The 60948-nt window shown below is 42.8% G+C and overlaps 4 protein-coding genes and 1 non-coding gene across 6 annotated transcripts in view; all 5 read left to right on the top strand.

The window, feature by feature from the left end:
• The first annotated feature begins 3294 nt into the window (after nt 1–3294).
• cavin2a (caveolae associated protein 2a) lies at nt 3295–21650 on the top strand. Its single transcript, XM_068705157.1, has 2 exons — nt 3295–3949; nt 17880–21650. Exons 1-2 carry the CDS (start codon nt 3398–3400, stop codon nt 18750–18752), a joined length of 1425 nt encoding a protein of 474 aa, XP_068561258.1. The 5' UTR covers nt 3295–3397; the 3' UTR covers nt 18753–21650.
• A 1034-nt stretch (nt 21651–22684) lies between these two features.
• On the top strand, nt 22685–22766 carry trnas-cga (transfer RNA serine (anticodon CGA)). Its single transcript has one exon. It is a non-coding gene; the product is annotated as a tRNA-Ser (tRNA).
• A 617-nt stretch (nt 22767–23383) lies between these two features.
• On the top strand, nt 23384–26439 carry nabp1a (nucleic acid binding protein 1a). The gene is made up of 6 exons (XM_068705156.1): nt 23384–24512; nt 24729–24867; nt 25004–25075; nt 25151–25232; nt 25346–25415; nt 26059–26439. The coding sequence occupies exons 1-6, from the start codon at nt 24419–24421 to the stop codon at nt 26274–26276; spliced, it is 675 nt and encodes a 224-aa protein (XP_068561257.1). The 5' UTR covers nt 23384–24418; the 3' UTR covers nt 26277–26439.
• A 766-nt stretch (nt 26440–27205) lies between these two features.
• On the top strand, nt 27206–31294 carry LOC137868388 (C-X-C chemokine receptor type 2-like). 2 transcript variants are annotated; one of them, XM_068705155.1, is made up of 2 exons: nt 27206–28882; nt 29329–31294. In XM_068705155.1, exons 1-2 carry the CDS (start codon nt 28876–28878, stop codon nt 30378–30380), a joined length of 1059 nt encoding a protein of 352 aa, XP_068561256.1. In that variant the 5' UTR covers nt 27206–28875; the 3' UTR covers nt 30381–31294. The 2 variants fall into 2 exon arrangements, with proteins under 2 accessions (XP_068561256.1, XP_068561255.1); XM_068705154.1 differs by having other exon boundaries at nt 29302–31294.
• Nucleotides 31295–42281: 10987 nt separating this feature from the next.
• spegb (striated muscle enriched protein kinase b) overlaps nt 42282–60948 on the top strand; it is a 38269-nt gene continuing 19602 nt past the window's right edge. The window contains exons 1-10 of the mRNA XM_068705158.1: nt 42282–42693; nt 54132–54212; nt 54634–54700; nt 54874–56429; nt 56605–56748; nt 56851–57033; nt 57995–58161; nt 58451–58539; nt 60473–60648; nt 60918–60948. The exon at nt 60918–60948 is cut by the window's right edge and continues 230 nt beyond it. Coding sequence (XP_068561259.1) covers nt 42282–42693; nt 54132–54212; nt 54634–54700; nt 54874–56429; nt 56605–56748; nt 56851–57033; nt 57995–58161; nt 58451–58539; nt 60473–60648; nt 60918–60948 — 2906 coding nt within the window. The remainder of the gene's footprint in view (nt 42694–54131; nt 54213–54633; nt 54701–54873; nt 56430–56604; nt 56749–56850; nt 57034–57994; nt 58162–58450; nt 58540–60472; nt 60649–60917) is intronic.

Below are 60948 nucleotides of genomic sequence, written 5' to 3'. Positions count from 1 at the left end.
AAACTACCCAGGTGATCATGTGTGTGAGAAGTTGTTCCCTCCCAGAATATAGCATCTCCTCCCTTTTTTTGTGTATAAAATACAGTGTGGGTTGGTGCTTCAGGTCACAACTCAAAAACTAGTTTGAAGATAATCCATCCTGGTAGTTTGCCAACAGCCAACGGTTACAGCAATGCCACACCTCCTGCTGGAGGTTTTTCAAGCAACACCGGGAAGGTTTACCCTGGATACGGACCTCATTCATTCGATGATGCGACTTGCAGTGGCATGTTTGTTGTCGAAATGATGGAATATGCTGATGGCTGTTCCTGCTGCAGTAGCATACTTCTTTATGGAGAATTTTTAGAGTTGAAGATCTGATTGTGGACGTGTTCTTTGGCAAAATAAGAAAATCTCAAAATTGATTTATCAATAGTAATCACCTCTAGCAGAATATAAAGGTATGAATTATGATTGATATATTTATATTATTGGCTTTTGCGCTGTTTCACAAAGGTCTAATGAAGTGTCAGAATCAGATCAAGCACTTGCATTTCTAGGCTTCCAGAGGGCAAATACATCCATTTTGCTGACTTGTAAAGCTGTCCATCCACCCTTCTCCTATTTAACCCATTGTCTGACAGCTTGTGCGCGTGACATCATTGTTTTGAAGTGCATTCTATTAAATGTAACTGTAGGAGGGTTTACTGCGAAAGAGGAACCTTAAATAAATAGCAAGTGTTGTTGTAAAACAGGCAAGGGAAAGACAACATTCCTTGACGCAGTGATGGGAACGTGTGAAACATGCCAGGCCATCGGGAACACGGGAGGAATTCAGGAAAGCAGAAGATATGAGAGAGGAGGGTAAAGGGAGTGATGGAGAAAATGGGGTGGGGGGGAGCAGAGGAAGGGAAAGGAATGGAAAGCAGGGGGACAGCTGGAAGAATGACCGGATGGGAGCGTCATTCCGTCCGCTCTAACCGAGGGGGTGAAAGTGGGGAAAAGTCAAGAGTTCAAGCGCTCGGGATGGGAGGTGATACTTTTATGTTGACAGTAGTGTGCGCCTCCGAGGAGAAGCGGCGACAGAGAGATGGCCTGGAAACACTGGGGTTTTGAGTGAGAGGAAGTGAGAAATTTGCTTGTGGACGAGTGCGTGTCACAGCGCCTCTCCACTCCGGCAGCTTTGAAGCTTGTCGAGCGGGTAACCCTCAAGGAGAGGTGTTAGCCTTGAATGTTGACATGGGAGAATCTGTCAAGGGCACTTCTGAAAGCATGTGTAGCTGCTGAAAAGACTGAGCTGAAACAGAAAGAAAATGGCAAACTATATTGCTGCCATGTCAATAAAGGTACCAATTTATTTTTAAAGGAATTAGTTTGACATGTTGGAATATATGCTTATTTGCTTTCTTGCAAGAGTGAGATGAGAAGATTGATACCACCTTCATGTCTGTCGGTCAAATATGACGCTACCGCACACAGCCGGTTAGCTTAGCTTAGCACGAAGACTGGAAACGGGGGGATGCGAGATACAACGTGCGGATGGGCAATCTTTAGAGGCGCAGATAGGCGGCTATTTTACAGAGCCAGGCTAGCTGTTTCCCCCTGTTTTCAGTCTTCATGCTAAGCTAAGCTAAGCTAACTGTGTCTGGGCTGTAGCTTCATATTTACAGCACAATGTGGTATCAATCTTCTCATCTTCCTCTCAGCAAGAATGCCAATAAAGGTATTTCCCAAAATGTACAGAAATGTATGAAGGCCCTCCTAACGGAAGCCATTTTTGACGTGTCATAGCAGGGTAAACGAGGAGTGGTAATCAATAACATTAATTATGGCCCTGTTCCATTTAGGTGGGGCAGGGCCCTGCGTGTGCATGCTGGCTCACTGGAATGGCTGTGACACACTAAACACAACGGGACCATAATTAATTTGATCACTTTCACTTGTGTTTTCCCTGCTACGACATGTCAAAATGGCTGCTGTGAAAAGGGCCTGTTGCAGCAAAACGGGTTTCGATCACTTCAGTGAGCAGTGAAATAACAACACAGTTTGAAAATAGATGTTTTTGTTCATGCGGCCTGGATCTGAGGAGAACCGTGGACTCTGCCAACGTATTTCAATGCTGTTCTTAGGTGTGTCTTTTCTGTGTCTGTGTGTGTGTGTGTGTGTGTGTGTGTGTGTGTGTGCATACAAGTGGTTGCATAAAAACCTAATCTCAGTTGTAAGGGCGGGAATGCTTTGTATTGATCTCAGATGAGATGGTGGCTGACCAAGCCTTTAAGCATATCAGGCAGAATTCAATAAAAGTCAGGTGTGGGCTGGAATGCTTCCCATAAGTCTGCAGTGATCAAACAGATTCTTGCCTTAGCAGACTTTCTGCAAAGGAATTACAGATAAACACACATCATGTTAGATGTAAAGAGTGTTACTGTGAATGAAATATTTACAGTGATGCTGACAAAGAGAGGGATTGAGAGAGAGAGAGAGTGTCAGCCAGGGGCGTGGATGACCTCATTGTTGAAACAGGGATTTCCACATTTCCATGTCAGGGTGCCCCCTGCCATGACACAGAGGTCGAAAACAAGAGGGGAGAGGAAAGGGGCAGTCACACACACACACACACACACACACACAGTCATACACTCACATGTGTAGGCACAGTGACAAACACATGCATAGACCAAACTTTGACATAAAAGAAAATATGGTATGTGATGTATCTACATGTATGTATCTGCTAAGTTCGTGAAACACGCAAGACACAATGGCCTTTTGATTTAGATTGTAGTTTTATCTTCACTTTGTTGTTTCGTTGCACGCAAACAAAAACACACACACCACCACCACCATCCATGCCACTCCGTTACAATGCAGTCCAGACCACTTTGGTGGGAGACAATACAAAAACACACACCAGCGAGTGCAGTAAACAAAACTGGCCTCCACACATATTTATGGAAATGCAGCCAGGCATGCACAAAGTGAAATGGTTGTCAGCCACACAAAAACACAAAGCAAGCCAGCATACAAGAAAATGACACACACACACATACACACACACACACACACACACACACACACACACACACACACACACACACACACACACCAACCTCACCTCTATTCTGTCAATAGGGCTAGGCCTGCGCCGTCTCCATGGCAACCACGCCCCTCCCTTTGGCTTGCAGGGGAGGTGTTTTTGAAAGTTCACAGCGTGTCTATGTGAGCGCGCGGGCAGACGGACAGACAGAAAAGGGGCGTGGACGCCGATTTAACTCCAACAAGTAACATCACCCCGCCTTCAGTTCTCAGCTGGACCAAGTGGCAGCTGCGTCACGAGACAGTAAAACTACCGCTAAACTGCTCCGTGTTCAGGTGAATTACCCCCAATTAAAGCGGGACATTTGAGCACCTGTGAACCATGGAAGACAACGCGTCCCACGCCGAGCCCAGCAGCGTCTCCGGCAGCACCCATACCATCCCGCAGCAGCAGCCCGAAAACACGGAGCTCCTCATCCCGAGCTTCACCCCGTCCTCCGCCCCGTCCTCCCCGACCCCGACCGGCACCCTCTCCCGGCTGGGCTTGAAAATCCCGACCAGCCCGACCGCAGCGGTGGCGCCGGGCAGCCCGGTCGACCGCGGCCAGGTGAGCGCCATCACCGTGGTGGCGCTGCTGGACAAGCTGGTGAACATGCTGGAGGCGGTGCAGGACAACCAGCAGCGGATGGAGCAGCGGCAGGCCGACCTGGAGGGCGCCGTGCGGGTCGTGCAGGGGGACGTGACCCGCCTGTCCAAGACCCACATCGGCACCTCCAACAGCGTCAGCAAGCTGCTCGAGCGCTCCCGCAAAGTGAGCGGGCACCTGAAGGACGTGAGGGAGCGCATGGATAAGCAGGCGGTCCAGGTGAAGAAGCTGGAGGCGAACCACAGCCACCTGCTGAAGAGGAACCACTTTAAAGTGATCATCTTCCAGGTGAGGGAACACGGTGATAGGAAGAGAGGAACAAAAGCATAGTGGCACTCAATGTCACAAAGATTCTTTAGTAGCTTATTACAGCCCAAATACATGCAATAAAGTTGTATTAAAGTGTTGGAATATTAAATGGGCACTCCATTGATTTAGGTTAATTTTACTCGTCAGAAGGAGCACTACTCAGCCTATGTTAAGTAGTTCACATTGTCTCATCTGGTTCTCCAAAAGTCCAAAAGAATAGCCTGAAAAAAATAACCCCGGTGATGTCATAGTGATGTCATTGGGGTTGTCTCAGCTCAGAGTAATAATTGTAGTTAATAGAGGTCTAGATACAAACAGGAGGTGTGGGGGCCAACTTGCTAGCATCTAATGTAAGAGATGCATTATGGGAAATGTATGATCCAGTCTTTTGGAGCTTAACCCACACGAGGCTTCTGCTCTTTCAATTGTGATCATTCTCGTTTTAATGTGTCTCTGGCGAGTCCCCCAACTTTATAAAATGTAAAACTAAATGACCGGACTACCTTTAAGGGTTAGGCATGTTATATTTATATATATATATATATATATATATATATATATATATATATATATATATATATATATATATATAAAACAAAGAACGTATTTGCATTATTAACTTCATGAGGCCTCATTCAAGTGTGTGTGTGTGTGTGTGTGTGTGTGTGTGTGTGTGTGTGTGTGTGTGTGTGTGTGTGTAAAAGTCATATTTGCATTCAGATTTGACTGCAGCAGTGGGTGTGTCAGATGTGTTCCTGCTTGGCACCGACACATGATTTGCTGTAGTCGAGCAGCACTTCATTACATTTTGAACGCCTTGAAACTCGTTGAACAGGACTAAGGCAACCTGTAGAGCTCAGTTCACCAATGGTGTGTGTGTGGGGTGGGGTGGGGTGGGGGGGAGCTGTTTGCTGTTTTCTGACCCTTGAATGATATTCTAAACACGCCTCTACTAAAAGAAGTGTACAAATGCTAGATATTATCTTATTTTTGAAATTACGATCTTAACAGATCTAATACGTGTGTGTGTGTGTGTGTGTGTGTGTGTGTGTGTGTGTGTGTGTGTGTGTGTGTGTGTGTGTGTGTGTGTGGAAGAAGGGTGTGTCTGGGAATGGAGCTACAGAGGATAATGGAGGAGGGCTCAGACACTGACTTTGTCTAGATCTGTTTACGCCCCCCAGTCATAATTCAGATGGCCTTTAGATGGATTTACCACTTCACCTGCCACATCACACACCTGTGGGGGCAAAAACTCTTCACTGGCACAAAAAAAAAAAAAAGAAGCAATAACCCTCCTGAATCACCAGGAAATGACTTACTTATCTCCACAAAAAATGGTCGTTAACTTCTGTCGACACAGAATGTCGGAGATAACTTTAACCTGCCTTCTTGATGCGCAGCATGATTATCATGTGGTTGCCGCGCAGGATGGAAGCAGTTCTATATTGTATTTGACAGATGCATTTCAAATTAACCCATCAACCCCCCCCACATGGTCTCCAAGTATGCTTTGTGTATGCTTGAGTGCATGATTTTTCATGCTTCCGTGTGTGTGTGTGTGTGTGTGTGTGTGTGTGTGTGTGTGTGTGTGTGTGTGTGTGTGTGTGTGTGTGTGTGTGTGTGGGGGTGGGTGCGTCTGAGCCTGAGCATGTGTGTGCAAGTGTATACCCGGGCAGCAAAAGGGGAGCCATTGTTGACACAGCCAGAGCCGCTGAGAGCTTTTAACCACCGCTGTTATCTGGTTTCCCAGGTACTGAAGCTCTGTTGTTCAAACGCAACAGGTGCCAAGACCTCACTCTGCAATGAGGTGGCCGAGTGGGCGAGGCAGCGCGGATCGATTCGATTGAATCGGTCGGTCTTCATGTGCTAGAAAGAAGTGTTCCTCATGCTTTAGAGATAGGGGATTTCACGATGTTTTCAATGCATCGTGAAATCCCATGAATCCTTTGGATTTGTCACGTTAGGTGCTTCCGGCTGCAAATATCTCATTGTTTTTCTCCCTTCTGTGCATCATGTTAATGGGTTTAAACCAGTGTTTTGTACTTTATCTATTACGTTAATATTATGAGAGCATGTTTGAGAATACTTTAAAGTGTACTTAATACATTAGGAATGCCATGCACAAGTTAAAAGTCCTGACTTCCGCAGTTTTTTTTGAGTCCAACTCAAAAGTGGCGCGTTGGCAGATGGCTGTAGTAGGGCCAGGTATGTGTGGACAGCATGTGTGTGCGTGCAACTCGCACAGTGGATGCTTGGCTGTTGTGTTGGGTCAGGTGTATGCAGTTACAGAGCTGGTAAATGAGACTTGGCACGCCTGAGGGGGAGCAGGAGCAGGAAATAAAAGAACTGTTCAGCTCTTGTTCCTTCCCCTCCCTGAGCTTGTGTTGACTCTTCTCTGTGTCCGTCACTTTCTGCCTCACCTAATCTCATCTCTTTTATTTTTCGTTCTGGATTTTCTCCATCTGGTGCTGTGCTCTAATTTTCTTGTCTGATATCTTTTGGTTTATGTTTGAATGTCTGACTCTTTCTCACTCCTCTTATTGCTCCCTCCCACTGCTTCTTTATCTTTCGCACAAAATCCAGCTTGCATGTGACCACTTTTTGTTGCTCCGTCTTTGGTCCAGCCACCTGTCCTGATTCCCTGAGACCGCCTGAAAGCACATGCTGCACGCTACTCTTTGATAACGCACGTTTGCTGCACACCCAAGAGCCAAACTCTCCCTATTGGCCCCGTAGCCATTGGCCGAGGGGCCCTCCTCCTTCTCCCAGCTCGACAAAAAATTGATCCAGAACACTCATCACCCTGTACGTGCCAGCTGAGGTGGAAACACAGAGGGTTTATGGGTAAACGCCCGCTGTTAGAGGGAACAGGGGTCTGTACCCACTCCAGGATTTGGCCGCGGTCAGTCAGAAATGGCAGCGCTGTCTGCTGCTTCGCCGCGTTCCTGTACATAACAAGGACTAATGAGGACTTAATTACTGATGCTTGGCCCTTGTTTGTTTGTTTTTTGTGCACCAGTGCTTTTCCTGTCCCCGCATGGCCCACCCCTCTCCGGGCCTTGTCTCTTGAACACACACACACACACACACACACACACACACACACACACACACACACACACACACACACACACACACACAGCATACACAATTCCCAACCATCTGAGGTTCCAGTGAGTAGAAATTGTTTTGGTGATTACTGTTTGGAAAGGTAAAACGTTTCTCGTTGAATTGCGGGTATTTTCTCGTTATTCTACTGGTCACACAGATTAATTCCAAAGGCTCATTACCTGAGTTTTTTACATTTTTTTAAATATCAACGGTCAGCAGCCCTGGGGATCTTACAACTTATCTTAATTGCATCGGCGTGGCATGCTACGCAAAATACACGGTATATTTGGAATTTCATTTCCTGCGACTGAAGTCATTTTTATTTCTGAGTAGATCCTAATCTCTCCATCTGTGTTTATTCCACAGGGGAAATTCATCACAACAAACAAGTCAGCCAGGCAAATTGATTTTGAACACCGTGAGAATTGCGTTCAGCCCCCCCCCCTTGTCTTGCACACGCGGGCCCTGTTCAGAGTTTTGCTGGATGTTTAGCAGCGAAGTGGGCTGGGGGTTTGTGTGGTGATGGTGTGTGTTTTTGTGACCCCTAATCGCAGACTGGCAGGGAGTGACAACAGGCGGAGCTCTCGCACACTATCAAAGAACATTCATATCACATATGCAAGGGAAGAGAAACACACTACCCTGGCCAAAGTAAACGACGTAAAAGCCTGTTGCACGACGACTGCAACAGGCTTCTTGTGTCTTCTGCGTCTGTAAGTTGAAATAAATTCCTCGATTGTGAAACGTTCACATCGTGACTCATTGTGCAGTACAGAAGACGTTCACAACGGCTGAAAGGTTTTTGAGTGATTGGCTTCACTACGCTCATTGTCATTTTTTAGTGTTTGCTTTGCTACTGATCGTCACAGCGCTACGTACATCGACACTTAACCAAAGGTTGTGACTTAATCTCAACTTTCAGCAGCAGGAAGTAAAAGCTGTTTATCCACACTCATGCCCTGAGATGGAGGACAAACTGGTAGTTATGTTCCTGGCCTCGCCCCAAGCTCTTACCTTTTTAAGCTGAGTGACTCGAAGCGCATAACTCTGAAGGTAAACAAAGCTTAATAATGGCAGAATAAATAAGTCGGCTCTAACCGATCCCTTTGGATCCCATCTTGTGCATACAAATCCAATGTGACACAAGGGGAGCTTTGCAACGAAAGAAACCTTAAGAGTTAAACTTAAGTACAGAGGACTTATTCAGGCTCATCCAATGCAATACGTTCAAAGGCAATGTGATATTTGATTGTAATTATAGCGCACATATTGCGTGTGTTCAGTGCAGAATCTTCCGTTATAAAATCATATCCATTCCCACAGGTTGGAGCAGGCCGCTGGCTCCAGGCTACAGCTCAGTTGTGTGTGTGTGTGTGTGTGTGTGTGTGTGTGTGTGTGTGTGTGTGTGTGTGTGTGTGTGCTTCCACCAGGTGATATATAGCACCACCTTGTAGCCTAAAGCAGTGCTAGCTGTTTCACTGCATTCAAACATTCTGGGGCCACATTTTACCAAGCTTTAATTGACGGAGAGGTTTCAAGTAATAGGGTAGTTGACTCAAAGTAACTGTGATTTTACAGCTATTGCCACCACTGTCCAGAAACATTAAATAACGCCACGGTGTACTTATGACTTCTGGTGACTAGTAGTTCTTTTGATTACCAATGTTGATGCACTTATTGTAAGTCGCTTTGGATAAAAGCGTCTGCTAAATGACTGTAATGTAATGTAATGTAATGGTTACATAAAGAAATACTATGTGACACTGTCTTTTTCATTAAGCCTGCATTACAATTATGCTACCCAGTGGCCAGAAACAATGTTGGCATTGTATGTTTGCGCAAACCACGGGATATGTTGAATCTCAATGTTTGTGTACTAAAGAAAAAGTTAATATCAGCCTCACGCTTGCAGAAATGCACAATGACGTTGTGAAATGATTGGTTTAGATTGGGCATCAAAACCTCTCTGTTAAAGTTTGAAAATAACGTCACAGTTTGTGTTAAATTAAAATAACAACGTAACTAATGTAAATGAACAACAACCACTCTTAGCTTACATTTTGTATGTAACAAGCGCAACAACTTTACCTAAAAAGTGTAGAGTCAATGTTTACTTTGACACGAAAAATGGTCTCGTAGGTGAAACTTCTGCGTTTTCTTGAGCCATAGACCAACCCCACCACCCTTCGTGGACTTTCATGCTTACCACGTAACTTTTGTACCACGTAACTTTCAATAACCCTCGCTCGATATACTGCATCACTTGCTCTGACCGAAAAAGCAGAAACATCCAACGTAGCTTAAATTTGTGCCGGTGCGCTAAGTGCAGAGACATTCATGAGACGTGTTAGCTTTGCGCTCGTGGTGGGAAGCAGCTAGATTCCACAAAACGTTAAGAAATGCGCATGCTAGTGATTCCAAAAGTGGATTTACATGTTGTGTCCTCTAACATTAGCCAGTGTTAGCCTACATTGTGGGTTGTGGGTTTTTGTTCAGAGTTGGAGGGTGTGTGAACTGTACAGCCTCAATGTGAGGACAGGGCCTAGCTAGCTATTGAAGCTAATAATGGTCAGTCAATACTTGATCATATCTGGCTGCTTGTTTAACCACAATGTCTCCTTTTCCAATTCTACTCGTACTGAATACAAAAACTGTGACGTGTGACGCAGGCTTTGAAGTTACGTGAATGCAGCTTTTAAACAAACAATGTAGCTGATTTGTATCACAGCTTTGTTTAGACAAGTAGCTATCAGCTAGCTACTTGTCGAGTGTAAATTACATCGATGGTGAACAATAGTCCAAATATCCCGTTTTGTTCTAGAATATCCCAGTTAAAATGGAAGGAAATGAGATTGTAATAGACCTTTTTCATGGCAAACTGTTTGTCACAGTAGAGAAAGCACAGCCCACAGGTTCAGGGCTCTGGTATTGTGCATGGTGGCTCACTTGGACTGGCTTATTGGGTTACGGTACGTGATACTATGAGGACCACATCTACAAGTCTGGAGTTTAAAGAGAATATTTTGGTCAGAAATATCACAATCTACAAGTTGTAAGTGAGATTTTAAGCATGAAATAAAGAGCGGAGACGTGTAAAAGAGAGATAAATAAAGGGTGAAAAATGATGGGCAGAAGGTGAAAAAGACCAAACTTGCTCTGTATTTGTTGATTAATGATAACGCGAAAAGAGTGAGTTTGGATAAGAGATTCTACTTGAGCAAGTATGGGCGAAAGACATGCATGTGGATTGGAAAGCATTACCATAAGTGCTTGCTCTTCAGCGTCACGTCACATTCAGGTTTGACAAGTCTGCTCAACCGCTTCAGTCTGTGAGGCAAAGTTTGTAAACCACAGATTCCTGCAGTGGCAGACTAGTTGTAACAGCTTCATTGACACAGAAAAGTGCTGACGGTGTTACAAATCCTGGACGAGACCCCGCGAACAGACTGACTATTCGACTTGTTCTTTTAATCATGTCGGCTTTTATGTCGTTTTCATTTGCCACAAACTAAAAGCTGTCGCTATAAAAGAATATGCGAAGTAATGGGGGACGATAAAACCAAGCTGTGTATACAAAGATAAATAAAGGTGGCAGCTCTTAAGATAGTTTAGCCTCCCAGCGTATCCCATGATGCACTGCACTCTCTTTGCTTCGGAACGGCCAAGAGCGCATATTTTGCGCATGTTTTTTGTGACGCCGCAGGCATTGATTAGGTAATGACATGAAGCTCACTTGTACTCACATGCTCTTTTTCACTCTTGATTCTTTTGAGCTTTGTCTCTTTCACGCTCTCACGGCATTACACGATAGATGAAGGAATAGAGTTGTCTAAATGGTTAACAAAACTGCTGGGAGGTTGTTTTCACGCTGGTATTCTGCCAAAGAAGCTCAAGGTCCTATGAAACAATAAAAAAAAAAAACATGAAACTATCCTCTTTTGACTCTTCCTGTCACCTCCCATATTTTCTCTCCTCATCAACGTGTCTGCTCCTTCTCGACTTTTCAAACCTCGGCGTCCGTGATCCAATCCGCTGGCCAAGGCCACAGCGTCCACGGCAGGAAAGGGGAAAACAATAGCCATGCTGGATCCCGGTGTCCTTATTTCTCTGCCCTTTTTTAAATACAACGTGAAAATACGACGTGTTGAGATAACACGACGACTTCCGAGCTTCTCTGCGGACTCTCTACGCCCTTTGACCTCCGTCCGGGGTAAACATTTTCACAATTGGTGGCGGCCTTACCTTGTCTCCACGCAGCCCTTATCAAACAATGGTTCTGATACGCTCAGATTGGGGATTGTGCTGAAACAATGTGCAAAGAGGGGTGTTGGGAGGTTTCAGCTAAATGAGATTAACACGTCCACGGAGCGAAAACAGGAGCGATGAGAACCGTCAAATTGCAGGAATGTGTCGTGACACGGCTGAAGACGTTTTACCTCATTCATCACACACGGGTTCACCGGTGTGGTGTAGATGGATGTGCAGGAAGCGGCGAGGAGCACCAGCAAACCATGTGGTTATTAAAATGAATACCATGCCGTGTACAAAATGTAATTTTGAGAACTGGGGAGCATAACATCGCATAACATGAAAAGCATCATGCTGCAAAGTGCAAGGACCGCTCTGCTGTAAATTACGGGCTGAGTGAGCAGACGCCCTGCATCATCGTCTGTGTCATCAGGAATAATCGGCGCCTCTCTAGTTTGCCACGATCTCCGTTCTGCCGGCACGTCAGCATGACATTGGTTGAATTGGTTATTGTGCTGTGTGATTACGCAAGCTTGCGAGGTCAGTTTTTTTGTTGTTGTTTTTTTTTTTTTTTCTCTTTCAGTGAGGCAGATACGGGAGGGGTGTGCATGGGAAAGAATGCCATAGCTTGTTATGCAAAGCTTTATGGGTAATGGGCCAAGGGGCATGATTCAGTATTAGCATGAAGTGGCTGATTTATGATACTTGGAATCACATTTATCACAATTTGAGCACACTTGTTATGGTGGTATGGTGTTGGGCTAAGATCGTAGCAGTTAGTATATCATTTGTTTGTACAATTAAAAGTGCAAGGCAGCGTATATAGAGGCCAATGCACAGTGTGCACATTGTAAGTTTATCATGTTACCCACTCCCATGACAAAAAGCAGAATTCCATTTCCTCTCCTTCCTTTCCTCCTTCCTTCCTCTGTCCACAGATGGCTCTCCGTGCACATTTTGGTGGGGGTGGGGGTGGGGGGGGGCTTCGTTACGCAATATGCTGGGGTTAACTGTAAAACACCTCACTGCACAATCACAAGTGTTTCAGGTGGACACTGAATGACTGAAGGTGTGTGTGTGTGTGTGTGTGTGTGTGTGTGTGTGTGTGTGTGTGTGTGTGTTTGAGCGTGTGTGAGAGGGGGCAGGGACTAGGCTGTGTTGGGCATATTGAATGATGGTAGGTTGTATTACAGATGGGGAGGATGGACAAATAAAAAATGGGGGAGGGATATTCAGAGGCCTTATGTTTGAAATGTGCAGTGCAAAAAAAGTCCCTCAACCAATATGAAGCATCTTAAACATATTCAACCTCTTTTTCTGCCTGTTTTTACAAACTACGCCTCCTGTCTTTAAAATTCTGAAACAAAATAATTGCAGGGGCTTGGCAGTAGCGAATGTGTGCACACATGCATTTCTGCGTGTGTGTGTGTGTGTGTGTGTGTGTGTGTGTGTGTGTGTGTGTTGGTTGACGTGTGACCTCTCTTTGGCGCGGTCCACCAGAGCCGGAGGCACCTGACTCACTGTGCCAACACACCTGTACTAACCCGGCCTGTTGGGATTTAGAAAACCTCCATTTATCATCTCAAGGGGCAGGAAAACACACCTGTTCATCTTGCTTGCTTTAGTACAAATGACGGTTGAACTGAAATATGATAATAATGTTTAAACGGGCCATTTTGACAGGTGATAGTGCTTTTTGTGTTCAAGCATACTTTCCACACAACGACGACGTTTTACATATAAGCGATTTAGTTTTTCTCCGGTGACATCATAGACCGTATATAAGAAGTGGACGTAGTCATCTTGACGTCACCCATTGGTTTGTTTTGAAGCCGAGGTAATACATCAAGTGAGAAGTAGAGTCATTTTCTCATAGACTTCTATACAATCTGGCCCCTGCCGGTCAGGAGAGAATGCACGTTTTAAGACGCTTCCGTATCGGCTTCACTCGGCAAAACCGGAGTTTGCCGCCTGGGTCACATGCTACAACAACTCTGGGGAAACAAAGCCGGGCCCCCCAAACAGATGCTGAATGCTGAAATAGATCTCGATCATGGCAGCAACAGTTACCCACAGAATCACTTCCTCTTTAGCGTTTTTTGACTACAAAATAAAAGCATGAGAATTTTTTTCTTTCTTCACAATTGTACGATACAAAATGTATACAATAACGACTGACAGCCTGTCGCAACTTCCAGTTGCATTTCTTCATCTGCTGTTTAGGAGGTATAATGTGTAGCATGTTCACCATCTTCCTTTAGTGTGATAGTGTGCTAAAGGTAGTTAATTAGCACCAAACACAAAGTACACAGCTGAGACGGACAGGACTGTCATCAGTTGCAGATGCACACGCATGCACATAAACAAAGGCAAGAGAGCAGATGCAAGAGAAACAGTAGAGGGTATCATTACACAAATGGTATAAACAGTCAGTCACCGAGTAACGTGAACCTGTCTGAGCTCCTTCAATCAGTGGCCACTCCGCCCCGCCCTGATCGCTCCCTGTTCGGATGGAGCAGGAGACCGGCTTACACAAGCCCTGGCTTAGTAACACCTTACAGGACTTGCAATTAGATGGCAGTTCTACCACGCAACTGTTAAATGAGATCTTGAACGCCATTTCGTGGGCGTTCGAAAATATCTCTGAAGAGTGTGCCCTTTACCGTCCAGTAAACTGGCTGTCACACTAAATTAACTTTGTTTTTTGGGGGGGGGGGTTGCTCCGAATGTAGTTTAATTCACTTTCATCTTTCTCTTTTAAACGCTTTTCGTAAACAATGGCTGGTGTCCTACGTGGCTGCGCAAATACACACTGGCACACAGAGATTCCAACACACACACACACACACACACACACACACACACACACACACACATACATTTTAAATTCTCAGTGGCTAATGAGTGCTTGCTTAGAGGATGTATTAATTAACATGGTTCCCAAGAGACAAGTGCCAGAATGTGAGGTCTACACACACACACACACACACACACACACACACACACAGGACAAACCTGGGTCAAATGATATTTAGGAAGATTTTGTTTGTTCTAGCTTGCTTGCCAAGACTGTTGGGAGTTAAACTGAGGACACACTCACTTCCCCCTATGTTACTATTTGCGCAGTCAAACGACAGCAAAAGCATTTTTTTTACCAGTCAAAGCTAATAAAAGACGAAGAAAAAAAGCCGGTGGGAAAATAAGTCGATGATGAACAATGGAGACTCGTCAATTTAAAATTGACATGTGAGGCATCGGTTGTGTTTATCACCACGAGTAAATCAATCATTACAACTGCGCTGCTACAGCAGGTCTAGCACAGTATGTGGAAGGAGAGCTGGGTTTTCATTGGAGGGCGTTTGAGTTTCAGCCGTTGCCTCCCACACTCTGCAGTACCCACAGAGATTATATCAAACATGTTTGAGCCAAATCAGAAAGTCTACGGCGTGCCCAGACTGGAGCAGAGGAGTCACGATTTGAATCTTCAGCAACCTTAACACCCTCCCTCCCCCCCAAACAATTAGGGAAGATTAGTGTTTATCATCAGGGAATGTTCCACTGAGGGTCAGGAGAGGCCATATTGGCATATTCTATTCCTGACCGGTCAGATTCTGTGTTTTTTTTTCTTTTTTTTAACCCTTAAGCCATTTCTAACTTCATGCAACGGCATGTCACCCACATAGTTCCTGGCTCTCTGACTTGATTCTGCTTGAACACGTTAAGATCCACTCAGTTCTCTCTGGGTGTGGCGCGGTGTCAGACCAATGGCAAAATGGGGGCATCCGGATCCTGCTGATTCAGATACAGTAGGAGGGAGCTGCAGGGAACAAAACTGAAAGGGAAGAATTACAGTTAAACCAAACACACAGTGGTAACCAGAGCTCTTCCCCGAGAGGCTACCTTTTGTCATTTTGTTACAAACCTGCAGTTCATCCCAGTTTTTTCTTTTTTTTGGGACGATGGGATACCCATAGTGGTTGTTGGCGGTAACTAGAAACTCAAACAATCGAGACACACACACACACACACACACACACACACACACACACACACACACACACACACACACACACACACACACACACACACACAGAAAGGCAGTTCCTTGATGTTTTACAAGTGTTACCCATGGGGAGGAACATCAGACCGATAATTTGGGATCATTTAGAAATGACACCAGTAAAGGGCCAGTACACTCCTACTGTGCTATACATCGTGCTGTATGTTTTTTAAGGGCACATATTCATTGTTTCTTTCTCTTCCCCCAGTAAACGGGGCCCTGACAGATTTACTAGCATTGACTGGGAGATACCTAACGTGCTTGGCACACACCCGAACTGTGAATCATGCCTGCATGTTTGAGATCAAGGCGAGAGGTATCGGGTGTCTGCAAAGTGGTCTAATGAGGGAGGGGGGGATCTGCATGGCTTTCCACCTCTCCAGAGCATTCCGTACCCTATGGAGCGCTGTGGACTGCTGTTGATGACACTGTTGTGAAACAGCATTTGGACATTACGAATAGCCCCAGATGCAATCAGTGAATTGAAGAAAGTGATGCAAACTTTTTTTTTGGAGAATAAAGCACACTTTGTTAAGATCTTGTGATGGATAAATCTTGTGCAAGTATAGTATTTTGCCCTAATATAACAATTTTGATTGGACCTTTTATTCACTGTGGGAGTACTTCACTTAACACCATAGTTTTGTTCCATTTACATATCAGTCTCAATTCCTGTGTTACAGGATATAAGCGAATAACAGCGTGTCTAAATTGGCTTGAATGGGCTAAAGACAGATTGCAGGTACAATAGGCCAGTCCTTTTTAAGCAAAAACTCACCATTGAGTGTCAAGAGAAGAACAGACAGGAGGCAGGGCTCCTCTAGACCATCTGGTCGGCACAGTACTTAAGTATGTGCTAATGACACCCCAGGAAAGATGCATTGCTCACTCCTGCAACGACCTAGTGCGCACTTAACGCACCGCTACGATGTCCTAAGAGCTGCAATGCTGTGCATTCTTTGAAATGCACTCATACTTTAATGCAGACTCACTCTCACAAGCATGGTTGTACAGAAACAACTATTGTTTAAAAGTATGTCATTCCAACATGTACTGGTGGTGACACCGGTGCTTGTTATGGACACATCCGGATAGTTTGAATTCAAAGACGGAGCCACAATGTGGCACCTGTGTTCCGATGCTACTGTAATGCAATGGGACACCATTCAGGGAAATTACTTTATCAACACTGCATACATCGGCATGTTGCGTACCTGAACTTGAAAACATAAAAACGTGATGTATTTAGTCAACACAAAAACCAAGTATCCACAGGTGGTACTTACACATGATGTCATTGAGAGGGTTTTTCTCTCTGAGCATTTCAAATGTGTAGTGGAGTATGTCAACCAGTGAAGCTGCACCTTCACTCGCCACTCACTCCTGGGTGTGAAAGGGAGGGGGGGGCTGGGGACTCTAGCTTATAAATCCCCAGTGGAGTGGAACATTGTGTATATGTGTGTGATTGTGGGTGATTGTGCACAGATGAATGGGCAGCAAGTAAGAGGGAGGAAGAAGAGACTGGGGAGAAACAAATTGAAACGGTGGATATTGGGTGTACTGCTCTCTGTTTATGGTGTTCATGGATGGGAAGGGGGGGGGGGGGGTGAAAGGCAGAGAGAGACATAAAAAAGATTGGCTCCTGCAGAGAAACAGGTGGAATTCCTCAGATGTCTTGAGGAGAAGAGCGGGGAGGCATGCAGAGGCTGGTCTCCTCGGTCCTCAGGAGGTGGGCCCACCCACCCTCTCTCCCTCTGGGTCAGAGGTCACCAACCTTTTTGAGGACAAGAGCTACTTGAAGGGTAGAGGGTGATCTGGAGGGCAACTTGTTTGATATACTCTTCCTGAATAATTTAAATTAGCTTTAAATAATGAGTATTATGCATTTGATAAGCTACATAAGGAGACTGTCTGTTTGTGTTTACTGATGCCCCACAATCCTTATTAATAATGTTGTTGATGTAGTGTGTGACGGTTGGTCTTTGTGGTATTTGTCTTTCCCCACCTCCACTGGGATTAGACGATGGCTAAGAAGTGACAGTGACAAGCATAGCATTGGACATTACTTGGACATTGTTCAACTCTCAGTGAACAGAAAACAAACACCAAAGGCATAGCAGCGCTAGACCGAACTATAACAGTGACTAATGCTTTTTTAGAACGTGCCCTGCGGGCGACCCATTTACTCCCTGCGGGCAACCAGGCACTCGCGGGCCCCATGCTGACTACCCCTGCTGTTGTATTAAAAGCAGACAGCCATTTACAATCGCCAAACCATGGCCAGAGATATACACACACAGGTTTATGGGGGTATGTGTTTGGAAGTACACCTTAAAGATCTCGACTTTGATCATAACAGTCAAGAAATACATTGAAGCCTAAAGTCTAATCCTGACCATAACAAATTCAAACATCAATGTAATTGTAAAATTCCTGGTTATTATGCTTATTCTAACCTCGTCGTGTTTCTTTCCCTCTGCTTCTCAACAGGAAGACAATGAGATCCCCTCCAGTGTGTTCGTCAAGGACTCCCTCAAGACCCCGCAACCGAGCCAGTACGATGCAGAATCCATCCTCCCTGCTCCATCCGTGGCCGGCTCCGTGGCTGGCTCCGTGGCCGGCAGCCACGCTCATGAGGGTCTCCACACCATCAGCCTGTCCTCCTCCGACGACGACGATCTCACAGTCCACCACGAGGAGTACGAGATGTGCGAGGGCGAGATGGGTCCGGGCACGTCCCGCTCATTCGAGAGGAGGGCCGAGAAGTTCAAGCGCAACAGCCTGAAGAAGGTCGACAGCCTCAAGAAGGCCTTCTCGCGTCAGACCATCGAGAAGAAGGTGAACCAGATCACCACCAAGATCGTGCCGCCGGAGAAGCGCGACAAAATCCGGAAGAGCCTCACCCCGAACCATCCCAAGAGCCCGACCGCCAAGTCCTCCTCTTTCAAGGTAAACCCCATGACCTTTAACATCAAGAAGGAAAGAGGCGGGGAGGCCTCCAAGCAAGACCTGGGCTCACCAGGAGAAGCAGCCCACGTGGAGATTCCTGCTCTGGAAAGCTTCGATGGAGAGATTCCCTTGGACGAGGTGCATACCCAGGAGGGAGTTGTGGAGAAGATCCAGGAGATGCTGAGTCCCTCCACCCCAGAGAGCATGAAGGCCGAGCTGGCAATCAACGGAGAGGCACCGAGCATCGAGTGCGAGATTAATGGCGCTCGTTCTGCAGACCTGGCAGTTCCAGAGCTTGATGAGGAGGAAGAAGAAGAGGAGGAGGAAGAAATGGAGAAACACAAAAGCCCGGTTGAGACCGCAGCAGATGTCAAGATTCCCACAGCAACAATTACTGTAGCGCAAGTGTCTTAATATGATTTTAGTGAGCAGTAATTCTAGTTTCCCCATTCTTTCTTTTCTTGCTCAAATTTCTACATTCGTGATCACCCAGCAGGCACAAATCCTCCCTCCGTTCTTCTTGCCATAAACCCCCACATACACCAGAAACATACTCTCGGACCTATTCCTGCAACCCCTACCTTTTGATCATCACCAGCTTAGTCCTCAGACCTTGACACACACTGTATAAGCAACTGGGTTAAACAGCTAGACCTCACCGTGTATCAGCATCCAGTGCATGTGCTTCCTAAACCCTGTAGCAGGGCTGTCCAAAGAAAGCACCATTACACCAATGTACCATAACTCCATCAACTAGTGCCCATGTCCTCAATAGCGGCACATCTCCAGGGCGCTGAGCCAGCTATCTCTCCCTACTGCTGTGTTTGTCTGCCTCTGGAGCTTTCTTCCACACTGACAAACAGCCTATTCGTTCTTTTGTGTGTGAAAAAATAGTAAATCTTTGGCAACAGTGGTACTACCCACTGCCCGTTGAAGCAGTGTGTTGCCAGGTTGTGCTCGAGTCGGAATGGGGGAGGTTCAGGGTTTTCAGTGAAAAGGCCCCGGGGTGTTTTGTAGTGAACTAGGGGTTGTTTACTAAATTCTTTTGGACCTACGCTAAAAGAAAAGATCTCAACTAACAGGTGGCTATGCTTCAGGTTGTCTGAGCGGCGACGTCTCGTCTCCTGTCCTTCACCCGCGCTCGACAAATAGTTTATTACTTCCATAGCGACATGTCTATCATGCCACATGAGTTACATGTGGTACATCAATAACTAAATAAGTGTTTTAGTAATTTGTGTCAGTAACCTCCAGGTGCAGACAATTACAATAAATGGCATTCGAAAGGGTCTAAATGTTCTTGCAAATCACACTAATTAAAAGATTAACAAATAGCAGTTAACATGTTTGTGCTAGGACATCGTTGCAGGATAGAAGCTACTCTGTATGCCTAGACAAATTACACAAAGAGCCCTGCAGCTTTTTAATACTGACATATTAAATGCCCCTTCGACAGCCCTTTGTCTTCTCTGCAGGGCAAATTTGTATGTTTATGTACAGGAATTATTTTTTGTTTTTCTCTATGCGAGGCACACTCCTCCCTCGGTATTTACAGCTTAAACCCCATAAAACAGTAACTTTACGATCCCCGCCTTGAATGTGTGTACTTCATACAGTGAATGTTGTACCTGTGAATTTGTTTTGAGTTACTATATGATACTTTGGTGTTTTGTGAGTCGTCTTTTTGTTTCTCTTTTCAGGCCATCCATGACTTGCATGGTGATATGTTTACTCAGCTTCATATGTTTAAGACATAAACATATCTTATACATTTGCCAGGGCACCATCGCTAAATCCACTCCCCCCTAGATACACACACACACACACACACTCCTACAGTGCCTTTTACCTTGCACAAGCTGGTATGAGTAACTGCAATCCTGAAGCGATGGATTGTTTTTGTAGATAAGAGTGATTTGTAAATGTTTTTCCTCTTCTGAGGAATTCTTTGCCGCCAATGCTTCATGGGGCACAGTCATGGGTTGATACCGACGACATCAAAGCTGAGAACGTTTAAGTTAGGACGTGCAAATTCATCCACAATCAACCTCAAGTTTTCAAAAAGTGCCCTTCCTCTTGTTGCACACCGTTAGCGCTACGCCAGCCTTAGCTACAGGCCCGGACTCCCTAAAAATAATTAGGTGCCACGGATCCAGACGCTAGAGAGGTCACAGAAGTGGATAAAGGCAGAGGACGGCATTCCTAGCTCTGATGGATGACTCCCGCTCAGCCCATTTTTCATGCTCTCGGCCTCCTTGTTGGGACACGAGGGAGACGCTCTGTAGAGCCACAGGTGTGTTGCGCCCCCCCTGTGGAGGCTCCTGGGCATGAGCTTGTAGTGGAAAGGGGTCACGTGTGGGTGTTGGAAAGAACTTCAGTTGTTGGAAAGGATGATAAAGTTGCCGTGGGGTTAGGCGTAGAGTGTAAACGTATGTAAAGTTGTGAGAGTCTGAAATGCCTTAGACCTTTTGGAACTAACTATGCAAAATTAATGAATAAATAAATAAAGTCACACTTCATTGAGGTCTAATAAACACAGGAGAAAAGTAGTGCACATGTCATAGCATACATAGTTTAAACTATTGCTTAACTTAAAGCCTTTCACTGTATGTGCTTCATGCGTTACAACAATTAACCTGCCAGTTTGCTCAATGGGATCTGTAAGGAGAAAATAAATAAATAGACGTGAATGATTTTAAAGAACTTGTTACCTGTGTTTATTTTTACTTTGTCATTCTGAGTATATATATATTTTTTCTTTTTAACTCCGCTCTGTTTGAATCATTTTACTTAAAAGGGATTGAACACTCGGCTTATGTGTGCATTCTTTGTACAGTAGAGGTTCAAATGTGACTGGCTTTTGTTGTATTTCCTGCTTAGTCGTGCAAATGTGTTACTTTGGTGATATCTCGGTCTGTCCAATGATAAATATGCAATACCTAGATTTGTGTATGTGTGTAAAAGTCACTTTTTATTTGTTTTGAAATCAGACCGTTTCATCTGGATCATATGTGAGAGCTGCGTTTTTTGTTGTTGGTAGAAAGTTCAAAAACCAGATATTTCTAATCATTTTTAGGTAGTGATATCGTGTTTAACACCACCTTTGTTCTTACAGAGTTCTTATTTTAAAGCCTGATCATTTAGTTACCCACTTAAACCAAAGACGTTTCCTTCACAGCAGAAGATTCCCCACCACTCGAGTGTTTCAATGAACTCCTCCTGCCACTTGTTTCAAGCTTCTTGTAAACATACAGGCATTTCCTTTCAGAATTTAGTATTGTATACATCAATAAAGATTTTATAACATTCAAATATGGCCTGTGGTCTTTATTTGCGAGGTAAAAGGAAATGAGTAACATGAGTCACACAGTTCACATAAATTGTATCATAGTTAATGTTCTGTGGATCATTGGTGTCGTGATTTCATTTTTTGACCTGTAGTCCCTGAGGAAACATAGTCACGCTTGCTGTCGCTTAGGCCGCTACAAGTTTGAAATAACTGTAAGTCCCACAGTTGTAGTTTTGCAGACCTAAGTGTAGGTAATAGGGTAGTAGAGGATTAGTCTCAGTGGAGGGAGCGGTTCGATTGCTCAACCCCTATTTACATAGCACAGTTTGTGGAAAATCAAGATAAGACAGGTGTTGGGGTCAGAGCCACAACAAAGGTGTGCTTCACCCAAATTACAAAATAACCTTTACATGACTGTTTCTAGTTAGAAAGTATTCAGAGTCTTCTGTGACTCAGAATAATGCTCACAACACACTGTAAATTATTTTGATAGGAGGTGCTTACTACAGAGGAAGTAGTCCCTCGGAAAACTAATAACAGTTCTGTGAATGTGCTGCTCGATTATTTCAATTTTTCTCCCTAATACTATGTGCACCATGAATTAAATTTCATTGACAGCCTTTGTATTGGGTAACGTTACTTGAAGTGGACTATTTACATTTACGATCATTGGTAATGAGGAAATATTCTTTTGTATTTTGGGTGAACTGGCTCTTTCATATTACATTCATTGAACTGTCTGCACATCTGCTGAACTATGTATGTGCACATTATGTTACAATATAATAAGACAACGATAAGGAGTCATTTATTTTGGTATATTTGGTTTCCTCGTGAGTGAGCCGAGGTGTTTTGACGGTGTTTGTCTCCCTCTTACGTCCGAACTCAAACCAACACGCTGCTTCTTCCGCTGCGTTATATATTGTTATTATCGATGGCACCACTATAACTAGCAAGCCAAGCAATACGAACACGTCTGTGAGCTTTCTACAGCAACATGTAACCGTATTATTATTATATATTTATTACACCCATGAACATCACAGTGATGTAAATAGTCACGGTGGCCGAGAGGTTAAGGCGTTGGACTCGAAATCCAATGGGGTTTCCCCGCACAGGTTCGAATCCTGTTCGTGACGTTTCTCCTTTTGCCTGGATTTTAAACATGTCTTCGGACACGGCTAACCGTTACCATATGAAGCTATAACTGAAGTTATAACGTGTTGTAACACGTATTACACGTGGATAACTACTTACTATTTGGACGCATTTTGCCCTCCGACCACTGTGTGTAAGTGGATGGACGTTTGAATAATAGAAGTTGGCAGCTCACCAATTAGCCGTGATGACATAAAACGAATGTAACACATTTCACATCGTTAGATTCGTCCTGCATAGAAATCTATGCAGGATGAAACTAATTCCGTTTTCATCGTTGACACCCACTGAACTCTCGCATTAGGCTCTATCGCTCTCATCTCTTCTCGCGTTGTTTGTGAATGGAACACATTTGGTACAAACCAACTACTTTCCCTGTGTCCTGTAAACAGGTCAGCACATTGTCTGCTTGCATTTGTGATTGCATTGTCTTAATAAATAGAAACCGGGTAATTGTGAGTATATGTCCGCTCGATTGTGTAAGGACACACAAAAGGACGTTTCTTTGTGTACACCCCTCTCCTATGTAGGATAGTAGGACTGGCCGAGTCATATAAATTAGACCGGCAAACCCCCATCTGACGTAGATTTGGGGTGTTGTTGCTACAAGAGAGGATATATTGAAAGTGGACAGCTTAAACATACCCTAGACAGTGTTTTAGTGTTGTTTAGGCATATATAACCAGGGCACTTAAGGCTTGCGAACAACTTCAACGTATTAGAGGCCACGGTTAGATATAGACACACTGGTCTTCTGATAAAATAATTTGGCCAGACTACGTGCTAGCAAAGCTAACGACAACAGTTGCTTTTTCTCAAAAGAGGCACACAAAGGAAATGCGATCGATTTGAAAACATTAACGTAAACTGGAGTCGTCTAACTGGTCGAGGTTATTATTTCCTAATAGTTCGCTAACAGCACAGATACTATCTCAAGCTCTGGTGTAACTTGCAGCCAGTGGAGCAGAAACATCTCAGATTTGACTTGCCACTCTTGATTTGTGAGCCTATTAATTCTGGTTAATCTGAATTTGACATTTCGGCCAACTGCATTGCTAAATCGCGGTGTGCCAGTTTGCTATATTACTTGCGTGTTTCACGTTAGCTAAGGGTTAGCTTATGTGAAGAACAGCCATTATGGCCATAATTGTGAATAGATATACGCACAGGGACTCATATCCTGTTGTTAAAAGAAGGCAGCTAACAAACTAGCTTTCAGAACGAACAAGCTAACATTTAGCATAGTGTTCCTTAGCAAAGCTACTCGGCTTGGTCACCCTCGTAGTGTATTTGCTGTTTTGAAGAGGGCGGTTAACGTAACTGTTATGTTTCGACCCTTACACCCAGCGGTAGTGTTTCCTGTATTTGACTTGAATGTAACGTTAGCCGACTACCACAGAAGCCGGACCTGGTGTCTATAAACGTTTAAGACAGCGTTAGTGTTTGAAGTGGGGTTTCGTTAGCATTTAGCTAACAGGCTAATTAGTTAGCAGAGCTAGCGCTAACGTTGCGCGGCTGTAACGTTAGCTAACGCCAACCCATTATTGAGTAACGACAGGCGGCTCGTAGCTGCCGTTGAGTTAAAGTGGCAGCAAAGGAGCGAGGAGTTGATATCTATCTTCGAGACTTAACAATGGCCACCGCTACAGGCGAGGCCCTGTTTTTGTTAAAGGATGTGAAGCCTGGGTCGAAAAACCTCAATATCGTATTCATCGTGTTGGAAATAGGTAAGTTGGTTGGACCGTGACGCTGAAGTGTCTCTCCCTGTAAGTCAACTAGTGTCTTTTTTTTTTTTTTTTTCTTTTTTTTTTTTTTGTTAAAGGAGCCTGCGGTAGCGTTACTGTGACTGAACTTCACTTTTTAGCTTTAATTTAACTCTGGTTAGAGGTGTTTTGAGCAGGTTGGTCCCATTTGTCTAACTTGTCACTGTCTCATTCTATCAGGGCGAGTAACCAAAACGAAAGATGGGCACGAGGTGCGCTCCTGCAAGGTGGCAGACAAGAGCGGGAGCATCGCCATCTCTGTTTGGGACGAACTCGGCAGCCTCATTCAACCAGGGGACATCATCAAACTGACCAGAGGGTAGGGTCGATGTCAAATGTTTTAACTGATTAACGTTATTTTTTTTTAACCATTTACTGACTGACCAATGCACATGCAAACCAGACAGGTAGAGGTCTTGTTTTCAGAAGTTTAATGTGATATTTCTGTGTTTTAGCTATGCATCTATATGGAAAGGCTGCCTGACCTTATACACTGGAAGAGGAGGGGATCTGCAGAAGATTGGAGAGTGAGTATCTGGCCATAAATCTATATATACTTCAGTGAAGTATATTCTGTTAAAACGTGGACTTTGTCTCCGCAGGTTCTGCATGGTGTACTCAGAAGTGCCCAACTTCAGTGAACCAAACCCAGAGCTGCAAACCCAAACAAACCAGAACAAGTCTGTGAGTAGTGATGCACCCACTTTCAACTTGGCATTAACAAATGTGTCGTCAGCAGTCCAGTCTAACACCAGTGGTGGTAGGATGTTAAAGCTGACCTTCTCTTCCACTAACAGGGTAAACCAGACCAGAATCAGAGGGGAAACTCTCCACCCAATCAGAATTCAGGTACACCTGCAGCACCAGGTCAGTATATCTAACTGTGCAGAGAACCACAGCAATAAACAAAACAATAAATCCCCCGTACTTAAACAGACACTCCTTCTATTACTCTTTGCATATTGTTTTTTTTGTGTGTTGACATCATGATGTGCCTCACGTTTCTCATTATCTCGTTTGCGAGATTACATTTGAGCGGGTCATGATGACATCACTGAATAGCGCTTGAATGTATCGTAATGTAACTCATTGCACCCTGCGTTCGTTAGCCATTAGCTCTGTTATTTGACCAAGCGGTGCTGTGCTGCCCACAGGCTGCTAACAGCTAACGTCACTAGCTACCCCTCTGCCAATTACCATACATTTGTTGTTCACGTTAAAACATTATCAGGGAAGTCTTCTATCATCCCTGGGATGCCGCTACTCTGAAGTCCTGATCCCTGCTACCAAAATTACTGTAGAAAGAAAACGCAGTAGTACACATCAGTGATGTTTGGGCAAAACCCCGAATCCAAAGCAGCAAATGGATTTCAGCCTTCATTCATATTATTTACACCTGTGATTTTCCTAAATGTCTTGATGTAAAAAAAAAAAAAGGCCTATGAACTATGGTATGTCTTAATAGGAGTTTGTTTTCTGTTGGTACTTACTTGTAATTCTCAAACCACAGGTAATGGTGCCATGGCGCCATTTGCCAACAACAACCCAACCCCGGGTGCTCCCCGTGACCCTGGGTTCGGGGGCATTGGGCGACCCAACGGCCGGTCGCCCGGCAATGGAGCGCCTCCAGTTGCTGCTGCTGCTTCTGCTGCTGCAGGACCCCAAACAGCGGCAAAGTCTTCAGTTACCATTAGCAACGGCAGGGACCCACGGCGTGCCAAAAGATGAAATTGGGGTGTAGGGGGGGAACTATGGACATCCCCATTTCCCCCTGCCCCCCTTTTTTTAAAAAAAGAAAAAACATTTCTGCCCCTTCCTGTCACATTCTATATTTGCTTTCCTAAGTATGAATTAAATTAGGGACTGCTTGCATCATTTTTCTACATGCTAACAGAGTCACATGTGTTTGTCATTGGTCGTGCTCTCAGTAAGCAGCACAGTGTTGTTGTGATTTACCACTCCATGCGTCAGCTGGACTCCTTGGTGGTTGAGTCGTGGTCGGCCTTCTCAGTCTACATCCTCCCCCCCCCCCCCCCCCCTCTTTCTTCTGAACCTCACTGTGAGTGTCCAGCTCTGTGCCAGTGTGTGTCCCCCCCCCACTGTCCTTAATCCTCTTTATTTGTTTATGGTCTTTCAATCTACACACCCTACTTGAACACTCAATGCACTTTCTTCACTTAATTTGTCGGGCTAAACTTGGCGGTCATTTAAATCAGGAAAAGCGTTTCTGTTTTCTCAGCGGTAAAGGCCTTAAGTTGGTGAACATGACTTCTTGGACTGAATGCATGAGCGAAGGCTCTTCTCCCTCACAGCCCAAATGTATCCGACGTGAATCTGTGAAAGGAAAGGTGTTAGTTTAGACTTTTTAATGATAGGTCAATTGATATTAAATATTTTTGTTTTCCATCAGTTGTACCTAGATCAAGGTTTGAACACTCAATTAATAGCAAAATGTTTCACAGAAATAAATTTTACAGTAATTCTGCCGCCACATGTAGTCTGTTTGACAGAAACACAAGTTGCTGTTGAGAAGATATTAAACTTACTGGTAATAAACTAATTAATAATATTGCTCAAACACATTGTGACTTGAAAAGCAAGGACTTTGACAATTTTTTTTTTTTTTTTATATATATATATATATATATATATATAAAATTTTATTTTTGGAGCGCTGCAGTTTTGCCACAAGTATCTCAACGTGACCACTACAGACGTGCCATGGTTTAAACTGCCACCTGAGGAGCATCACACCACCACTACCCATTTTAATCAAGCCTCCGAACCATTTACATACGTTTTGATTCTACAGCACCATCTAGTGCCTACAGATGCTCCATTAGAGACGTATTTATCTGATCAGTGGGTCCTTTTTCTTTTTTAAAGCCAGCAGGTCAAATCACACACTTAAGCAGGTGTGTTTTTGTGTCACATTGATTCTCATAAATCATTTATATTAAGTATTTTATTTGGAAGCAATGTGTTGTATACAACAACATCCTGTGTTTCTTCATATCCTTTGTTGCACCAAGCACCTAAACATGACCTCCGGGGGTCGATGTTACTGCATTCAATGTTTGACGCTTTCTTCCGTTAGTGTGTAGAGCTGCTATTCATATGAGGTTATTTTACATGTGACATATTCCAATTAACACCACAGAGTCTGTTAGGCTAAACAACAGACACCTGTGTTTTTGAGCAAAAAATGAATTGTTCAAATGAAAAAAATGTGGCCAAGTAGAAGGGAAGAGAAACCATCTGTCATGTTTCGTGGACCTAAAAATGTCAGACTGAAATAAGGCTGGAAGGACATTTCTATGTAAAGCTCTCACAAACACCAGTCCTAATGTTAAGTAACCCGATCATATGTCTTGCCACATGTCCAAAACACGTTTATGTAATTCCACTTACAAAAAAAGAAATACAGCACTTGTGACTGGAAGTTGAAACACATGAGAAGTGTGGCAGGAAATGTGATGCTCTGTGCTCATGTGTCAACACCGATGCATGTCATGAGCTGGGAACTTCCTCTCAATCAGAAAAGTAGTCACATGTGGTTTATGGTATTTAAAAGAGCTCACCATTTCCCAAAGTCGAGGGCAGTATTATGTGTATCATGTCTGTATAAATGTCCTAAACATACAAACGCAGGCATCAATTCAACAAGATGTGAGTGTTGGCAAAGCAGAGAACCAGGCAATTTCTGATGTACTGCATTTCCTGAACATATTGACAGTCCACACTGTTTATTTTGACTTCATAAAACGGTTTCTCTTTCTATTTTGCGTTCAGTGTGACAGCACATCTCATGACACAGATGATTCACATTATGTGGCTTGGGGGTTTAGGAATAAACCAAACAGTGACTATTGAAAAAAAAAAAAAAAAAAAGTCTGACTGATGTATCAACAAACACTTGACGAAAACAGAAATTAGAAGTAGAAAGTAATTGTTGGGAGTTGAAATAATAAAATCTTAATCCTGATAACAGCTTGAGAAGTTAGTATATGTAGTGTCCACTACATAGATCCAAGTGTACGCTTGTCTGTCAATACGGTTGCAGCCCAATACGAGAACCGAGTATGACAAATTCATTTTAAAGAAATCATTTAAAAAAATAAAAATGACCTTAAGACACAACCTCCACCTATACTTTAAATATGAGATTCCTATAATTTATGTGTTTAAATTCTTGAGCAAATCAGAATGTGTGTTGAGGTTGATGGGAGGGGTGTGGACAGACACACACACACACACACAGACACACACAGTTTGTTTTCTGTCTCCTTGAGACAGACTCGGTGCCTGCCACAAAGAAGACGCCACAATGACTGGTGAGTGTCCTCGTCCTTAGAGTAACAACTTACTTATTATTTATTTTTACTGGTATTTAATAAATAAATGTATACATATATATCAAACAGGCAGTTTGACAATGCGTAGCCCTTAATAGCTCACTGAAATAAGGGATAGGAAACATGGGCAAGGGGACATTTACAATTTAAAAGATGTAAAGATATGTAATCTGCTTGATTACTCCTTTTAAAACAGTAAAACATAACATGTTTAAACAGCATATTAGTTTGTGACTTGCTGATGTAATGTGATTTTATATATTTATGTTTATGTATGAACTGCAGCATGTAGCCAGTGTCAAAAAAGTAAATTTATTATTTTCAAAAGGGCTCATTTAACATGTTTATGATGGCCACGCGTATTTCCACTAAAATGTACTTTTCATTGCTGTCCTTAGATCCAAACACGTCTGCTTTTATTTTAGACTTCGGCCTTATTTATGATGAACTCAACTTCACCTACAACGACTCCTCGGACTTCATCGTAAACCCGGCGACGCAGCCCTGCGACCACTTATCCATCCCGGACGCGGTGTCGGTGGTCGTCGCCGTCTTCTACGTGCTCATCTTCCTGCTGGCCATACCGGGGAACCTGGTCGTGGGGCTGGTGATCGGCCTGAGCAAGCAGCCGCTGCCCCCCTCCGACCTCTACCTGCTCCACCTGGCGGTCGCCGACATCCTGCTGGCCGTCACGCTGCCGTTCTGGGCCACCTCCGTCACCAAGGGCTGGGTGTTCGGGGACGCCATGTGCAAAATCGTCACCGTTTTCCAGGAGCTGAGCTTCTACTCGAGCATCCTCTTCCTCACGTGCATCAGCATGGACCGCTACATGGTGATCGTGAGAGCGATGGAGACGCGCAAGGCCAACAGGCAGCGCGTCAGCTGGGCGGTCTGCGCGGCCGTGTGGGCCGTGGGCGCGCTCCTGTCTCTGCCGGGGCTTTTAAACTCCGCGTATCTGTCCGAAACCTCGCAGCAGACGACGTGCCGCGAACAGTACGACCCCGGCAGCGCCGACGTGTGGCGGCTGGTCACCAGGATCCTCCGCCACACGCTGGGGTTCCTCGTCCCGCTGGCCGTCATGCTGCTCTGCTACGGGGTCACCGTGCGGCGCCTCCTCCGCATCCGCGGCGGCTTCCAGCGGCAGCGGGCCATGAGGGTGATCGTGTTCGTGGTCGTCGCCTTCCTGCTCTGCTGGACGCCGTACCACTTAGCAGTGATGGTGGACACGTTCTTCAGGGCGAAGATCGTGCCGTACCGGTGCCCTGCGAGGATGGCGGTGGACCAGGCCATGTTCGGCACCCAGAGTCTGGGCCTGCTGCACAGCTGCGTCAACCCGGTGCTGTACGCCTTCGTGGGGGAGAAGTTCAGGAAGAGGCTGGGGCAGCTCGCGAGGAAGATGGGCCTCCTGGAGAGGACGTCCGTGGCGAGGAGCAGCAGGTCCTCTCTGTCGTCAGAAATCACGTCCACGTTCATGTGAGGGCAGCGAAGAGACACTGAACTATTCATTCACATTGATGGACAACAAAGTACTGCTTTTGATACTTCAGCTCATATTTGGTGGACTTTTCAAAACTCAATAATCAAGAGAAAACCGTTTCAAACATTTACCTACAGCTGCCTTGAATATTTCTATTTTTTTGTAAATATATTTTTTCATGCTTATTGCCATATTTCATCATTAAACTCGGTCAAGCTGTACATAGCGTTGCACTATTTTATGTCTTAAATACATAACAAAACATATTTAAATGGCCATTGGTGGGAGAGCTCAGATTCCCATTGCCAAAGACTGCTTCTCTGTGATTGCTGTTTGTGCATATGACAATAAATAACTTGAATTTTGGTTTCAAATCATGTGTATACCAGGGCGATGGTGTTTAAAGTTAGGCTGTAAACATTACACGACAAAAAAGTTGCGGTTACCCACTTAAATCCCCTCTTTCCTCAATCATGTGTTGTGAGGAAACTGTGGGAAACTTGTTTGTCAAGTTTCAATTTCAAATGTAACCATTTCAACACATTATTACTGCATCACAACACAAAGACCAAACATCCCCTGATGAACACCTTGAGATGCAGCTGGAAAAAAGCTGAGAAAAGTATAGAGTTAGATCTATGATTTAAATTTCCAAACCAACGTCACTGTCCTTTAAAAACTGAGGATCTAGCTTCCAACTCAAAGTGTATACTGCAGCAAGTGTAGCAGAAACAAAACTATCCTGAACAGTACTATAACTCCATACACTTGTATGTTGTAAAATATCACTTTTTTTAAAGTGAATATGTTTAAGTTTTATGCATATTTAGCTGAAGACAGCAGGTAGTCATTCACATGCTACACAATTTGCAATCTGTATCGTCGCGATCATTAAAGTTGTATAAACACTTTCACCCCTCTCTGTTTCTGATAACTATAGAACACCATTGAGTCACCTCATATGCCACAAAAGCATATGCATTTGACTTGAACAGCTGATAGAAGGCAGACTATAGTGGGTTTTTTATGTTTACAGCCACAGCAGCTTGTTTGGCAAATCACTGGAAGTCAGGGAGGCAAGATGTTCTGCCTCTGTATACAGAAAAAAACAAATCCTTCACAAAAAAGAAGTTTGGTTACAAAATGATCACAGGGAAGTGACAGTGACAGGCACCGCCGATATGAAAAAAGCAGAAGAAGAAACGGCTTTTTTTAGCCCTCATTAGGTTAGTGCAGTTGATTCAGGTTTAATGCGTCCCACATAATTAAATCAGAGCTAACGTTGGCATGTTAATTCAACTAAATGTATGCGCTTGCTGTATGCTGCAATAGTGGACACAATAGAACAAAGATCAAACCTTGTATCTTTAAGTCAACCGTTTATTTTTAATTTCTACAAACAAGAAACTAGAGGCAGAGCTGTCTGAGGGGGAGCAGGATATATCCACATAGTGGGCCGTTTGGCAGCTATTTGTTCCTGCTAATATTGACCAAATTCACGACTTCTTCTTCAGCGTCGTGCACAGCATCCAATCTTTGGAAGTTAAACCTTTAGCCAGACACTTCACTGCGATAGGATGCATTCTGCTAACAACTCAAAGTGACGGTTCTGGTCGTCCAAGGTAACACAGGTAACAGCGGATCTGACCGCCAGTTGTTTGGATTTAGAATTGAAATCATGTAGGTGTTTGATTTTTTCAATGATACATTTGAATTAAAACCTAATGCAATCATATTTAGTGGAATGTTTCAGCGTTATGCCGTACGTAATGTGTACTAGGTAGGCTATGCTTCTGTCCTGTTTATAGAGTTCATTAGTATTTGCCACTTTTCCTTTTTTTTACCACGGTTTTGAACTCGGTGGGTCACGGTACTGCATTCTGGGAAAGGGAGGTGTGAGCGGAAGGGTATTCAGTTGGTTGTAATGTGAAACCACTTATTAGTCTTTTTATTCTGTGATTTTGTTGTTAAATTCTGTTTTCTTGAATATGGGTATTTTGGATTACGTTAAAGTAATTTATTTTCAGTTAAATGATAAATTGCACACTTGGTTTAGAGATTTATTTTTATAGTATTTGTTTCATGTTATGTTGGTATTTGATGTTTGATTAAAATTTGTGAAAGATGCTATTGTTGATAAATAAAAGTCAACGAAAAATCTTTTTATTTGGGTCGTAGGAGAGCCGTCTGAACCCCCTAACTGCTCCATCGAGGACAGCAGAACGATTGACGTTGAACTTGCAGGTTTTCCATTTTGTCACTGAGCTCTCTCAGAGTATTGGGGAATGTGTTCTTTTGGCTGCCTCAACATTTGAATGACAGACCTATCAGTAACTGTTTTATGACAAGATGACCTCGTCATATCATAAGTTCATTTTGATATTGTGCAATGACTCAAATTATTCAATGATCTATTTAGGCCAACAGTATGTACCTGACAGTACTCTTTTACCTCTACCTCTGTTTGTAAAAGTAAAAACACAAATGTACCTTGAAGTATAGGTATAGGGTCGAAAGACTAATCAAAGAAGTAGCTGGTTCCCTCTGAAGTTTCCACTGGAGTTTTTTCCCCACTGCATTCACGTGAATATGGTGTATAGAAAGTGTTTATAATCATAATTCTCTCGGTGCGCAACATGGTTGAGGACGGTCCTCAGCCTTCTTTGTTATGTCACTCATGATGACACGCCCCTCTCAGTTGATGCCAAGCCCCCCACGCTAGGTCAGGGTCAAAAGTCTGAACTGAAAAAAAATGATCTGAAAGTGAAAAAACGATTTGAAACTGAAAAAAACCGATTTGAAAATAATCTAAAAAATATAAAACCTGAAACTGAAAAATATAAGACCTTGAATATTCAAATATATATGAAAGTGAAAAATGAAAAAAATAAATGTATTAAAAAAAATTCCAGAACTGAATCAAAATTCTATTCAACCCAAAAAAACGTTTCATTCACGTATTTTTATTTTGAATACATTGTTGTATTTTTCAATGTTCAAGGACCACAACTTGAACTTTCAGGTTCAAATTTTTTTTTTCAATTGAGCAAAACTTTTGACCTGGATTTAGCTCCATTCGGCTGCTGAATGTTTGTCCCTGGTGAAGAGGCCGTTGTTCTCCCCCTCAGCTTGATGAACTGAGCCGTTTGCTCCTGGCTCCCTCTAACAAAACAAAATGTAGAGTTAGTTTTATTTCACAGCACAAAACAAAAGGAGCAAAATACTCAAATTCAGTTTATCGGTGTAGTTAATCTCAACGTTTGTAACGTTACCGGACTTAAAGTGATATTTCAGGTTCACAATCTGTCTGCCTGAGCTCCTGTTGGTCCGTTTATGGACATAATATGAAGTATAAATCATCTGTAAAATCATCACAATATCAGTAAGATATTAGTCAACCTCTGAGGTTTGAAAGTGAAGGCATCAAAAGTTACTTTCCAAGGCTAACTACGGTCGGATGCAGGCAGCTCGTCTGCCGCTAACATTAGTTAGCTTGTCAGCTACGAACATCACGTAACTTAACCGATAATTTTAACAAAGTTGATGTTATAATGTACTATATATATATATATATATATATATATATATATATATATATATATATATATATATATATATATATATATATATATATATATATACGGGTTGTGTAATGTTTACAACTCATAGCTGTACTGAATGGTAATAGAGCACCGAAAGATAAAATAAAAATAACTCTGGTATAAATCAAATAAAAATATATTATATATATATATATATATATAAGAAAAAATAATTCATATTTCTCTATTCTGTCTTGACCAATCACACGCACGCACTCACGCGTCCCTAAATGCCATGGAAACGGACCGACCGAGGCTGCTTAAGGCCTCAGAACTTTCTGATCCTCACTCTGCACTTGGACCTGAACACGAGCGGATCACCTCTCCATACCGTGGACAGCCGACTCTTTGAGTTTTTAACTTCTAGAGAAAAGCTACTTTATACAAATCTTTTGGCGAACTAAACTACTGGACAACTATTGTGGACAACAGGAGAGCCGGAAAAAGACCCTTGGTCGTCTGCCGATCGAGGAGGAGCACCTGCTGAGGAGAGCGGGCTGTGATTTGGACAATAACCGAGCAGGTAAGACAACTTTTACATTTATTTTAGCGTTTTTCTGTTTGATACATCCGCTTAAATCCTTAAAAGTGTTCTCAGTTTAGAAATCAGTGAAACGTTTTGAGTTTAAAGGTGAACAGTTCACACTATGTATATTATCATGCCTGTTGGAAAAACACAGATTTGGTAGAAACAGGATCGTCTGTAAAATGATTATTTGAGTGACAGAATGTCTTAAATGTTAAATGAAAGTCTGTGGAAATATTAAAAACATCTTCTGAAAATAGAACCTTTTCATAAAATGCTAAATATATGCTTAAATTGTGCACGTGGGTTTGTTTTGTTTTGAAACTTGAGTTATTGTAGAAAAAACATCTGCTTATTTTACTTTATAATATTACATCAACCATTTCTTTAACATTTAACATTGAGATTCGCTTTGCTCGTTGTTGTGGTGTTTTGTTTACGAGGGACAAGAGAGCGATCGGTTAAGTAACTGTGCGGGACTGCATGTGCGCGTGCAGAGTGCAGCACGCGCACCATCTCCTTCACGCGCTGTGATATGCAATGCATAAACTGGGAGAATAATGAGTTATAAATTAAAGAGGTTACTGTGGTCAAGTTGGATTAATGTTTCACTGTGCGTCACGACGAACGCACGTAGCTCAATGCATATTAAATATGTTCACGCTATTTACTGCAAACTATTGATCATTTTGTCCACACAAACATTGAAGTCCTTACAATTGTTTGGTGCAGAATAACTAACTGTTAACTGAACTAATGTTCAAACTAACAGAGGCAGAGCTGCACTATGTTTGATATTGTTGTTAAAATATTAAAAGGCACAGCCTCTTGTGTGTTGGTGACTTGGTGACACGTGTAGTGCGGTCATCATTTTTTCTAATTTTATCTTTGATTATTTTTCAATGTAATCCAGAAATAATTCATGCTATGAGAAATCCTTACAGTTTGAATTTTTCCCTCTCAGCTGGTGTGAACTACATCATGGACTACATCATGGACGACATGATGCGGTGGCGGCGGCGGCGTCCTCGTCCACCAGTGGGCTTCAGTCTGACTGTTGACGAAGATGGGGTTGTATCTGTTGAATTATTTTATCATGTAAATGGTGAGATGGAGACTGAACTTGTTGTAATCCCAGGTGTCCTGCAGGAGGAAGAGGACGAGGAGGAAGAGGAAGAAGAGGAAGAGGACGAGGAGGAAGAGGAAGAAGAGGAAGAGGACGAGGAGGAAGAAGAGGAAGAGGACGAGGAGGACGAGGAGGAAGAAGAGGAAGAAGAGGAGGAAGATGAGGAGAATGAAGATGACCCTCTCACCCAGCGGTTACCACCTAGGAGTTTCTGGCGGGGGTTTTACCGGGTGCCGACTCCTCCTCGCATTCCCGCTGGCCATCCTCCCTCGCCCCCTTTTGGTGTGGAACGTCCTGAAGAGGCTCCGCCCATGGTCCCCCATAGGTCAGAAGAGTCCACCAAGAGGAGCAGGGAAGACGACCGCACGGAGCAGGTCACTGTGAAGAGGCGGAGGACCGGTGAGGACGACCACGAGGATGCAACGCCCTCCACTTCGTCCTCGGATTGAGACCGAGAGCCTGTTTGCTGCAGGATTGTAAAACCTTTGTGTCTGGAAGGACTGATAAAGCACCAGACAGCCTTCCCTTGCGTCTGGCGGGGTTGGCAATAGGTAACATCCTGCAGCAGAGATTTTAAATATCTCTCTTTTCCTTTTCACCGAGTGCCGACTCCTTCTCCCTTTCCCGCTGGCCATCTTCCCTTCCCCCCTTTTGGTGTGGAACGTCCTGAAGAGGCTCCACCCCTGGTCCCCCAGAGGTCAGAAGAGTCCACCAAGAGGAGCAGGGAAGAGGACCGCATGGAGCAGGTAAGTATGAAGAGGCAGAGGACTGGTTAGGACGACCACGAGAACGCAGCGCCCTCCACTTCGTCCTCGGATTGAGACCAACAGCCTGTTTGCTGCAGGATTGTAAAACCTTTGTGTCTGGAAGGACTGATAAAGCACCAGACAACCTTCCCTTGCGTCTGGCGGGGTTGGCGATAGGTAACATCCTGCAGCAGAGATTTTAAATATCTCTCTTTTCCTTTTCACCAAAGTGCCGACTCCTTCTCCCTTTCCCGCTGGCCATCCTCCCTCCCCCCCTTTTGGTGTGGAACGTCCTGAAGAGGCTCCGCCCCTGGTCCCCCAGAGGTCAGAAGAGTCCACCAAGAGGAGTAGGGAAGAGGACCGCATGGAGCAGGTCACTGTGAAGAGGCAGCGGACCGGTGAGGACGACCACGAGGATGCAACGCTCTCCACTTCGTCCTCGGATTGAGACCAACAGCCTGATTGCTGCAGGATTGTAAAACCTTTGTGTCTGGAAGGACTGATAAAGCACCAGACAGCCTTCCCTCGCGTCTGGCGGAGTTGGCGATAGGTAACATCCTGCAGCAGAGATTTGAAATATCTCTCTTTTCCTTTTCACCGAGTGCTGACTCCTTCTCCCTTTCCCGCTGGCCATCCTCCCTCCCCCCCTTTTGGTGTGGAACGTCCTGAAGAGGCTCCACCCCTGGTCCCCCAGAGGTCAGAAGAGTCCACCAAGAGGAGCAGGGAAGAGGACCGCATGGAGCAGGTAAGTGTGAAGAGGCAGAGGACTGGTTAGGACGACCACGAGGATGCAACGCCCTCCACTTCGTCCTCGGATTGAGACCAACAGCCTGTTTGCTGCAGGATTGTAAAACCTTTGTGTCTGGAAGGACTGATAAAGCACCAGACAGCCTTCCCTTGCGTCTGGCGGGGTTGGCGATAGGTAGCATCCTGCAGCAGAGATTTTAAATATCTCTCTTTTATGGATTTTCCTTTTCACCGAGTGCCGACTCCTTCTCCCTTTCCCGCTGGCCATCCTCACTCACTCCCTTTTGGTGTGGAACGTCCTGAAGAGGCTCCGCCCCTGGTCCCCCAGAGGTCAGAAGAGTCCACCAAGAGGAGCAGGGAAGAGGACCGGTGAAGACGACCACAAGGACGCAACGCCCTCCACTTTGTCCTCGGATTGAGACCGACAGCCTGTTTACTGCAGGATTGTAAAACCTTTGTGTCTGGTAGGACTGATAAAGCACCAGACAGCCTTCCCTTGCATCTGGCGGGGTTGGCGATAGGTAACATCCTGCAGCAGAGGTTTTAAATAAAAGATTTTCCTTTTGAGTAATATTTGATGCTAGATGCAAAAAATGATGCAGATGGTATGGTAAAAATTGCTAACGTTAAGAAAAGGTTTCCAAGTCTCTTTTACTCAGGTATCGATGGCTGTAACACAGGAAGCAACTTCCAGGATCTCCTAGACAACAGAGGAGATGTATTCACTCTGGACCAGATGAGAAGGATGGAGGACCACAGGACCAGATAGAGGGCGGCGGTCTCCTTTCTTTCAGTGGGCTGAGTAAGTAATCCCTCACTAAGACTACAGAAGTATCAGTAATAAGATTCCATCATTGGAGGCCAGATTCAATACAACAATGTAAAAGTCGTATAGTTGAGTTTAAAGTATTCATCTCTTGTGTTTGTGTCTCACAGGGCAGGACTCCTCTGTGCTTTTGTCTCACTCCTGGGGTAGCTGAGAGTGGACGTCAACCAACCCATCATCCCAGGAAGACCGAGACCCACCACAGACCACTGAACCACTCTCAGCACCCCAGCGAGTCAGAGACCCAGTGAGTATGGTGACGTCCTCCCTGCCCCTCCACCCCGACACCACCCGCTCCACCCACCAGCCAAGAGGACGAGGAGCGCCCCATCCCCACCGGCACAGAGGACGTAGTTTGTCTCCGTCTGCTTCTTCTGTGCTGGTGGGTTTGGGAAGCTCCTCACACACACACAGGAAGCCGTCAGCAGCTCTTTGCCAATGCTCACAAGTCAAGAAGGAGACAGACGGTTCAGGCTGAACGAGAAATAATAATTCTAAAAGTCACATAGAACACAGTATGTTCATGTATACTGTATGTACTGTATGTATACTGTTTTTACAGAGTAGCACAATAAAAATCAATGTATGACAAACTTTCTGAATATGTCTTTGTATTAGAACAATATCATAATATTTCTGATATAATTCAAAAATCTGACAATGTATGACAATTAATATACAATAAACATTGTGTAAATTATAATTTAATATCTTTTTGATTTTTATTTGACTCAAAGGCATTACTGTTAGTACTGTTAAGTATTGATAATCATAATATTATATTGTTATATATGTTGATATAAATAAAATGGGGAAAGCTTTAGATTACGTGCAGCATAATTCAAATTAAATCATAAATAATTGAAATTTTTACTGATTGTTAACCAGTAAAGAACGTAATGATAAATACATGCAGGTGCAAGGGAACAAGATGTGATGCTATTGAATAATACATTAATCAATTATTATCATTTTGATAACACTGCTGTAGTTTTTTCAAAATGTTCATATAGAACTGACCAACACTGGAAGGCACAGATGATAACAAAATAAGGAACTACATAGAAAATAACTTCAAGGTACATTTGTGTTTTTACTTTTACAAACAGAGGTAGAGGTAAAAGAGTACTGTCAGGTACATACTGTTGGCCTAAATAGATCATTGAATAATTTGAGTCATTGCACAATATCAAAATTAAATTATATGACACGGTCATCTTGTCATACCACAGTCACTGATCGATTTATCATTCAAATTTTTAAGCAGCCAAAAGAACACATTCCCCAATACTCAAATTCTGAGAGAGCGCATTGACAAAATGGATAACCTGCAAGTTCAACGTCGATTGTTGGATTTTCCTCGATGGAGCAATTAGGGGGTTCAGACGGCTAAAATTTACAGTCAAATTAAATATTCCTAATGAGGTTGTGGTGCCTAGTATGTTTGGGTCTTCAATGGGTTCCAATGAAATAATCTGCTCGTGTATTTCTTTACTTCAAGGCGTTTTGGCCTCTGGGTGTGCACCAGGTCAATGACTGGATCAATCAACCCATCAATCAATTATCTTAACTACGTAATCCCATGTAAAGTCATTTGTCACGGCTCATAAGTTCAGGAGGAAGAGCAAAGGAAAGTCAAAGGAACACCGTTGTGCTATCAGGAACACAAATTAATCAAAGCAAAGTTGTCAAAATCTGAATGCCAATAATAGCATGTGTTGAGGAAATGACAAAGACCAAACTGCAAACAATGGAGAGATGATCAATACGTGGAATTGGAATCTATTGTTGAAGCAGTGGTTGGGTCAAAAACTTGACGCTGGATTGAGATATTTGGATCTGACTCCTTTGAAGTGAGACCCACAGGCAGGACCACAGAATTGGAGATACAAAACATTCTGTCCAGTCAGTGTTTTCTCCTCAGAATTAAATACGGCATCTCAGACATCATCAGTTGTTTGCTTACTGCAAAATGCAACCAGACGCAGTACATCCTGGTATTTGTGGCAAGCTGTATTTGATATACTATGTATTAGGACATACTAGATATTTTTCTGGCATATTAATAGAATGGAGGTATGGTTGTTGGAACACACATACATAAACCTTCACTAAACCACTGAACTGATCAGTGTTTAGGAAAAGAATGCAACACAAATGAGCTTTTATGTTGGTGGTTTGGGAGTTGACCAACAAATCCACTAAAAGAAGAGATGATGGTTACCACAACTCTGCACTACTACATGCATGTGAGATAAATTAAACCTAAGTAAGTGTGCAACAAAGCAAAGCAAATGATGACGCTCAAAATGCTGTGTGATTAATTACAGCGAGCATAACATCATTATCATCTACAATAGTAACCAGTTTGGCTGTCAGTGTTCAATAGATCTGTTCTGTTATGAGACACTTTGCCCAACAACACATGTACCCATTTGAAAACATGACAACAATTGTACTATATCACTGAGAATCACAAAATTGTATTACACCTTCAACTTGAACAATGGCGCACCTGCAACCATGCCAATGTCATGAGAAATGATGATTTCCTGGCTGCAAGTGATACGACATGGCACTTACTTTTATTTCATTTATTTATTTTGCAGGGACAATGGACACCAATCAACAGGGAAACTGTAAGTGAGCCAGAGTTAGCCAGAAAGGCTAGTTTTCATCTGCTGTCCCCGGCCAGATGTTTGAAGGCAGCCTAAAATTACAAAATTTCTGGTTCATGCTGCTCTTTGGCTCTACTACATACTATATAACCACTTTACTTAAGAAAGGTATTTCATGAGAGTTCATTTTTGGTAATTCAATCTAAGTCGCACACAATTTAACTTGTGATTATGAACTGTTGTTGAGAGGCAAGTAAAAGTTCTTAGTTTCAGGTGATATGTCATTGACAAACCTATGCTCCGTCTCTTTCTGGGCAGGCTGAAATGGGGAAAACACACACTGCCTTGAAGTAGAAGATGTACGTCAAAGAGTATTATTGTAAGTTTAGCCTGTGTTTAAAAACCTACATATTTCTTGGCTTTTAGTGGTACATAAATTCCACTCCCCATTTAAGAATGCTGTCCAGGCTCAGTAAAAGAAATGTTGCTATGTTGATGAGAGTTCTGAGAGATGCCAGGTGATTGGTTAATGACGTTGTTTGCTGATTAACAGCACCTGTGAGGAGGCTGTGTGTTGAGTCTTGTGTTGCATAAAACAGCATCTTGACTGTTGCTCTGACCTGCTCTCTCATTCAACACAGCAGCTATCTGTAAAGTTGCAGCTGACATCTTTATCAACTATGTGTTCTTGTATTTGCTGAGGGATTTGGCAGTATGTGTCATGTTGTGATAGTATTTTCACGATATCTGACCACCTGAACACAATTAGGAGGCCAACGTCAGCCTCTACATTTGACCTACAAATTAATATCCACCCCATACTGCCCCCCCTGCCAGGCGTTGCACCATCTCACATGTTCTACTGACCTCAGGTCGGCTAAAAATGACAAGGGGGGCGGGAGCCTCGCTGGTGAGTGGGCAGACGGATCGCCTCGCAGCTGTCATTGTGAGGCTTGCTGGGGATCTGACTGTCATTTCCCCCCCTCGGACGGACGCTGGCAGACGTAGAGGGGATATCATGAGTGGGGCGGTTTAGCTCGTGGGAGGAGGAGGAGGGGGGCGGCGGCACTGTGCAACTTGTTGGACGGGACTTGATGCTCGCATTCAAACAGAAGCCAAGCAAAGAACTGATCTCGAAGGCCGCTGGGAATAAAGAGGACACTCGCTGAAGATTTGACTTGTTCGGCAAGAGAAGTTGCACACCGGGAAGTGATTACAAAAGGCTGAAAAGTCAGAGAACATCAGGGAGGGGGGAGAAAAAGAGGCGAAAAGCAGGGCCGTGACTTCCAGGAGACGAGTCAAGGGAGCCGTTAATGCAACATGAGCCACTGGGTCTTGCCCTAAAAATACCTCTGGGCAGGAAGAGTGGTAGCTGTCTCTATCTGCCTAATTACCTGGTAATCAACTATTCCTTTTTCTGCTTCGGACAACAACGGAGGTCAGAGAACAGTGTTTTAAGGATAATTCATCCATGGCAGATCTTGTTTCTATATATTTTAATTCAGCTTTCCGAATAAAATAAAGGCATACAGTATCTTACATTTAAAAAATGTGATTTAACTGTAGTTTATATGTAATGCTCATAGACTCTAATGCACGCACTGGATTTTGGTTTAGATTACTGAGTGAGGTCCCAGTCTGTGCTATAGTCGCATAGTCCACGCACACAGTCACAGAATCCATTGCAGGATCCATCGAATCGGTTCAACCATGAGAAAAGCCGAGGTGCAAATGACTCTGAAGAAGGGGGCAGATGAAGCAGCGGCCCCCCGTAGCCCCATCATCCCCCCGAAGCGGTCCAAAGTGAGCCCGGTGCAAGTTGAACCTCCGGGACCCGGTTATGCCACCCCGTCGCCGCCGGTTTTTACGCGCAAGATGAGGAACGCCGCCGTGGGGACCGGCTGTGACATCCGGCTGAAGGTGACTGTGGCCGGAGACCCCCAGCCCTCCCTGTACTGGTACCACAACGACGAACTCCTCAACATGGAGAACCAGGAGTACGGAGGGCTCTGGATTAGGGACTGCAAGCCCAGTGACGCGGGCCTCTACACCTGCATTGCCAACAATCACGTGGGAGAGGCTCGGAGCAGCGCTGTGCTGGCTGTCTTGGATCTCGGTGAAGGTAATACCACTATATATAATATATGTATAAACTTTTAAAAAAGAAGCCTTAAATGTTTTGACTACAAAACCCACAGTTCACCTAACACCTAATAATATAGATAGCCATCTATCTGATATCACAACATAATCCAGTCTTCTAATCTAATGGGCCTTTACATGTATTTAAGAATGTCAGTAATGTCACTGTCATGCTAATAATGAGGTTTTAACTACAAAATAATGTATTGCTGGAGGCCAACGTCCATGAAAATGACCCAGTGACTCAGTCATCCAAAGGCGCCCCCCCCCAATGAGCAAGTAGTAACTGCTGACTGATCTCTCAACCAGGACACAAGCTACTACTTAGACCTGGATGTAAATGCAGTCATTGTCATAATTTAGACTTGAATGGGGCTAAATGGTGTCTGTCATTATCTGGTACTTGGACAGGCTTTGCGGATCATTAGCTTTATCTCGGAACTACTTTAAAAAAATAAAAAAAATAATTTGGGTCCAAGGCATGCTACAAATAATAACATAGTCACATTATAGTTTTTTGACACTGCTCCAAAAAGAAAGGAAAGTGAGGACAAGAAGATTCTAAAATATACAGGGGTATAAATACACACAATCAAGAATACGAGTGTATATTTACACGCGTGTCGATGTGTGTCAATGTGTGTCTCTATAAATATATTTAATGTCACTCAAATGAGTTAGAATGAGTTGCAATTATTGGAAAATATTACATGCAATTAATTAATTTCCCAAAACAAGTAAAGATGCTGGGTTCAGTTTTCCCAAAAATGTTTCCCAAAGCACCTGGAGAAGGGTTACTGTGCAAAGGCATCAGTGTCAAAAATAACTAATTTGAATAACTTGATTATGAAATACTGAACAAATTTTTTTTTTTTAGATTTGATATACCGTATGTTGTTACAGATATGTATCCAAAATGAGTCATTCATTCATCCCTCTATGGTACAGAGATGAGAGGAAAATGGCTGTTGTAACCAGATGCAAGATCATTTCTAAAAGAATGTCTTTCTAAATCTATTTTCAATTTCTTGAAAGAAGAAGGAACGTTTGAACTGTTATATGCTCTTGGAGATCCAAATTTGAGAACCACACATTATTTTGATGTTTTAATAAGGAATTGTGGGTGTCTCTGTTTGAGATTAGCACATGAAGAGAACGTTGATTCGAGATGCTGAAAATATATTGTCCTTTTTAAACAACACACGCTTTGGACAAATTCCGGCCAAAGCGAGTTTTTGAGAGCGTATCACAGTCACGTTACTCCAAAAAGCCAGGAGGGCCTGTTTACACTCCCGTTGTGACGTCTTTTCATGCATTTTGTGAACCCCAGCACTGAAAGTCAGCTGCCTTGGGAAAAAAAGACATAACCACCTCCACAAATATTCCCCTCATATATCAGTTTGAGCCCTCTGTCATTGTTCCGCAGCGCGAGTGTGTAGAGAAAAGTCACTCTTCCAATTGAGAGCCGCCTTTCCTGGCTGACAGGGTATAAGTCGAGACTCATCGCTGCTGAATGCAGTTCAATCGGTTCAGCGTGAGTAAAGTTTTGGCAAATGGTGGCGCGCTCAGGTGAAGTAGAAATAAAAGACTGGGCGATTCCACAACGATCCCTGCTGGGTTCAAGCAGCAAGGTGCTTTGTGCAAGCTTGCTACAAAAACTGTGTCCTAAAAGAGGGGCGATGTCTGCATACTGGGCAACGTGATGACAAGGATTCCTTTTAGTGTGGGCCGCGACAAAACGACAGTGTATTATATTACCTTTACTGTATAAATATTGGGCGCTTGGACATAGGCCACAAAAAAGATGCACCATCAAATGTGAGTACTAGAAAAATCAAAGACGGGATGGGATTAGAAAATCGAAGACAAGAAGCTTAAAATATACGGTAATTATAGCAGTTTATTTTAGTCTACATAGTCATTAATTGCTCAGCATGGATCTTGGGCTTGAAAAAACTCTATTTGATCCTTAATCGCAACTTCTTATAGTTTGTGGCAGAATCCACGTGGGGGAGGCACTCTATTTTTTTAAATCCAGTCAAACAGAGAAGTAAGATGAAAGGGCTGTTTCGCCACACCTGTGTGATACTGTATGATGGCAGTAATCACTATGAGGGCATTCAGGTGGATTCATGTAAGCAGGCAACAACAGTCACCTAGATTCCACTAGTTCTGTTTCAGTCTACCAGCTGGACAAGAGCGTCGTTAGCATTAGCATGCTATGAGGATTATACAAGCAGTTGTTACTAGCAGTTGTTTTCCGTTGTGGTCCACACAAAATGATCTTAGACTTGATAGATTGTGAGATTTTTATGCAACACGCGTGATGGAGCTATCGGCTTTCTTCAGACCCTTAAATGACGTCAAGAAGTTTTCCTTTGACTCTTCATTTTAACCTTCAGTTTGATTCAGCCCGTTTTTGCTTTGCCATGTAGTATAGTCTGCAGCTGTCCCATCACTCAAAGAACCCTTTTCTCTCTCTCTCCCTCTCTCTCCTTTGAAAATATCTCTCTGTACACCCCCCCCCCCCACCAACTCTCCATAGTTATTTATACAGTGGAATGTGCCAGGCCTTAGATTTTTGTGATGTTAGCCAGCCAATGTCTCTCCTATTACACAGGAAGACATCACTGCTAATTTTAGCCCGGCCCTCTACTGATCAAGGAACGGGCCATTTTCCACTTCTACTAAATACAATACGCACAAGCATAAAGATGTCTGCCATATGTTGTGATGTCATGCATCTCACATGATATATATATATACTGTTTTTACTGAATAATATCTCTATCCTTTTAGTTCTGCATTTGGTTGTGCAGTCAATTTTAGGGTCGGTCAAATATCTTCAAAGCTGCATTTAATTAGGCAACTTGAGGGAAGTGACAGAAGTTGTAAACACAACATGGAAATTAGATTTAGAAATATTAGCAAATAGACAGAGCAACATTAGCATTCACTGTTTTGGTCTCCACCAACTCCTGAGAAAAATATCTGGCACTTTAAATGCTCCACTCTCCTCACCTGCTAGCCGCTAACTTTGTCTGCCTTTTGTTGCTGTACAGGTAGTGTACAGTCGGTTATTCAGAGCTGAAAAACAAATATGATGAGACCAAAAACAATGACCAGTAAGGCTCCATAGAAATGAGAGGAACTGCAGGATTGGGTAATAATTATCTGAAGGTTTTGTTCACTCCAAATGAACCTTGATCATTATACAAGACCGGTGTTCGTATGAAAGCATTGATTAGTGCAGCTTTAAACCTGTGTTAACATATTCTCGGCCACTTGGGGGCAGCAGAAACAAGCTGTGAGCAAAAAACACTGAGATATTAGCAACTTTAAAGTTGCCACAGTGGCCAACAGATGCCTATTTACACATCCAGGTGATGCAGAGCAACGCAACTTTTCCTTTAGAGTCGTGTTCCTGGAGGTTGAAGAGGCAGTGAAACCGAAAGACGCTAAAAGCTGCATAGAGCTGACGATAACAGTTCAGTAACTGACTGAACTATATTCCCTGTGTAAAGCTTGCAGAGTAATATACTGTTCGGAGAGACCTCATACTGGGAGCTTGAGATGTCACCACTGAGCATGACCATGGCCCCCTTCCAGTATGTTTGGATAGTTTCCTCATGTTGTCTTCCTCCTGGACCATTAATGTGAGTGAACAGGTGGAGCTGCAGTTACACTGTGGAAATCCCCCCCGTTGCCATGTTGCTTTAATAAGTAGCTATGAAAGTAGATCAACAAATGTTGTTTGATGGACAAGGAATTCTGAGGGGTAATCGTGGAGTTTGGTAGAGTGTTCAGTGGAATATGATATAGAAGGAGTAACTGTTCAGGACATGGCTATGAGTAAATACTGAAATCTGTCTCTGGTTATGAATTATTAAGCCTCTCAGAGTTCAGCCATTCACAGTGTGGGTTGAAAAGTATGTTAACTGATCCCATACACCATTAGGGCTGATAAATATTTGCACTTATTTTGTGGAGTTGGATGTTAACACTTGGTCGTGTTTCATTAAGTGAAACGTGTGCAGTCACAGTATATGGAATTACTTTTTTTTTTTTTGCTGTTGAAATAAATAAAAAAATACACCACCAGGAAACAAAATGGCCCAAGTGTGAAGTGCTTTTTCCAAGATGAGTGTACAACCTCCAAGCCTCTCAAAGTGAAGCCAATACAGAAGAGCCTTAAACTTGCATTCTTTCTAATGACCAGCAGGGGGTGACTCCTCTGGTTGCAAAATTAAGTCTGATTGTATAGAAGTCTATGAGAAAATGACTCTACTTCTCACTTGATTTATTATCTCAGTAAACATAGTAAACATGAGTTTGTGCAATTGCTAGTTTCAAGTCTTCTTCAATACAGCAGGGAATGTTTAGGGCGTTGTGATTGACAGGTTGCTACCACGGCTACCTCTGTGTTTATGTCTTAGAACTTAATACCTTTCACAGTGTGTTTTCAGTTTTAATTGTAACACTTTGGCTGCCTAAAAATGTCCTATTTAGCGTCCGGATGTACTTAGCTCCTTCCTCTCGTGGCGCTTATGCTTGCCAAAAAACAAGATGGCGACGGCCAAAAACCATGATGGTGACTGCCAAAAGGCCAAACTTAAGGCTTCAAATCCACAAACCAATGGATGACCTCACGGTGACTGCGTCCACTTCTTATTTAAAGTCTACGGTTAATGACGCTGTGTGTGCACACTGCTGGCGGCCTGTATAAAAACGTCCCTGAATGTTGCGGATGCAACCAGAGAAGTAGAGTAACATACTGTATGCTACGATTTGTTATTAGCAGGAATTTGTTAGAGCAAAGTGAAAGCAGCGCTCTGTTGATTAATTAGTAATTTTGGGTTAATATTATTGGTCCAATTTAATTTTCTCGGAGATGTATCATGAATAAGGACCAGTCTTATTTGGATGCAATTGTGATCTCAATATTGATCCAAATAATCGTGATTAACATTTTGACCATAACCGTGCAGCCCTATCTGCAACCATGATTTATTTAGTGTGAGTTATTTCTGATGTACCTTTTACGTACACTGCTGTAAAAGGTAGTACCTTTTTAGACCTGGGCTTATTCAAAAATGTGAACCTCCATAGGTGTGAGAGCAAACTCTCAGCGTGTGCACTGTGCTATTTTGTCCTGAGCACAGTGTGCTGCTGTGTCAATTGAAATGTCATTTCTGAGCATAGCCATTTCCGTGTACTGAGGTGGTGAAATGAAATGTGAAGGCACTACTGCCTTTTCTTTTCCTTTTAGGGGAAAGTGTTCTTGAAATACAGACTCGTTCAAAACGTACCATGTGATGACGTGACAGCGTATTCAAGAATTAGTCCACCAAATGTATCAAATATTAGCAGCAGCTGATCGCGTCATGTACAGCAGCTGTGTTATCTTTTATGTGTGTAGCAGTGTGGTGCGGCCATTAAATCCATCCTTTTGTAAACAGGATTTGCTTTGTGTAGTCGGTGTAAGCAGCCAGCAGCACATTTGCAGCGAGAGCTACCAGTGTTCCAGCGATGCAGAGGAGTGAGGAGGTCCCCGCGCAGCAATTCTCCCCTCTCCTCTGCCGACAACGCGACGTCGGCTCGTTACACCGGTTGAAGAACGAGACACGGACACATGGGGAGGAATGGGGGGAAAAAATGAAAAACGTCAACCAATGCTGTAGAACGCTGATCTCAAGAGGGCTGGATCACTCCCACTGGTTTTTCTGCCTATCGGTGTGCACTGCCTGTGGGGTGGAACACAGCGGGGGAAGATGCTCACACTGTTGCTGACTATTGTGTGGACAGGGGGGGCTCCCTCAGAGTGGATGATATGTATTCAACAGACGTGTCCACCTGCCGATGGAGATCTACGCTCTGTGCTTTCCAGAAACGGATCCTCTCATAAGAAGTGCTGACTCTCTGAAGGTTGCAACTTGTTATATAATGGACCAAAGTGCCTTCTTAACGTTTTTTTTTCTTTGCATTTGATTGAAATGCTCTCACCTGCACGTCAGCAGATTTGCAGGATATAACTAGTTGAATCTTTGACATCAAAGTCGGCATATTAATGGCTGATGTCTTTTGCAGAAAATGTCCTGATTTAGGCGTGTAGTAATGGCTCGGAACCCCCGCTGTATTTTGGGGAATACCCTGCTGCTGAGCGTAAGCCAAGACAAAAAATACCTGTCGAGGACATACCAACAGTGGCCATAACAAAAAAATCCAGACCAAAGAAAATAATCAGGCAAGTGCTATTTCATGTTATCTTTGTCAATCATAGCTCTATTTATTATATATTGGTTCATCTATTTGCTGTGTGTAGAACGTACAAAAAACTGCAAAATATTGAATGTTATGTGTCGAAAGAAGCATTTTATCAACATCACGGCTGCACAGGGTTTTCTCAATTGACAGTGCCAGATGCAATGACAATAATTAAAAGAGATGAAGCTTATCTGTACATCCTTGATCAAAAGGGAAACAGGCTTAGACCATTGTTACTGTGGAATATAAGCCAATAGAAACCAGCGTTAGAACTCTGATTAGAAATCACAGAGTTCAAGACACCACCAGAGCTTTGACCTAACTTTAAAGAATTTTGTTTCACTGTTTCACTAAAAATGCTGATGTACTGTGATGTTTCTCATGTGATTACTGTGATTATGGGCTTCTTTATTAGTAGATATGGATATTTTGAAACTAATAACATCATAAACTGAAACATTTTCTATCCCTAATGTTACAGTGAGTCTTAAAATAGAAGGGAAAGTAGAATCGAGGCGATGATTGAAAGATACAACTTATTTTGTCAAAACAGAGAGGGCAAAACTAAGACATTGAGATGGTAAAGTGTAAATCTCATTATGGAGGCTGTAACTTGAGCTATATGATTATCTGTAGGGTTACAATGACAGGTTTATGAGCCTCACTATTCTGGGAGTATTGTGTGACATGTACAGTAATGCCCCAATGCAATCAATCACTGCCATCATAGCACCGTCAAGCCACTAACTAATGAAGCTGTGTGATGTCTAATAGCATCCTCTTCTGGAACATGCTTACTACTCAAGGTGTGCTTTAAAGCAGCGCTGAAAAAAAGGAAGAGCTCTGGGCTTAGAAGCCAAATTTCATGTAGGCCAAACTATGGAATTACAACTTCAAGGTCTATCACGGGGTGCAATTTGGCCCAAAAATAAATGTTTCCATTTACATTGGGAAAGAGACGTCTGTAAATCGGCAGATCATTATTTTTTTTGTTTCAGTAAATCAACTTCCAAGTACGAACCTCAAATCGTTATGTTCTAAAAGTTGGAAAATGGGTTTCTACGGTGGTTTAGCTGCTACCACTGTTGCCTTGCAGAAATAAGGGGCCTAGTCTTGATCCCAGGTTGGGTGGCCCCCCTGTATGCATGCTCTCCACATGGCAATGTGGGTAGGAATTTCTGTGTGAAAGTGAGTGTTAATGATTGTATCAATGGCGATCTATGTTCTTTTTGTCTATCTATGGATAAGCGTTTAAAGATAATGGATGTGAGTTGGAAAAGTGGAAAAGATAGTCGAATCCTGCTGTCATTTCTCTAATTTCAAATAATTACTAAAACGAGTTGGGAGGCGGAGTTAAAGGAAAGGTTAGCGTACTTGCTCTATGGGCCCCATGGATGGAAGAGCCGGTTCATTTGATACCCAGCAGAGTCAAACTTTTTTTAGAAATATCTATGGCGTAGCCTGTGTGTTGGTGCAAGTACAAACAAAACGGGGAGTGCTAGTAATAGTCAGCAAGGCTATTGCAGTGTTAATAAATATGTTTAACTGAAAATTATATAATACTTGTGACGTCGGATGTCGTTAGAATACATTAACTGGGAACCGCAAATATCTGTGCCAAATTTGCTGCCAATCCATCATGTAGATGTTGAGCTATTTCATTGGATAAGTGAAAACTTTGACCTGGCACTAGCTTGATCGTCATGGATTTCTATTGTCGTCCCTCGATCCACACCACCAGCATGGCTCAAATCTAGTGTACCTTTTAAATGAAATGCTATGTGTATACCCAGCCCTGTTAAACATGACACTTTCATGTGGCATGTTCAGTGTCACCTAAATTCTAGCCTGTAAATCAATATGACTGGCCTCTTGGAGATGTTGCAGCGAGATAAATACTTAAACATGAACTTTTGTGATCATAGAAATGGTTAATGTAATGTACATTTCTTGTAATTGTTTTGTTTCTAATGATGCTTGTGAGTGCTTCATGAAGGCAGTTGTTAATTATGTAAAAACAGTGTAAAAAATCTTATATACAGTGTGTACAACAGACTGATATATGGTGATATATATATATATATATATATATACAGTTGTGGTCAAAAGTTTACATACACTTGTAAAGAACATAATGTCATGGCTCTCTTGAGTTTCCAGTTATTTCTACAACTCTGATTTTTCTCTGATAGAGTGATTGGAACAGATACTTCTTTGTCACAAAAAACATTCATGAAGTTTGGTTCTTTCATGACTTTATTATGGGTTAACAGAAAAAGTGACAACATCTGCTGGGTCAAAAATATACATACAGCAACATGAATTAGCAATTTTGGTGACTTAGAAAGTTGTGTCAATGAAATGAGCTTCATAGCATGGCCTCTTAACTTGTGAGTGATTATGAGTGACTACAGCTGGTGACTTCTCTGAGGCCATTTAAATAGGGCTCATTGGATACAAACGCCCACAAACGCTACAATGGGAAAGTCAAAGGAGCTCAGCATGGATCTGAAAAAGCGAATCATTGACTTGAACAAGTCAGGAAAGTCACTTGGAGCCATTTCAAAGCAGCTGCAGGTCCCAAGAGCAACAGTGCAAACAATTGTTTGTAAGTATAAAGTGCATGGCACTGTGTTGTCACTGCCACGATCAGGAAGAAAATGCAAGCTATCACCTGCTGCTGAGAGAAAATTGGTCAGGAGGGTGAAGAGTCAACCGAGAACCACCAAAAAGCAGATCTGCCAAGAATTAGAAGCTGCTGGAACACAGGTGTCAGTGTCCACAGTCAAGCGTGTTTTGCATCTCCATGGACTGAGAGGCTGCCGTGCAAGAAGGAAGCCCTTGCTCCAAAAGCGGCACCTTAAGGCTCGACTGAAGTTTGCTGCTGATCACATGGACAAAGATAAGACCTTCTGGAGGAAAGTTCTGTGGTCAGACAAAACAAAAATCGAGCTGTTTGGCCACAATGCCCAGCAATATGTTTGGAGGAGAAAAGGTGAGGCCTTTAACCCCAAGAACACCATGCCTACCGTCAAGCACGGTGGTGGTAGTATTATGCTGTGGGGCTGTTTTGCTGCCAATGGAACTGGTGCTTTACAGAGAGTAAATGGGATAATGAAGAAGGAGGATTACCTTCAAATTCTTCAAGATAACCTAAAATCATCAGCCCAAAGGTTGGGTCTCGGGCGCAGTTGGGTGTTCCAACAGGACAATGACCCCAAACACACATCAAAAGTGGTAATGGAATGGCTAAATCAGGCTAGAATTAGGGTTTTAGAATGGCCTTCCCAAAGTCCTGACTTAAAATCCCATTGAGAACATGTGGACAATGCTGAAGAAACAAGTCCATGTCAGAAAGCCATCAAATTTAACTGAACTGCACCAATTCTGTCAAGAGGAGTGGTCAAAGATTCAACGAGAAGCTTGCCAGAAGCTTGTGGATGGCTACCAAAAGTGCCTAATTGAAGTGAAAATGGCCAAGGGACATGTAACCAAATATTAGCACTGCTGTATGTATATTTTTGACCCAGCAGATTTGATCACTTTTTCTGTTAACCCATAATAAAGTCATGAAAGAACCAAACTTCATGAATGTTTTTTGTGACAAAGAAGTATCTGTTCCAATCACTCTATCAGAGAAAAATCAGAGTTGTAGAAATAACGGGGAAACTCAAGAGAGCCATGACATTATGTTCTTTACAAGTGTATGTAAACTTTTGACCACAACTGTGTATGTATGTGTGTATATATATATATATATATATATATATATATATATATATATATATATATATGCTTTATTATAATAAAGCATATATATGCTTTATTATAATAAAGCAGTTACAAATGCAGCTGTTTTATATATGAGCATGCAGCTGTTTTATATATGAGCATGTCTTTATATATATATATATATATATATATATATATATATATATATATATATATATATATATATATATATAAAGACATGCTCATATATAAAACAGCTGCATTTGTAACTGCTTTATTATAATTGTAGGCACTATTCTGGGAAAAGCATTGCATTTAAAATGAGAGATTTATTTTGAAATGTTCAATGTTGTCATATGATTTAGATATTGTATGAATGTACAACTTTGAGTAACATCATGAGCTTGCCACACACACAACATGTAAGGTTTTGGTCTTTGTACTGAATTCATATGAACAATCCCAGTGTTTCTCTATCATTCTCAAAATGACCAACATAATCCTATTGTGTTCTCTTACTGCAAGGGAACAACAGATAGGCTCTGTTTTTTTATTTTAATTCCACCTACTGTGAAGCAAACACCCCATGAGAGCCGCTGGGATGCCAATGACTCAATAGCGCTTTCTATTTTGAGTTCCACCAATGACTGAGTTTTCTCTCAGTCTGAGGAATATCTCCATATATTTCAGATGGTACAGCTGGAACAAGTTTCTATGTTTAAAAGGGATCAGATGGAAAGAATAAAGTTTTCAATTGAAATACTGAAACACCTCTATTTATCTTGTATTATATTCCCTTCCTTAATAATAACAACTTGCAGATACCAATGAGAAAATTATGAAAGATAAAGACTGTATAAATGTAGTACATTGAGCTGAGATGTGCTAATGAAGAGTGGCAACATTTCCTATTGAATGACGATCATAATCAAATGGAGATGAGTTGTAATGCAACGGAAAACTAAGCTTGTAGTTGAAGGAGATTTGATATGCCGTTTTTTAAATGCATATTATGATATATTTTAGACTGTTTTTCTCCACAGCTGGGATTATAGTCCAAACATTATGCACAATTAAAATGTACATATTGGATTGTTCGATTAACTTTCACTAAACACCATTAAAGACTGAAGTGAATACGATGATGTAGTCTATTGGTTCCTATATTAACAGTGTGCTCTCTCTTATTCTGCTGCTGCCACAATGGAAACATGTTTTCAACTAAGGCTAAAAGATTGTATAACATTTAATTTTGTAAATAATTTATACTATGAGGGATTCTCTCTGCACTTTTGTTCCAAGTACTGTTTAACTTGCACTATTTTCTCAACCAATAGTGTTCTTTAAACATTGCTCCAGGTCAAATTCTAATTCACTAGGAAATCTTTTCATGGTTTTTCATGGTTTTATATATATTTTCAGATTCCGATACAGAGGATGAAGGTGAGCAATTTGAGACCAAAGAAGATAGCAGGGATGTTGAGGACCAGGCTGTGCATAAAGGTATCCACCGTGTTTCCGGCTTGCAATTATTCCCTTAGAGAGTCATGGATTTTCTTTTATACATCTTTTATCAGCAGTAACATTGGCATTTATTTGGAGTTGTATTTGTGTCTACTTGATGAATATAAGTTTAACCATTCGCTCTCCTTTTAGACCTGTTATGGAAACAATGGTTCTTTTGCTGCTAATTGCTCCATGTAGTCGCTAAGTTTGTTTGTCTTGGTTTGGTGCTCGATAGGTAATAAACAGTTGGTAGAACAGAGCTTGCATTGGCTGAAAATGAGGCTGGCGAGAGTTGCGTTTGCATGCCTGATAACCAAAACAATGACCAGCCTTACATTTGCCTTGTTTCATAGTCAATGCAGGAACCCAATGGCTTACCTGTACAATATGTCATATCTCCTCTTTACATGAGATGCAGTGATGGACAAATGTGCAGAAGATGACAGTAGAACACATGGACATGAGGATCACTCTAACACAACCAGGCAAGAAAGAAACGTGCAAATAACTCTAGCACTTTATAAAATTAGAAAAGACCTCAGTGTAATGATTGTGTTATTGGACTCAAATTCAATACAAAAATACAAGACTCAAAAGATTGTGAATAAGTAACAACCTACCGATTCCAACAGATTTTGCTTCAAATCCTTTATTTCAGGAGCCCATCAGAGAACTTTTCAAGAGAATCTCCGCCACAAGCCCTCCCACCCCCATCCCCAAGGCTCGTCAAACGTCCCTCCACTTCTCCAATGCCAAGTCGCTCCGGTGCAACGACACCTCTCAGCTTGCGGAAAAAAATTGTTGCGCTAACTGATTACCAAGACACAGTGCCTGGGGAGTTTGAAGAAAAGGTTAGGCAGCCCAAATCCGTCACCCAAGGTAACACCCAGGACTCCCGACCACAGACTCCACTGAGCGAGTACTCCCGGAAAGAATTTACCCTCAGACCATCCCCAAAGCTTACCAGGGCAAGCTCAAAGGTTTTTGAGAAGGTCCGTGGATTAGAAGAGCGGAGACGAAGTCTTGATATTCCAGAAGGTTCCATCTCGGGAGGGTCCTGGGCAGGATTCAATCGTGCCGGATCTGTAGATTCAGATGATGGAGGAAGCCGGCTGGGCATCTCTCGAGAAAGTTCAAGGGAGGACCTAAGGGAGGCTTTGAAAGAGGATGCTGCTGAACGAAGATCTATGTTTAGACAGAGAGCCGCTTCACTGGAGGAGAAACCTCGCTACTCCCAAAAAGTTCAAGACATCGAGAACAAGTTCACCGAAGAGCTCCAGCGCATTAAGAAGCTTGTCGGTAAACCTCACATGAAGAAGTCGTTTTCAACTGAACAGCTCACTCTAAAGAGCAAGCAGCGCCTGCCTTTAAGGAAAATTGAACCTATTCCTCCACAAGTCCTTCAAAAGCTCCAAGAAAGGGAACGTGCCCAGTGGGCAAAGGAACAGAGGGAAAAGGAACATAATCAGCAACCAATGCAGCAACAACAGCAAACACGGCAAGAACAGTATATGTCCCAACCCCAAAAGACAGCAAGCAGTGGTTCAACAACGGTAACAGTCAGTAGATTTGGAGAAGTTGCAGGCACCCCAGAGTCCATGCAGTTGTCCGACTTACCAGGACAACGATCAGTGAGAGAATTAAGTAGGGTCAGTCCAGTAACGGAAATCATTCAGAGATCATCATCACCAGCATTATACCATCAACAAAGGGAAGATTCGCCAAGCAGAAATGTTGCTGAGATGACATTACGCAAGGTAGAACGAAGGCCACCAAGTCCGCTCGTGCAAAGGGTCTCTCGAATGCAAGAATCCCCGCACATCCAAGAATCTCTTTTGCAAACGTCACAAAAGGATGAGACTTCGGGGAGGAAGACGCCAATAGAAGTAACATTAAGAAAATTTGAAAACAGGCCCGAAAGTCCACTGGTACAAAAAAGGGTGGTCATTGTGCAAGATCTTCCTCCTCAACCACCCTCAAAACCCCCAAGGATGTCACCAATTACCCCAACAGAGGAGAGAATGGAAGTGGATCTATTTAAACCGGCCTCAAAGATAAGAATACCCGCGATTATTGTTGAAGATGAAAAGATGGACGAGGATGTTCATGTGAAGACAAGTGAGCCTCAGCAGATAACTGGTAGTGCCAAAGAGGGACGACATCTGAAGACCAAAGGAAAGAACCGTCGCTCTCGACCCTTGTCTCCAGAGTTAGGTTAGATTTGCTGTGCTTCTTTCATTTAGCTTTCTGTAGTAGTGTAAAGTTCCAGTCTGCTTGCTTTTCATGTTTAATCAACCTATTACTCATTCCCTACTAGAGGGGATTTTCCTCTAATTTGATCACAGGGGAAAAAAATGGCTTCAGGCTTGTCTTTTGTTAAACTGTGCAGATTCGTCAGATGATTCTTATGTTTCTGCTGAAGAAGACCCGATGGAGGCCCCTGTCTTTGAGTTTCCCCTGCAGGACACCGTAGCATCTGCTGGTGCAGATGTGCTACTTAAATGCATCATTGCTGGCACCCCAATTCCTGAAGGTAACACAACAACAAAAACATTCACAGGTCATTTTTTATTGTATATTGAAGCAATCAATACAAAAATAACATTATTTGTCTTTTCTGTGTTCTCTGTTGTAGTTACCTGGATGAGAGAAAACACAGAAATCACCGGCAATGCATACTACACAGTCAAAGTGGAGGGGGAACGACATACTGTGCTCATCAAATCAGCTAGAATAAGTGATGGTGGAAAATACTGCGTAACTGCTGTTAATCAGGTGGGCAGGGCGTCCAGCAGTGCCACCCTTATAGTCAAAGCAGGTACGTTTGACTTTGGGGATATCATATGAAATTGAAATGAGTATTTACAGTATAGTTCTGTTTTATTAGTTATCACCATTGAAATATACAATTAGTCTGCTCATTTTACATCTGAGCAGATGTAAATGTAGTATAATTAAATCTGAGATGTTAACAATTCAAAATTAGGTTTGCATCTCTTTCACAAACTATAGCCCCAGGTTGATGGATGAGGTTTCCATGGCACTAGGCTAACCTGTTTAACCAGAATGAGAAAGAGCTCTCATCCACTGCACCAGTGAAGTAGGAAGCGCAGTAGCAGTAAATGTCCCAATGTTAAAAATATCTTAATAGTTTTTTTTAATCTCCACAATAAAAATAAATTGACTTTACATGTATTTTTTTTTTTCCATACAAAAAATGTAGTCGTTTATACAAAGCCCTGCTTGATCTACATCATAATATGATGCAAACATTCGCCTTCATTTTAACAGATCAATTAGGACATTTCTTTATCAGAGTAGTAAAGTCAAAAATGGAATAGGACATTATTTTAAAATACTTTACATATTCAAAAATAGGCCAATGTATCGAACAATAATTTAGAATTTTCAAATCTCTTATTCTCTAAAAAATACAACATCTTGGTTATCTTATTGTGTTTCAGCTGATTTCTCTCCTGCTCCCTTTTCATTATCTCACTGAGCAAAATGCCTGTGCCGTATATTCCAGCTGAACAACCTCACTTATAGTTACCATAGTAACTCGGAGTCGAAACTGAACCTATAAATTGCCCACTGAGGCTCACTGGCTCCACTCACTGTGAATCCACTATTGTTTGGATTTCACATTTGACATCTCAGACTCTAATTACATTTTAACTCCTCCAGCTCTCCTGTGTTCTTTTTGAGCTCATTTGTTTGCGAGCGGGATTGTCTAAAACTAAACCCTGACACACAATGTGACCTCGTTGCTTTTACAGAGTCTGTGCAGGAGCCAAAAGGGAACCTGGGTGTGCCCAGAGACATCAGCAGCCCTATTACATCTGATGAGGAGTATCTCAGTCCTCTGGAGGAAAGCATGGATTTCGGAGGGCCTGAGCTCAGGCGAACTATTGACACACGATTCAGGAAACCCCCTGCATTCCTGGTGAGACTGTCCAGAGCTCGGTCTAAACAGATACCTGATTGACTTTCCCTTTCTTAGAGAATTACTTTTATATTTTCAGCATTTATACATACGCAACTGTATTTTTGACTGGTTTGTTGCAATATATTGCATCAAAATGTTTAATGTACAGGGTGTAGAGACTGTATCAATATGAATTCTCCTGTATGAACGCGTTGTCCACTGTGTGGTCAACACATCCATCAAATACAACATGCAGGTAAAAAAAAATGCGTCTCTCAGCTTCTAACTTACATTACATTTCAAACAGGTAACAATGAGTGATCAAGTTGTCATTGAAGGACAGGAAGTCACCATGTCTGTCCGAATAAGTGGACAACCCAAACCCATGCTCTATTGGTAGGTCCCCCCCCTTCATCAAACCACTTAGACTCATCGCTTGCATAGGAAATGGAAAAAAAAACCTTTTCTGTATCACAAACTGTGGGCATGCCTGTTTGACTGCATAGTTTGTTCTGCAGCATGCTGCTTTATTGCATCAGTTAAAGGAAGTGGAAGATTAAGTTTACTGCTCAGCAATCTCCAGGCGGACAAAAAGAGTCTTAATAGGGAAAGGAGGAAAATAACATGCTTCCCCCCAATTACCATTGTGCTGCTCAGGGCCCAGAAACACAAATGTCTGGCTGAAATAATGAGCTCTGACACAACAATCTGGAATTCTCATGCAATGCTCAGGCGGTCCAAAGTAAGAGCCACATCGGATTGAATTTCCTGTTTGTAGAATACTCCCTTATATGTTTTATGAGCCAGTGGTTTCTTCATTGCAGTTGTTAGCTATGACACCAGCTTGGAATATTCCATAGTTTTCTGACTGCCAGCAAATCCAATGGAAAAAGACCAAAGTCTGATAAGTTATTGTCGTGGAACTTCTCTCTGTTAACTGCTTCATTTTCTCGAGCATGGGCACTGTTGTTGACTTTGAGTTAATCCCACATGCACCATCCTGCTGCTGTAAATACTCACTGGTGCGCCATCTTTGGTGTTGAATTAAAAATACTTTCTCACACTTCTCAGATGGTCTGGTGTCATCCAGTCGGCACGGCTTATATGTTTTCTCCATTCTGCAGAAAAGAATGAGAACAATATCAGTGTATTTTACTGATAAGGCAGCTGGGCATGCACTGTTGCCCACCAGTTGCTTTATCAGTAACAAGGCATGTAGATGAACGTCAGACGAGCGGTGCATTGTCCCCACTGGAGTGCAAGGCCTGGCCTGTTGCATCTATAAGTTGAGCAGTTTGAATTTGAACAAATCGTTGCAGACCGATTATTAAAATTTTCTAGTGGTAATTTGAACTTCATATAAAAAGTAACAGCCTTGTTAAGAGGGGTGTAAAGATTAACCGATACCACTCCGAAAAACAGTCAGAGAGATACGGCTACATCGATACAAAACTCTAAAGAGACACAGACATCGACACCTGGCCAAGCCTCAGCGCTGCATACAGAGAGAGGGGGGTTAGACTGGACCAGAGCGCAGCGGTTGAGCTAGCAAGTCAAAAACGCAAGCAGGCAGTCAGTAGTGGAGAGCTAACGTTAGCTAGGGAACAAGCCATGAAGAGCCACAAAAACAAACAGATTTAAATGTGTCAGGCGATCGTTTAGTATACGGCAGGCTAAGCTACAATCAACAGCAGTACGCATGGCCTTTGACTACCTTCTTTGGCTTGGAGGTGAAATTACTGTTTGTGTCAATGTAGTCCTGTGACTTTGAAGAGAATCGATGGATATAACGGCCTCTCTTCCTCATTGGAAAGGGCTTATAGCGTAATATAGCGTACACGTAAACTGATACTCATTTTCTTCAGGTGGGCCTTTCTTTTAGGTGTCTAAAATATGTTTTGCTGCCCCCACATTGCAGCACATTGCTTAGCTTCCATGTTCGTACTCCTGTCTGTTTCCCCAAACTAGAGGCGCGTCATCCACTGTAGGTAATACACTGACTATGGATAAGTACCTCATACTAACCCCACCTCAACCAACCCTTTAATATGAGCGACAAGAATAGGCTGAATCACACAGGCAGGTCCTGTCATTGGAGTTAGTCATGACTCTGGAAAGACAATAGCATGAAAAGAATGTGCTAAACATAAAACTGGCAGTCCCACCCTCCACCCCCTTCATACCAGCCAGAAGAGAAGAGAGCTTGTGATTGGAAAAAGTGTGCACTTGGTCATCCCTCATCGCATAGATTTTAAAAAAGCTCATGCATGATTCATCACTTGTTTTAACACACAGCAAAAATGGTTCCCTTAACTCTCCTCTTTTGCAGGCTGAGGGACAGAGTTACGGTAAAATCAAGCCCACGTCACGATGTGCGGGAGACAGAAGACGGCACTTTTGAAATGACCATCAAGTCAGCACTGCGGTCAGACTCTGGGGTTTACACCTGTAAGATCATTAATGAGTATGGGACAAAGCAGTGTGAAGCAAAGTTGGAGGTAAAAGGTACGCTTCTTTCGAAATGCACAGGCGTTTGTTGGTCCACATTTCACTCTGTTTTTGATAATTGAGCAGTTTTTGATCAAATTTTGTTGAGTTAACAGTTTGCTTAACTGTGACTAAATTGCTGATACTAGTTTACTTATTAATTAGGATATATACATTGATACCATAACCTACAGTGAATAAAAACATAGATTCGGACCAGTAACTAGTCCAACCATCAAGTACCACTGAACAGCACTCTTCAGAAAATGTCCTTTATTTACACCCAGCGCCACCAGTTGAGCCAGGCCTGGCTGTCAT

Source organism: Cebidichthys violaceus, unplaced genomic scaffold (genome assembly GCF_023349555.1).
Source record: "Cebidichthys violaceus isolate CVI_PGR_0920_01 unplaced genomic scaffold, fCebVio1.0.p SCAF_11, whole genome shotgun sequence".
Lineage (NCBI taxonomy): Eukaryota > Metazoa > Chordata > Actinopteri > Perciformes > Stichaeidae > Cebidichthys > Cebidichthys violaceus.
The sequence above is the reverse complement of the archived record's forward strand: the minus strand, read 5'-3'. Positions and strand labels throughout refer to the sequence as shown.

Excerpts from the sequence above, each read along its gene's own strand:
- cavin2a (XM_068705157.1), top strand. The coding sequence starts at position 3,398 with ATGGAAGACAACGCGTCCCACGCCGAGCCCAGCAGCGTCTCCGGCAGC. Across the intron at positions 3,950-17,879 it reads TTAAAGTGATCATCTTCCAG|GAAGACAATGAGATCCCCTC; the intron begins GTGAGGGAACAC and ends GCTTCTCAACAG.
- nabp1a (XM_068705156.1), top strand. The coding sequence starts at position 24,419 with ATGGCCACCGCTACAGGCGAGGCCCTGTTTTTGTTAAAGGATGTGAAG. Across the intron at positions 24,513-24,728 it reads ATTCATCGTGTTGGAAATAG|GGCGAGTAACCAAAACGAAA; the intron begins GTAAGTTGGTTG and ends TCATTCTATCAG. Across the intron at positions 25,416-26,058 it reads AGGTACACCTGCAGCACCAG|GTAATGGTGCCATGGCGCCA; the intron begins GTCAGTATATCT and ends CTCAAACCACAG.